The sequence below is a fragment of the Balaenoptera musculus genome, chromosome 17, assembly GCF_009873245.2.
Source record: "Balaenoptera musculus isolate JJ_BM4_2016_0621 chromosome 17, mBalMus1.pri.v3, whole genome shotgun sequence".
In the NCBI taxonomy this organism is placed as follows: Eukaryota; Metazoa; Chordata; class Mammalia; order Artiodactyla; family Balaenopteridae; genus Balaenoptera; species Balaenoptera musculus.
The window spans coordinates 5,352,122-5,424,210 of NC_045801.1; positions in this window are offsets into that span (position 1 = coordinate 5,352,122).

A 72,089-nucleotide genomic window follows, 5' to 3' on the forward strand; every position below is an offset into this window, starting at 1 on the left:
TCTGATTTATTAAAGCCCTTTAAAAATATCAATTCTATATCTTTCCTTGAAAATATATTTTTCTTAATCTGTTGTTGGTTTTAAATATTTTATTATGTCCTTTTATATATATCAATTTTATAGTTTTATTATATCAATCCTATGTACATTTTTCTTTATGATTTTCCCCCATGGTATTATTCTTAGAAAGGCATTCTCCATCCTGTGGTTAAGGTTATTTATCTTCCTCATAGTGCTTTTAAAATGTTTATTGGTAATATTTTAAACTTGAAATTACATTAGTAGGTACTTGAATTAAGTACCTGATGTTTTCCAAATAATTTACCAGTTTCCCTAGCATTATTTATCGATAAATCCATCCCATTTCTCAGATTTGACATGCCACCTTTTATGATAGAAAACACTATGATACACACACACACACACACACACACACACACTTTGAGGTGTTTCTGCATTTCCAAATTTGTCCCTTTGTTATATCCCATTTTGAAGCAATTATCTTGCTCTTGTAGACACTTAGGCTTTTACTATTTGGGAGAGCCTTTAAAGTTGTTTCATTGTTGCTTGTTTACTGTTTGTTTTGTAAGTAGCATGACTTTAAAGGTGACTTAAAAAACATGGGGCAGCTGACGGGACTGTGCCTCATTTGGTGGGATTTGGTGTCTGCTTACCAAGTTTCCAGTTTCAGGGAAACTGGAAAAGTGGATTGCTGAGGAGATCTCTCCAAGTGAGAAATAATGGAAAGTGATAACTGGTGGATGGAGGGGAGAGGGAAGAGGCAGAGCAAGATGAGCCTGGGTTCTACCTTACGCCTTGATACGACATTGATCAAGTTGAAGAACTGGATGCCGGGAATGGGCTGAAGCAGAGTGGACTGCTTTCCACTTTCTGCTTTCCAGAGTGGGCAGCCTTCCATTTTGACAGAACACCAAGATACGTAAATTAGCCATAGTCCATCTTTGCCTAATGCCACTAAGCTGTCATTTTCTGGAATTATCATCATTATTAAAATCATAATGGTTTTAATGAAGGTGTCATCCATACCGACACTTAGAAAATAAAGTGTGATGATGAGTGAACTGGACGCTTAGACTGAACTTAGAAAGATGCTCCAGGAAACTTAAGGACGTCCTGATTACTTAAGGAACTCTCAGTCAGCCACATGACTCACTGAATTCATTTGCTTAGTATCAGAGAGCTTTATCTGGATTGACACCCGTCAGAGCTCCATGGCTCCCAGGCAACCCCACCTCAGCTCCATCACTGTTTTCTGAAGAAGCAAATAGAGCAAAACTTCCATAAACCCAGTTATAGGTGCTTTCCAACTAACTGCACAAATAACATATACAGACACCAGGAAACTGTAAGTATGAAGTGATTTATCTGATTGAAAAAAGAGTTCAAACTCACTTTTCTCTACGATTCATAGAAAGCGAAGAACAAGCTGAGTGGTGCGTGTCTGGCAAAATCTCAGGCACTTTCTGATCTCCCGGTTACTGCCAATGTTTGCAGAGAAGAAACATTTATCAGGACGGTTGCATTCTTGGCTCAAATATGCAAAAGTGCTACCAGATTTCTGACTCAGTTATTATGCAAAATAGACTCTCAAATAATCATGTTTCTCTTGTATGAGGGCCGCACGGAATGCTATGGAAGGTACAAACAGGGCCTCATGTGCTTGGGTTCAAAACATGAAAGCTTACCTTCATTGTTCTCTCCTGCAGGCTTGGGTATTTGAAGCTGAGTATTTTACTCTCACTTAGGTTTTAGGAAATGGCGCTGCCAGCCTCCTGTACCAAGCGAGAGATGATGCGGATCTGTATTAGGGCAATACCAAGGGAGACTTAGAGTGAATGAAGACAGAATCAGAAGCCGTAACCAATAAGGTGTGTGGGTGGATTTGATGGGAAGGTAAAAGAGGCCACTGGGAGGCAGTCGTGGACAGTGAAACAAGCACAGGTTTAACATTTAGACAGATCGTGTAGGGAGATTGGCTCCACCAACTCCTTGCTGTGTGACTTTGAGTAACTTGCTCACCCTCTCTCAGTCTCAATTTCAATCATCTGAAATCCCAACCTTAAAGGGCTCTTGTGGTGAGCTGAATGCTTCACGCATAGGGTGCACTTCACAAATACTAGTTCTGCACCTTCTGTGTTCATTTCATTTCCTTGATTCCCATGGCAACCCAGCGGTTTTATATCACCACCTCAGCTCTTTGTTCTGAAACAACAAACTAATCTTCTTCCCTCTTCCCTCTTGTCTCAGATTCATTCTGCAAACCGTATTTAGAATTACTATCTGAAACTACTAATTACTATTCCTATATACCATATCCTTGTACAGTAATTCGTGGTCGCTGTTCATTATTGTGAACGGGGGCACGGTGGCTCTGTAGAGATATTAACTCAGGATTTGGGCAGATGCTCTCGGGTACCATAACCCAAGTGCAGAGCTGACACCGTCACACCCTCACCCTGGGCCATCCAGGGAGATGATGTGCACTGAGATTGGGAAGCAAAGCAAAGAGATGAGTTATTTAGGCTGATCCCCAGGAGGAAATCTTTTAGCTAAGACACATCAATCTGAATGACCTTAGACAATCGATGTTTATATTTCATCCTTTTAATTTAGAGAAAGGAAAAACACATGACAAGCACACACACATATACTTTCACAAGCGAGCAGGTTAGCACACCAAGCAGAATGTTTGTCTCAGTACCTGTCTAGGGTAGAGACAGCACACAGCTGGGCTAGGGAACCCCTAGTTCAGATGATTCTTTAACATGTGAATCCCCACTTGGACATCCTGAACTATACATCCAGGGCACCTAGGACATCATCCTAGGGTTTATTTCTGAACACCACCCACTCAGTACTCCTCATCCAAGAAGGCTTCCCTGATTTCCTCTCTACAAACAGCCAAACTCTCTTCTGTGATCTCAGTACCTCATCCCTGCATCTTAGGTCGTACTTAGCATACTGATTTTGCATAACTTTTCCCAACAATTATTGAGCTCATTGAGAAAAAAAAAGGCGTTTCTTTTATTTTAGTGTTTTCAGTGTTTAGCACTGTTCAGATGGAGTGGTGGCCATTTGAATAAATGTTCTTGGTGTGTGAGACTGAGGTCAGAAAAAAATTACCTCCTGACGGTCCCAGAATTAGAGAATGTTCAAATTTTCTCCATTCCCTTTGTATGCTGTTTTTCTCCCTTCCCAACTTCTAGAGGCCAGTGTTTCAGGCTTATGTTCATGGCCCCTGAAACCCTCTCTACTCCCTTTTTTGAGGAGTATTGTCCAGTGCATGTCTGCTATAGACTGAACCTTTGTGTCCCCTCAAAATTCATATGTTGAAATCTAATCTTCAATGTGATGATATTTAAAGATGGGGGCCTTTGGGAGGTGATTGGGTCAAGACGGTGGGGCCCTAAGGAATGGGATTAGTGCCCTTATAAAAGAGACCCCTGAGAGCTCCCTTGCCCCCTCCACCATCTGAGGACACAGGGAGAAGATGACCGTCTAAGAATCAGGGAGTGAGTGGGTCCTCACCAGACACGGAATCTCAGACTTTCAGCTTCCAGAATGGTGAGAAATAAATTTCTGTTGTTCAAGCCACCCAGCCTTTGGTATTTTTGTTATAGCAGCCCAAACACTAAGGCAATGTCTTTAAATACCTCATAGGTGTTGATGACTCCACATATTTATCAACCTCCAACTTTCTCCAGACTCACACATCCAGCAGCCTGGTCCACATTTCCAGTTGGATGTCAAATGGAGGCTTCAACCAAACGTGGACCACAGTGAACTCTTTACATTCTTTACCTCAAACTGGCTTATTCCCAAGTCTTTCACACCTCAGCCCTCCAATTCTGTGTCTACTCTTGATTTCTCACATTACCTGCATCCACCTCCCATCTATGAACATTTCTGATCTGCTCTGTGTTTAGAATATCTTCCATATCTGATGAGGCTTTATTTCAACCACTTCCTCTGCATCCTTGTTCCTCATTTCTCATCTGGCCACTGAAATTGTGCCCTCCTTGCCTGCCGGCTCTTGTTCTTGCCTCTCTGGCATTGATTTCCCATGCAGTGGCCAGAGTGGTATTTTAATAACCTAAGTCAAATTAATGCTCGCCAATGCAAAACCCTTCAGTGGCTTCTCCTAACAGGAAGTGGAAATCTACTTTACTTACCCTAGCTTGAAAGAGTCTACACAGCATGGTCCTTTGTATCTGGCCAGACTTCCTTTTTACCATTTTCTCCCACATTCAACATACACAATTAGCTTCTTTTCTTTCTCTCTGTCTTTCTTTGTTTCTCTCTGTCTCTCATTTTTCCTTCTTTCTTTCTTCCTTTCTTTCTCTCTTTCTTTCCTTCTCTCTCTCTTTCAGCTTTAATGAGGTATAATTAATACACTAATAATTTCATATATTTAATATGTACATCTTGATAAGTTTGGACACATGTGTACACTTATTATATCATCACCACAACCAAGATACTAAACATAGTGCATTTAAAATTTTTCTTGTGTTCTTGTGATTACACATGTGTGTGTGTGTAAGTGTGTGTGTTTTGGTAAGAACACATGAGACCTATCCTATTAACATATTTTAAAGTGCATAATACCATATTGATAACTGTAGTCCTGTGTTCACAGATCTCTAGAACTTATTCATCCTGCATAACAGAAACTTTATACCCATTTCTTCCCTCCTCTCAGCCCCTGGCAACCACCATTCTAGTCTCTGCTTCTATGAGTTGGACAATTTTAGATACTTCATAAAGCTTGAATCATATAATATTTGTCTTTCTGTCTCTTCTCTTTGTTGACCAATCTATGCTTTTTCTGATCTCATAGTTTGTTTCACATAATGCCCTACCTTTTTACAATATTCTTCCCAAACATTTGAATATCGATATATCCTTGCCATCACACGTGTATTGTTTAAATGTTACCTCTTAATTGAGATATCTCTTATCAATCCATCCTCTCCCTACACAACCAGTGACTCTCTATCACATGACCATATTGCATTTTTATTATAACTGTTAATTTCCATATTAACTCATTGATCGATTGATGGATTGATTGAAGATTGGTATCTTTTCCTTGCCACTAGCATCTAGACTGTATATTGGTACCTAGAACAGTGTATGTTCCAGCAGGAAAGACTCATTCAACACTTTGTTGAACGAATAAGCGAATCTGAACAGGATCATACAGATTCATGCAGCCAAACCACCCCATCTTACAGATGGTCAAATGGCCATCCTGAATATTCATCCTGAAAAGGGCCTGGGATTCCAGCCCTGTGGCACTGCTCATTCCAATTCCCACCATGTTTCTGTAGGTTTCTTTCTTTCTTTTTTTATTCTGCATAATAACTTTCTCATAACACACTGCACTTAGGAAATAGAGATAGCAGTACAGCCTACTTACTATGCCTGAGGGTAAGTTTTAGAGCTTTAAAATGTTTTGTACAAATTTTATAGGAAAATGAGAGCGGGATAGCCAACCTTAGGTTTGGGCTGATGGCGGCTCCCAGGGCCCGGTATTCTGTGCTATTACTACTATAGAAATATTCATCAATTGTCCTCTTTCTATTCTACTCACCAGTCTCCACATCTTACTGCTTTTCTTTCCTGGGCTGTTTTGTTTCACTAAGCATTTTCTTTTATTCTTGGAAGCCAAATGTGTACATTTCACATGCTCTTCAGAACGGAGGCAGCTGTCTCCCAAAGTGTTTGTCTTTGTATCTATATTGCATTGTTATCAAAAGTGCTCATTCATTTTCTAATCCTTAAATCAGTGATTTCTTTGGGAAACTCTAAGCAAATGTAAATATTTGGAAACACTTAAAAATTTTTGGCACTCTTTCCATCTACCTTCTTCAGGATTGCATGTAATATCACTCCATACTCATTACAAGTTGGAAATGAAATTGTGGTTATTTAGGGACATTTTCTTAAAAAATCTAACCTAGGCTTTGTTCTGGTCCATTCAATCTAATTGAGACTGTGTGTGTATGTATGGTCTTATTTTGTTTGTTTGTTTTTGTTTTTGTGAGGGATATGGAGTTTTATGCTAAAAGTCAGTGAGATATAATAAATTTAATTATCCTTTATATTTGATTGTTTTTGAAAAATATGTTGAATTTCTTGTACCCATATTTAAAATTGAATGTGAGCCGTATGTGTCCATTAAAATTGAAATAGAAAAGGGAAGGAAAAGGCAGAAAAAATATGGTGATAAGCATATGGTTTCAGAAAAACTCTGAACAAGTTGGAATTTGTTATATCGAATCCTGAATTTTAAAATTCTACACTTCATATCCTCTAAATGTAGAGAAGCACCCAGTTCCTTTTTCTACAAATTTTTCTTCTTTTAAGCTTCACCATAATCCTTACCATTACAAATTGGCAAGAGAAATAGAAAGAAGAAGAAAACATAATGCTAATTATTACTAAAATTATACTTAATGATTTGGAAGCTGTTGAGATTTTATTAACTTGTAAACTCAATAAGGAGAGTTTTCAGGGTTTTTCTGTTCAGCTCTGAATTGCTTGCTGTCTCTGTGCTAGGCTCTGGAAGACTCAGCGGACAATCAGGCACAATCTCTCCTCTGAAGATGTTTATAATTCCGTGGGAGACACAGACAATAAACAGGCAATGCCAACAAAGTTTGATGTGTGCTACAATATGGAACTTGTCAACAAATATTTAGGGGGCTGTTGATGGACATACTTTCCTTGGAGGAAGTGACATGAAGCTGAAAATTGAAGAATGACTGGGATTTAACTGGGGCGAGGGGAGGGAGTTGGGAAGTGTGGGAAGATCTGGGCAGAAAGAACCCTGTGTGCAAATGTCCAAAGGGAATGGAGAAGATGCTATATGTGAGGAAGTGAAAATAACAGACTGACAAGCAGTGGCTGAATTTTCAAAGTTAAACAGGTTAGCAAAGATTAAAAGGTCTTGTGAGCCAGTTTAAAAGGTTGGGATTCTATCATCTGAGAGCACTAGGGAACCCCTGAGGGTTTTTAAGCGAGGGGTGAGAGGCCTTGTACAAGAGTTCCTCTGCTATGAAGTTCCTTTGTCGCTCCAATTCTAGGTCTTGATACTTAATGTCAAGAGTCCTGAAAATATGACACAGAAGGCAATGGAGAGAAAAACATGCACCTCCTCCTAGCATGGGAGGATGGTGAGATGGTTAAAACACAGACTTGTAGGCAGATGGCCTGGGAACAAATCTTACCATGTGTCTATGGGTGAGTTGCTTTATCTCATTGCCCCAGTGTCTTCATTTGTAAAAGAGGGTGTTTAATAGTGCCCTAATTCATAAAATTCCAGGACTGTCAAGTCATGCTGTAATTTGCACAACTCAAGGGGTTTTATTCACCTCACAAACTTTATGACTGAGTTGATATAAGGATTAAGTGGGTTGGTATATTGAATGGGCTTAGATCAGAGCCTGGCCCACAGGGAGTGATAGGTAAGTGCTAGCTATTTTTCACGACTAAGGTACTAGGCCTTAATCAACATAACTTTTATGACCATAGCCTTAGGCCCACCCCTGGCATTCAGAGGGCACGGACCAAAGGTGCCAAGAGAGGTCTCAGACTAGTGTCTTTTCTTTGACTCCGGGTACCATCCTATCTCATGTCAGTGAGCATACCCACTGACAAGCGATCACATCTACCCAACCCAAGCTCCACTCTCAGCACTCCAGTATTTGAAAGCGAACACCTTTTTCTACCCCTCAAGCTAAAAAGTACATACACCTATGGGGTAGTCTGTCTTTGGAAGAAAACAGTTTTAGAAGGTGACGCACACAGGCCTAGGAGTGCGCATGTAGCTGTTAGGGATTTCAGAGACCTGGGTCTCCGGACAGTGATTCAAAAGGAGGAAGTGAGTTCTCAGTAGGTGTGGACATACGCCCCATGGCTCCATGGACCCCTCGCCCTGTGGGTGCAGCACAGCTGCTGAAGGATAGAGGGGGCCCTGAAGTGCACGGGGGCCCAGAGGAGAGCCCCGATTTCCAGGCCTACAAGCACCTCGAATAGTCACGTTTGAGGAATATCACCTTCCTAATTCCTTCGAGGCTCTTATACTCTGATGATCTTAAAATAGAAGACAGAGACAAATTTAAATTTCATCACCACGATGGGCAAGAAGGAGACTCCTGGGAGGTAGGGAGAACATTTTGTCACTAGGGGTCCACCCTCCTTCCTTTGGTTCAGGCCCCTTTGAGGGCTTCATAGTTCTATTTCAACACCTACACGGAGGCAAGGAGAGCCATGAAAAATGCAATATCTCAATTTCATACATTACTTCTAGGTCTGATAAAACTCTAATGGAGCGTGCACAGGTAACTCAGCCTACACAGAACTAGAACCCACCCAGGCTTTGGAGCCAAACCAGCCTCACTTTAAATCTCAGTTCTGCTCCTTATTAGCTGAGGAGGTTTTGCATCTGAGTATCATTTTCTTCATCTGTGAAAAGTGAGTATAATACTTATCTCTTAATATTTGTGAGAATACATACAATCACAAATCTCAAGCATCAATCACACTATAAGGAGGTCATTAAAATCGTATTCTTACCACTTCCACATTTTTCTTACCAGTGGAAGAGAAAGTAATTTGGGGACCCACATTATTTAACCCAGAATGCAAACTCTTTACATGTGGCCCTTGGACCAGATCCTATCATTTATACAAGTGGAATTGCTCAGAGCTCCTTAAATACCCCTATCGTGGCTTTTGCTCCTTACCCTTCAGTCATCCATTCTTGGATGCTCCCGAGTGGCTAGTCCTATGTCACCCTAACACCTACTCCTTCTGTGTTGATAGAACCCTCTTCTCGTTCAGGTACCCTGTTCTGTATAGGAGATGTATCCAGCCCCGGCGGGAATTCTTAGAGTCAATAATAACAGCTCCATTTCCACTTCCTGCATTTGATTTAAAAATGGGCATATGGCATAAATCCAACCAATAGACATGAAGCACTTTCCTTGGTCTTTAAAGAAGGCTCAAGGCTATGATTTTACTCCCCAGGCATTTAGGTGTTTTTGTGTAATGATATGAGGCTAGGAACTACTGCAGTGTCCAGTAAATGAGGGAGGAAGGGCCCAAGGTCAAAAGCCAAACTTCTTGATTTTAATCTAAATAGGAAGTGCTCAAACTCTGGATTTCTTGTTCTGTTTAAAAAACAAAACAAAACAAAAAACCTCTTCTTAATAAATCATTTGGGTTGAAATCAACACTTCTTAACCTTTGATCACACTCTTGTCTCTTATTGAAAAAGCCCCTGCTTCTTTCCTAGTTGTTAGGACCAGCTTAATTATGTTCTTGGTTGTTTTTGGTTGTTTTGTTTTTGTTTTTGTATTCTTGGATTCCATCCAGCTGCCATCCAAGCTCCATTTAATTAATTAGTTCCATCCTTACATTCCATTGGGCAATAATCATACTTCCATTGTGAGATTTTTGGTGAAAGCCATTCCCAAGCTAATCTGTAAGTTCTCAATATCAGAGGCTATTCTTATTCAGCCTCTTATCAGTGGAGCCTAATAGAGAATATGGTTTGTGGTGTAGACCCACCATCCACCTCTGAAACAGTATTCAACCAGCGCCAGTCTGAGGCATGCACAAGGAAAAGCATGACAGTTAATCTAACTAAGCTTGGAAGATCATGGCCCCTCTTTCACTAAAAAGCAAAATTAAAGTCTCAATCAATGAACATTCTGAGGCTCTGGGTACATCTCTGAAAAAAGTATTGACTTAAGGTGTTTGAGGGTCTAGTTAAGTGAAATTGTTGCAATGATGATTGTGGAATAGTACGGTTTTAGATATTTAAATAAATCATTCCATTTTTATTTTCCCACCAAGTTACTCACCATTTGAGATTCTTCCATGACTCAGTCCCTCTTGTAAATCCAAGGGTTACCTAGAATAAAAGACAGGGAATTGGAAATTCATTAGGCAGAAAATATAATTAAAATGTGTTTGCACAACAGAGATATGTACAAGTTAATAATAGAAACAGAGATAATATTGAATCTGAGTCTTTAAACTATAAATACATGGAATAATAAAAACAATGTATTTTCTTTTAAACATTTGATATTACCTATGGGAAGCCTGCCTATTTAGACAGTAATACCAAGATCAAGGAAATGTAGTCAAAACAAGGCTCGTCCTGGTGTCAGTGTACCCCCAAAGTATAAGCAACCCTTAAAAGCTTTATGAGACCCCTCATATGTCAAAACCAAGAATGGGATAAAACAATCTAAGAGATTAAACTTCCCTCCATCCAATGTAAAATCTTATCATGACACTCAAATTTAAGATGTAAGTTTTGCTTCAATAGTTTCAGAGGAACACACCCACATAAATGACCCTTCTAGCAAAGATTTCAGGTTCTCTTTGCTAAATATTCAGATTCCTTTTTCTTCTTCTTCTTTAAGGATGAGGTAATCGAGAGATTGTTCCTTGTTCATATGGCTTTTGCTATTCTCAGTTCCTGCTTCAGCAAGGAATCCAAGAAGTAATTTGCATACTTCCTGCATAATCTACTTCTGAGAAATAACACTATTGATGTTTTCTTTAAAACTCTGTTTTTTCTGCCCTCTTGTATATTCCTTGCAATGCATCATAAGTCTGAATCAGAATTATCAAAGTGACAGCCTAGAATATAGGTCCTAGAAATACACTTTGTTTTCTACTTTCTACTTGATTTTTTTTTCTTTTGCCAGTGAAGCTCCAAATCTGGTTATGCAACAGTGTAAGTTCTCTCCATTCTCCAAGGAGTGTTACAGGTGTCTCCAAATACACCTGAACCAAATGCTTAGGCTCTTTAAACCCTGTCAGGAGAATACCATATGGATCTCTAGGAGAAACGGTGCCACAAAAAGAAAACAAATTAAATTAAAAATAAGATAGTATATGCAACATCTGGTGGTTTGAGAGCTAATAAAACATTTTAAATTCTGTGGATTTCAAAATAAAGAATACATTTTAGAATAAAGAATAGGTACAATTGGCTTTTGATGTATTCAAAGTAATCTTCAGATCCGTAGGACAACTTGTATATCTGAGTGTAAAAGTTGTACTCTGACTCAAGATTTCAGCAAGTCTGAATAGGATGTAAAAATTCTGACCACCTCCATGCAAAACAGTGAGCACATTTTTTTTCTCTTCTATTATTCTCAAGTGGCTATTAGTGAAAACTACTGCCAAATGAATACCCCTAATGGTCGGTAAACATTTAATGAATATCTATGGCGAGAGTCCCCTACTAGGTATCAACAAACTGCTGCTGCACACATCTGTTCTAAGGTTTGCATAAGGCAAATCCTATCCTAAGAACTTTTGCGGCAATAAAAAGCATTTGTCCGACCAGCCAAAAATATTTTGTATTTATTTATAAGAATTTTATTAGTCAAAACAATTTAAATTTGTCCCCTGAAGTTTGCTGTATGGTTTACCTTAGTAGCACTCAGTTATTTTTATTTAATTTTTTTAACATCTTTATTGGAATATAATTGCTCTACAATGGTGTGTTAGTTTCTGCTGTATAACAAAGTGAATCAGCTATACATATACATATATCCCCGTATCTCCTCCCTCTTGCGTCTCCCTCCCACCCTCCCTATCCCACCCCTCTAGGTGGTCACAAATCAGTTATTTTTAACTGTCTGATGGAGGCAGTAAGCTTCCAAAAGCATGTATGCTTCACGTTCAGTATTTGATAACTCTCTGTACTAGACACAGGGAGGGGAAATAAAAAGAATAATGCTTTCGTGTGTGCATGTATTCAAGACAGGGGAGAACTGAGTACGTACTTCGTACCAGTTTCTGGTCTAATAATTTCAGTTCCCCTTATACAGCAACCCCATGAATAGGTACTATTAATATTTTTTTATTGTTTTCTTTTGTTCTACAAATGATGGAAAATAAAGCTTAGTAAGGCTCAGTGATCTGTCCAAGATTGCAAGGCATATAAATGATGAAGCCAAGATGTGGAATTAGGCCGACTCCAGAGCCCAGAAATAAACATGAAAATTGAATGTACCTAGTGCTACCCATTATGCTCTAGTCAGGTGGAGTTTAGGAAGTTTAAGGAATCTGTATTTCTAGCACCATCTACATTTCAGACACATATATTATTACTAAATACATACTATGCATCACAGACTGTGATGATGGTAAAATAAGTACATCTCCATCCATGTCCTCAAGGATCACCCAATGGGTGAAAGATACATAAACATATAATTACACCCATGTCCCTGATGTATCTTGCCCAAGACCATGAAACTGTCCTCTGACTTCCCCGGACCCACCTCCACCCTCCTCTTTTCCACCAGTTGCTTTCAAGGGTAGCGATCTGTCAGGAATGGTCCTACTGTGAATGATGCATTTGCTCTCTGCTTTATTTTGCAAACTCAAGCACATACCTTAAACTTTCCCAGTCCGGTGCTCTCATCCGTAAAGCGGAAACAATCACACTCACCCAGCCTCCCAGGGCCAAGGTGAGAATCGGTTAGCTGATATTTGCAGATTGTTTCAGAGATGTTAAAGAATTGGGTTTTTAAGTCTGCCCAGTGGTGTAACAAAAAGACATAAAACCAGAAAGCAGAACAAACCATTCTTTGGAGCCCTTGCCTGAACGGTTGGAGAGCCAAAGAGATAAAAACACAATGATAATGAAGAGAATAAAGTCTAAGCCAGGGCAAGAAATTACATCATCACTGGGGTGAGTGAGGCGAGACTTCGGTGGTGTCCACCCAAAGAAGGAGAGCGGGATGTAAAGGAGGAGGGAGGCCCGTGAGGAGGAAGGAGCCACTGAACCCGGGACTAATCACCCTGATTCAACGCCTTGTGGATTCAGCAAACGTTCTCCCGCTACAGCTCAGCCCAGACCCTCATCTTCCTTCCCCTGGAGATGCTGCCCAAGTTCTTTTCTAAATGCCTAGTTTCCTACTTTCCTTCTCTCTCTCTCTAATAGTATATGGAAGCAGGAAAGCTAGGACTAAAAGAAAATAATTGGATATGTTGAAGCAAATCCTTTATTTGGTTAGTTGAGAACAAAATCATCCCAGCGTTTTTCTTTGAGCATCCAAGGCACTCACAAGAGGCCTGGCATGAGAGCGAGATGAAAAAGAGAAGGTCGGTGGGGAGAGAGATGTAGGAAAGGCTCATTTGAGGGGGTCACTGAGCTTAAGCTTTTACAATGAGGAGTCATAAAATCAAAGACCTCTCTGGGCGATCAGAGAGCAAACTTTGCATTTTTCATATTACAGGGAAACTACAGAAGAGAGAGGCTCGTGACATGAGAGAAACTATCTGAACTTTTAAACTTCAGAAGAACGAAATTTACTTCAAAATAAACAATCTGAACACTCTGAAACTCACATCCCTGTAAAGTTACTTTAAGATACAGAAGAAAAAGGAGCAGGATAGAATTCCACAGACAAAGCCAATGTGTCAGAAAGATCAAAACTGTAACACACTGTTTCAAAACGGGCTAAAACACATCAAGAAATGCATACAAGATGTGCAGGGCAATGTATGTCAGAATTTATGAAAACCTCAGAAGTTAGGTGACAGAACTCATGAAAGAATGATAAATAACAGGACATCACTTTTGAAATGAAGAGATGAACGCAAAGAAAATACACATAATAAATAATACCTGAAGAGTTATAATAGTGAAAAAGTAGAAAATGTTGTCAACTGCCCAAAAAGGGGCAGTTCTCAAGGATCTGCTATCGGGCTGTCCTGGGCCATCGCTGAGTCCGGCCTCCTGTGCTCACACAGCTCAGCCTGCTCGACCAGGGAAAGAGAAGCCTGCTGTTTCCGGGCCTCCCAAGGTCTGTTGTGAAAATTGCCTGTGAGATACATGCTGATGAGAAGAGGCTTCTCCTGCGTCTGGAAGAGGAGAGTGAAGGTTGCTGGTCTGCGGGGATCATGGCATGATGGACAGCCGCTGGGGGCCTGAGGATGGGAATGGCAGTGCTGACAGCACCCGGCAGGGGGTAACGTTACACGGCCAACGTGCCTCTGTTCACAAAGGCAGCAAACACCATGCAGGGGGACTGCTAGGCAGAAACAGGGCAGGAAGGAATGCTCAAGCGCAGGCCCCATCTCCCAGGCATTTTGCGAGGAAGTGATTGATGAGGTGTACAGGGAGGACCATCAGGCTCCTGGTACCCGAAGTCGATGCTCAGGCAATTGCGATGGGGGATGCTGATTGGCTTGAGATCCATGTTTCTTCACCTGCGGGGGAAACTCACACGTGCCGTTCACGTCTGAGGGGTCTTCAGTGACAGTCCCTTTTGTGACTCAGCTGAGGACAACATCCTGTCTGAAATAACTTCAGAAAGACTTGCATGTAGAATGACGTCTTCCGTTGTGTAATGCTTACCAGATGTTCCAGGAAGGATGGATGGAAGGGACGGAAAGGAGAGCAAAACAGCCGAGGGAGGAAAAAGGAGCTCAGGAGGAACGGCAACAACACGGTGGGTTCCCAGCTCTGCCTCTGGAGGGCGGATGGCTCCGGATAAGTCATGTCTGGACCCTTCACTTCTTCTCCCCCCAAAAATGAGAGCATTGAACCAAATGTTTTCTTTCAGGTTAGTCACTGTGTATCTGAGAAAGAGAGTATGTTGTTAAGCAGTGCTGGGTATTTTGGGGAAATCTTCAGCCCTACAGTGGGTTTTAGAGAAAACGTCAGTATGTGTTTACTTTTTATTTTCTTCTTTATTGAAGCATAGTTGTGTGTGTTTACTATCTCCTCCCTTTGTAACGCCATCCTGGCTGATTAGACCATGTGTCCAGGGTAGAGGAGCGCACTAGAGATCGCCATGGGTCTCTGTTTGTACGTTGCTGAGATTGCAAAAATCATATGGCTATGGAAAGAAGCTCTGTCCCTCTCTTCTCTGTTTCTGTGCGCTCCCTGGCAGACCTTGGAGTCTCATGCCAAAGATTTCGGATCCTACGTCAGGGATCACTGAGGTTTACATTCATGTTCTGATTCTTCAAGCTCCTGAAGCACCTCACCGCAGTGATTTACAAAGCTGTTGCTCCACAGCGATGTTTGCAGCTATACAGAATTGGCTTGGAGGCGTGTTCATTCTGTGCAGAATGTTTACTGTTTCCTAGGGCAGCGTTTCTCCCACAATCTCCACACTAAATCAGGCGCCCAGCCCTGATGGTTCTCCCCCTAAACATCTCTCAGAGCTGTCTCCTCGCTACAACCCCTCTCCCAAGGGTGCGGTTTTGACGCCAGCCTTCATTCTTTCCGTCCTGGACCACGACTAAAGAGTCTAAGTCCTTCTCAATAATTCATCTTGCGCCTCTCTAACTGCTGCTAATCACTGCTTCTAGACGGATTGTGTTTATTCCTGAAATGAAAACATAGCCCTGCACAACTTCTTTGCTTAAAATACTTCAGTGACTCCAACTTGCCTTTAGGAGTCCTCCAAATACCTGCCGATATAAGTAAATTCTAGATTAATACGAACGTTAGTAGCAAACAAATAGTGAAGAGCTAATTCTGTGCCAGTGTTCTGAGTGGTTTATACACATTAACTTACTTGAAAGCATTAGGATGCCTTTATCTGTTTCTGGTATTAGGGTGGTGCTGGCCTCGGATATTAAGTTAGAAAATGGCCCCTCTGCTTCTACTATCTGAAGAGATGGTGAAGAATTGGTACAATTTCTTTCTTAAATGTTTGGTAAAATTCACCAGTGAAATCATCTGGGCCTGGTGCTTTCTTTTTGGAAAAAAAAAAAAATCATTATCAATTCAATTTATTTAATAATATAGGACTATCAATATTAGCTATTTCTCCTTGTGTGAGTTTTAGCAGTTTGCATCTTTCAAAGAATTAGCCCATTTCATTTAAGTTTTCAAGTTACGGGTATTAGAGGCACTTACAGTATTCCTTCACTATCCTTCTATTGTCCATGGGATCGGTGGTGATGAATGCCTTTTCAAACTTCTGATATTAGCAATGTTTATTTTCTCTTTTTTTTTTTCTTGGTTAAGCCTGGCTAGGTGTATCGATTTTTTCTATACCCAGGAGTTCATTGAAATTACCATTTAAGAATTCCTACAAGCTTCAGCTCCACTAGCTTCCGCTCTGATTAAGCAAATCTCAGTTGTGAATCTGAATTCACTTATCTTTCCAGAGTTCATGGTGGTAATTTGCTCTGCAGCCTCAGTCCCTGATGGGTCCAAGATAAGTTTTTGATTTTCAGTTTCTTTACGATTTTGCTGTTTGGGGGACAGGAGCAGTAATTGCCAAGCAGTTTACATGTTGGAGCTGGAACTGAAGTTTTACCTGCTTTAGCTATTTTTCAACAAATTTTGCTTTCTTAGATTTTCACTTTTGTTCAATTAAAAATATTTTCTAATTTCCCATGTGACTTCTTTGACTCGTGTTATTTTTTAAGTATATTGTTTAATTTGCAAACTCAGGATTTTTTGCAGCTCTCTTTCTGTTATTGATTTCTAGTTTCATTCCATTAGGGTCAGAGAGCATACTTTGTATGATTTCAATATTTTAAATTTTCACAAGTTTGTTTCATGGCCCTCAATATTGTCTTTCTCGATGGATGTCTCACATGCAATTAAATAATGTGTATTCTGCTATTGTTGGGTCGAGTTTTCTATAAATACACATTAGGTCAATTTAGTTGATCCTATTTCTCAGCTTTCTCTTTTTTCACTGATTTCCACCAACATGTCCTATCAATTGCAGACCTGAGTGTTAACAGTGCCCATATGTAACTTTGGACATTCGTCCTTTCCTCCTCTCAGTTCTATGCATCATGTTTAAGGAAGCTCTGCTTTTAGGTTCATATATGTTTAGGATTATTTTTCTTTTTTTGCTTATTTACCCATTTATCATTAGGTTATTATTATTAGGAAAGTCCTTCCTTATTGTGGTAATAATACTGCTTCAGGAGCCTCTTTTTCAAATTCATATAGCCATTCTAGCTTTCTTTTGATTATTATTTGCATGTTATATAATTCTTCATCATTTTATTTTAATGTATGTTTCACTTAAAAAAATGAAAAGTATTCCGTTCATCAGAAAACTTAAAAAAACTGAAAAGATAGGGTACAAACTGGCATATAATATAATATAACATAAATATATATGTATATGTATATATCCTCAATATACATATAGGATGGTATAGCTTTGGTTCTATCTGTAATAACTCCCTGCTAGAGTAAGCAAACCATAGCATAAAATAGCAATATACTTTGAAGGCCTATTTACGATTTTTCCAAACTTGCAAATATGAATTTAATAATAATCATAGTGTAATGGTGATAATAACAATGACAATAATAATGCTGATAATGGCCAAATTTTCTTAAACTTACTAAGTCTTAGTAATAAGTTCTTTACCTATGTAATGTCATTTAATCATTGTAAGAATCCTCTGAGTTACATTCTTCTATTAACCCCATTTCATAGCTTGTGGTAGGCAAAATTCCAATGATGCCCCCCACCAAGAATCTATTTTTCTGGTTACCCAATCAAACCATAAATGAGGTACTGCTGTGAAGAGATTTTACAGATGTAATTAAGATTATTCATCAGTTGACATAAAGATAGAGGAATTTTCAGGCAGGCCTGACCTAATCATATGAGGCCTAAAATCATGGGATTTTCTTTGGATGTGGTAGAAGAAGAAGGCATAAAGGGAAGTCAGAGAGATTTGAAACAGGAGAGGACTGGATGTGTCATGGCCGGTTTGTGAGAAGGAATGTGAATTTTCTTTAGGAAAAAAGAGGAACCTTCTGTTGACAGCCAGTGACCTCAGGAAAAAGAGGCTTCAGTCCTACAACCACTAGGATCTGTATTCTGTCAATACCCTGAATGAGCTTGGAAGTGGGTTTTTCCCCAGAGCCTCCAGATAAGAGCTTAGCCATTCAATACCCTATTTTTGGCTTTTCAAGACTCCAAGCAGAGTCCAGTTGAACGGACTCTTTTTTTAATTAATTATTTTATTTTTGGCTGCATTGGGTCTTCATTGCTGTGCGCAGGCCCTCTCTAGTTGCGGTGAGTGGGGTTAGGGTACATGGGCTCCTCATTGCGGTGGCTTCTCCTCTTGCTGAGCACGGGCTCTAGGCACGCAGGCTTCAGTAGTTGTGGCATGCAGGCTCAGTAGTTGTGTCTCATGGGCTCTAGAGCGCAGGCTCAGTAGTTGTGGTGCACAGGCTTAGTTGCTTCGTGGCATGTGGGATCTTCCTGGACCAGGGCTCGAACCCATGCCCCCTGCATTGGCAGGCAGATTCTTAACCACTACGCCACCAGGGAAGTCCCAGTTCATCTACAGAACTGAGATTTAATAAATGGATGTTGCTTTAAGCTGCTAAGCTTGTGGTAATTTGCTACACATGAAGAGAAAACTAATACGTGGTTAAAATAGAAAGATTGCATAACTTCCCAGTTCAGTCTGACTCAAAAACTTTCACATTCTACCACTATGTTAATGTAAAAAATACCTTTCCCCTTTCTTGCCATACATTTAAACTCCTTTCTCTTGTCTAAATACCAAATTCCCTCCTTTTGTCATCATTAACAACCATTTATAGTTCTTTGCATTCTCTGAAGTATCTAGCACCACACAAGCACATAACTGGAAGTCAAGAAAGGAAAAAGTCTCATTAAACTGTTTTAGATTCTTAAATTTGATGCATTTCATATCCCCCTCAGATCTTAGCTGAAAAAGATTTTAATGAAGCTTGCATAAATCAGAGTGGCGTTATATGGTCTAAGAGTTAACTAATCCTTAATTGTGCAGTACTTTGAAATTTAATGACCATTATAGAGAATTCCATCAGGATTAAAATGAACCAGGGAAGATCATGATAGAAGAAGGAATTAGAAAAATGCACATTGCTGATGCCAAAAGTGGCATTTTTGTTGCTACCTCCCTTTGGGAGATTTTGCAGTAAAATTAAAATTGTGTCTATTGTTCAATTCTTTGATATTTTCTTTTCCTTTTGTTTGCTGGCTTGAATTGTCATTTGTTGATGAATGGAACAATAGGTATAAATCAATCAAGATTTTTCTATATACAAGTACAATAGGTCTAGAAAACAAAGGACAAGGAAGGAGAAAAAACCTAATTTGATCTCCTGATGAAAAGGCCTTTGAAACAGAGGGATCATGTAAAACAACAACACTCAATACCTGACAGAGTTTAATCATTTTCCTTCATAATATACATTGCTTGAAAGTTCATAGAAACACTGCAAAATCTTAATCAGATTCATCAATCTTTTATTGAGTCCTCTCATGGACCAAGTAACTGTGTTTCATACATTATCTAATTTCCTTTTCAATATTTCTATACAGCAAGCAAAGCAGGTATTTTTTTCCCCCCAATTTACAAATTAGAAAACATATACTCAAAATGTTCACACAGCTTTCTCAAATGCCAAAGACTTATTTGTACCATATTATGGAACAGTAGCATTAAGCCAGATGTCAAGTAATATTTCAATGACTATTTTATGATATCAGTGTAGACATCATACAAAAGTCAGAATTGAGGGCTTCCCTGGTGGCGCAGTGGTTAAGAATCTGCCTGCCGATGCAGGGGACATGGGTTTGAGCCCTGGTCCGGGAAGATCCCACATGCCGTGGAGCAACTGAGCCCGTGTGCCACAACTGCTGAGCCTGCGCTCTAGAGCCCGTGAGCCACAACTACTGAGCCTGTGTGCCACAACTACTGAAGCCCGTGCGCCTAGAGCCTGTGCTCCGCAACAAGAGAAGCCTCCACAATGAGAAGCCCGTGCACTGCAACAAAGAGTAGCCCCTGCTCGATGCAACTAAAGAAAGCCCGAGTGCAGCAACAAAGACCAAATGCAGCCATAAATAAATACATAAACAAATAAATTAAAAAAAAAAAAGTCAGAATTGAAAAAATAATCACTGCCCCCAAATAAGTTATCTTTACATGTTGAGGAACCATATTTACCAAACCCAAAATAGAAGTATACAATAGAACAATGAGACAGAATATTTGAAATCTCAATGACCCAGAATATATAAGAAATATAAATCATTAAATAATATGCATAGCTACTAAGGATGATGAAAATGGACACCTTTATAATTCAGAGAGTTTGACAAATGAAAGCAACTCATATGGATGCTCTGATATACAGAAAGTGTTCTTAGAAATAGACAAACTAGCTCTTGGGCTGGGAATATGACCACCTCCAGCTTAATGAGTTGTTTTAGATATATAATGAGAGATCATTTCAATAAGGAGCAGGGTGGTAAACATGAGTCCAAGTGACAGAATCCAGTTGGTGCTGTGTATTCTGAGGCTGAGACAGGGAATACCCAACAAGCCTGCTTACCCAGTGGCAGCTTCTCTCTATATCGGGGATCTATCGGCGAAGGTCATGAGTGGTGAGGCACCATCCCACTGAATTCTACTCTGAATTCACACACTTGCCAAGCCAGAAGCTGTTATTAAAATGACACCCTAATAGATTTGCTTTTAAGAAGAAAAGGTTCTGATCAATCAAAACAAATGTCCAGGTTACTTAGCAAAAATAGTCAATTCCTAATAAGTTAATAAACTGGCATCCTGATGTGTATATTGGTCTCTGTTGAGCTGAGTCACAGAAAGTTTGATTCATTTTTGTTGAAGTGACAAAGTTGAGTTGCTGGATCTCCAAATCTGAGGATGGATCTAGCATGGACAATAGCTTTTTAAGTCAAATGCACAAACACAAATACCATGTGCCCATCTTTTCTTAAGGATTGGTTAAGAAAGCCACCATTTGCCCAGCAGTGATAGGTTAGATTATTACTCAGCAAATACTTCTCTCTCTCACCAATTGGGGTGGAATATATATCCCTGTCCCACTGACTTTGAGCTTGGCCATGACTTGCTTTGGGCAATGGAATGTGAAGGAACATGACACGGGTAGAGACTATAAACATTTGTATGGTTTCTTGGGTCCTCTTATGTTGCTATGATCCCCCCAAAAGGACAAACTGCACGTGGCCACTGCCTCTCCAGGCTGGACTTCAGAATGAGACGTGTGGAATAAAACCAGGTCTTACCTGTAGCCTGTAGACAAGTTCATGGGACTCAGATGAGATCAGATTAGTCCCTGCCAAACAAGGGAAAAAAACATGCATTGTTGTAGGTCACTGAGATTTTGAGGTTTTCTGTTAAAAAAAAAAAAAAAATATATATATATATATATATATAATATAAATAGTATATATATATTTTTTTTTTTGATAATGTTTTCTGAGGTATGAATGGTATGGGAGCTTACCATTTTCCTACCAATCATTCCTTGGTGTAATTAATTTTTATTTTTAAAAAATATTTATTTATTTATTTATTTATTTATGGCTGTGTTGGGTCTTCGTTTCTGTGCGAGGGCTTTCTCCAGTTGCGGCAAGTGGGGACCACTCTTCATCGCGGTGCGCGGGCCTCTCACTGTCGCGGCCTCTCTTGTTGTGGAGCACAGGCTCCAGACGCGCAGGCTCAGTAGTTGTGGCTCACGGGCCCAGTTGCTCCGCGGCATGTGGGATCTTCCCAGACCAGGGCTCGAACCCGTGTCCTCTGCATTGGCAGGCAGATTCTCAGCCACTGCGCCACCAGGGAAGCCCTAAATAGTATATTCTGATGTTCATTTTAATTTTTTGGCCTCTGTACTTTTCTTGACTTGGCCTGTTTCCATTTAGATCGCATTTTTGCACAGCTCTGACCTCTGGAATCAATGCCATTTAGCACAATGCCATTTCCGTGCCCTGAATTTGGTTTTGGGGCTCAGACTTCTGAGTATTTAGACTCCAGCCACTCATTAGAATCCTCCGCCTTATTTTCAATTTTCTGAAACAAAATGTCAAACTTGCATCCTGACTGGGGCTGCTTTGTCTCCCCTGTAAAAAGACAAGCGAAGGGGAGGTCTTGGATTCTGACGGCCCATCAGTGTGAATTCAACTAAGTCAGGACACTCTGGATGCCTCAGGTGACAACCAGCCTCTTTAGTCTTCTCAGTCCAGACCAGGATACTGCTGGAAAAGGGAGCATAAAACAGAAACCAGGGGGTCACCAAAGCCCTAAAATGTTACCTGCGAAGGTGGGAGGCAGGGATCATGACCTATGACCTTCCCTTCCACAGCCTCAGATTCACTGTACCTCTTTAGCCCCAATGGTCAGCTTCAAGGTCATGGCCAGCCTCAACCTCTAAAAAAGATTTAATTTAGGTGAAGTGGAGCAAACTACTCCTTTTCTACCTCTATCCCCAAACTTGCAATTGTTTCTCAACATCTCCTTCATCAACCGTTCCAAATGTCCTCACCCAGCACTTTGGCTGTATTTAGTGGGGTGATCTGAGCATGATTCTCTGAGGCTGTCATTGTCATCTCATGGGGAGCCATGGTGGCTGTAATTATCCAGTTTTATTTGTCCTTGGATATAACAGAATGAGAGCTACTCCAGTGGCTTTCCTGGGTTACAGACACACTGGTTAAGCAATGATCCTAGAGAATCAAAGTCATCAGGGTCAGTGACCACCACCAATAAAGTAACACCAGCTTTGTCTGCTGTGTCTTTCACATACCCTAAATGACAGGGTGTGGTTTGTAGTTTTCAGTTCAGTGGTTCTCTTACCCTGGAGCCTAGTAGGTGCTGTCTCTTATTAAAAACTAAGACCTCTGTCAGCTAAGCCTAAGGTTTCAAGGTTGGGAAGCCCAAGCTCCAGAAATGAGATATCGGTGTTTGTTTGTTTTTGGGAGGGGCCAATTTACTGTGACCACTTGGAAGACAGACCCATGTGTGCTAGCTCTTGGGGCACTGCCTAAAATATATGCCGTTGGTGTACATATGCAGCATCCTGGAACACACCAGCCCAACGTTCTAATGTCCTGTATTTCAGCTGGTCACTTGCCATTGATTTGAAGTACATGATAATCGTGTTCATTGTTGCCTCTCCTTTGTAATAAACTGGGTCCCCAGGTCTGAGACAGTGTTGAGTGGGATTCTACGCTAACAGATCAGATTTTCTCTAAGTCCTCAGATGGTGGTGTGGTGGAGGTACTGTGAGTAGGAACGTCTTTTAGGTAACAGTATTCGTTTAGAAGCACTGTCATTCAGAGCTTTGCCTGCCAGCCCTCCATCCCCCAATGATGCATGAGAGAAGGTGTGAGTTACATGATCTTGTGTTGATGGAGAAGAGAGAGCTGTGGTCCTGTGATCCCGGAAGCATCCTGCATCCTCCCAGGTCTTTGCTTCCGGGGAGCTTCTGTTTGTGGGCTACACAGTGAACTGAAGGACAGTGAAGTGTGTCCTTCTCAGATGTTCTGCTGGTGTTTACTGCTGAGGTCTGTTGGTGAGGTCACTTCTGGTGCGATCTTGCAGCTTGAAAATGCTAGGAAGGAAAAACATCCGTAACAGTTTGGTGAGAAAAAAACCCTTCATCCCTAAATATGATGACCACGTGAGAAGGAGGTTTGCTCCAAATCCTTGGCAACATCTGCAGTATCTGGTCCTCTCAGCGTTGTCTTCTAGCTTACAACAGTTTCCACAGTGCAGGAGAGAAACCAGGGCGGCTGGCACACTCTGGTAGTGAGGAACAAGGGCTCGCTCTGAGAAGGCGAAAGAGGCCCTCCCTCTGCCTCACCAAACCTTGCTGCCCAGTTCACGGGGTGTCGCTGCCCAGGTGCAAGTGGGGGTGATTTGTTAGACACCTCCTTCCAGAGTGCCCTAAAGTGACCTCGGCCCTGCTGGTTTCATCATCATCTCCAGCACCCCTTTCCCTCTCCCCTCTCTAGGCCTTTCCACTGCTTGTCATCCTTCTCTCATCCTAAAATGCACACACACGTTTCACAAAGCAATAGGGACCTCAGGATTGCCCCGGGAGGTGGATCACTGCATAGGAGCGGCCTCGGGAGTAAATTAAAGTGGATAGGTTTCACATTTGCAAAACATTATCCTCATTATAGGACCTTCTGTTATCTCACTGTGAACGAGCTGTAGGTAAGGTAACATCTGCCAAGTCCTAAATCCCAATTCTGGCCACCTTGCTTCCTTTCTTTCTTTCTTTCCTTTTCTTCACAGCACACTAAGAACATCTCTGTTCAACAAACAGGTCTCTGGATGTAGACCCACCTACGGCCAATGTGGCTGTTAATAGTGAAAAGTAGCCTCACTCATTAACCCCCTCTAGAATAAGGCAAAATCTAGACTTCCCCCAACAAAATTGAAATTAATCAGAGAATAACATAAAAACTCAACAAGGCTTGTCTGGTTTATCCAAGGACAGAGTGAGGCCTCCTAGGCCAAAGGCTGCCTCAGTCAGCTCCCTCCCAGGTAGGGGTTGCTTCCCCCAACACCCCAGTACCCTCTACCCCATTACATGGGTATGGGTGGGCAAGGGGAAGAGGCCACATCAGGAGGGAGATGTAATGAGTGGGAAGGTTTGAAAACTATTCTAATTTAGGATCTTAAAATGCTCGTGAAAATAACTGCATCCGATCAGAAGTAAGACATTACTCCAATGGCACGTGGTGGTTCAAGTGACTAATAAGGTTTGCTGAGATTCACCAGTCACATTTGCTCTCTCTTACTTTACTTTTCCACAGGTCCATGAGATTGAAGGTTAAATGGTATGATGTTGCCTGGAAGCTATAACACAATGTCTCAAGGGAAAGTCCCAGCATGTTCCAGTTCATTCTTATCTGTGATATGTTACAGGTAGCACCGTTTTCACAATTTAAAAGGTTCTATACAGTGAATAAATGAATGAATGAATGAATAGATAGATGCATAAGTGCATTGTCAAATAAGATGGGAATCATATTGTGCAATAATAGAAAACATATATATATTTGTCTCTGCTCCTGGTTCCTGGCACAGGGGTCCTAAAACCGTTGGAATTTTCTGGGCAATGGTACCGTCTTTTGTTATAATGAGGTGACTCTTGGTGGACTCCTGGATTAGTGTCAGAATTGAAATGAATTGTAGGACAGCCAGCTGGTGTTGCAGAGAACTGCTTGGTGTTGGGAATAAACCCACCTGCCTGGTGTCAGAAGTGTGAGTGTGGCAGAGTAGTGTGAGAGTGAAGAAAAGAATTAAGTGTTTTCTTTGCAGGTGTGCGTGTTAAAATAAAAGTCAACAGATGTGTTTACTGCAGGAAATCTCAGAGCCTTTTAGATGCATTATATAAGTATTCAAATGAAGGTTAAAATGTGCAGGGTCTTCAACATGGTCGATCATCCTGTCTCTTGATATGGATGTTGCGTGGGACACACTCAGGAAACCAGCGATGCAGATACAATATACACTTTGGCCACAATGAGAACTGAGTTCATACTGAAACTAGGACTCTGTTTCTTTAGCTTTGCCCCAAAAGATAGCCACAGCTTAGATTACCTTTTTTTTAAAATACTAGTTTATTTAATTTTAGCAAAAGTAGCAAGTGTATATAATGCATTTGCTCTCATCCTTTATAAAAATGTTCACATTTCTCCAGCCCTTCTCTAACCCCCCAAACACACTAATCACTCTTGTTTTCTTTCAATTAATATTTTCTCCCCCAGTCTACAAGCAAATCTCATTATTGAATGCTTATTTTTAAACCTGCCAATAAAATATTCTTTGATGAGTCTGTCCCTATAATTATTTTCAGGATAATCTTCCATTTAAATATTAGCAAATTGTTGACGATCTCCTTTGCATACCAATGAACTATTCATTGACAATTCTCTGTGGTTGTGCTCTTAGTGCAAGTTTTAAAGTAAATAATGCTGGCTTATGAGATGACAAATCTGCTGTTGAAATACTTCCATTTTCCCTCTACCAGCTGTCCTCTCTGAGAGGCAAGACGCAATGAATCCCAGGAAGGGGATTATACGGTACCACCTATTCCATTAGGTTATATTATTTCTAAGCTCGAGTGCAGCCAGTTGTGAGCTTAAATATTATATCATGGAGCTTTTGATTAGAATGCTTTTTGTTATTCATTTTAACCTGCAGAGGTTTAAAATGTATTTCTAATTTAATTTTTTTAAACTGAACACCAGAAGTGATAGCAACTACTATATTTCTTCAAAGAGTTTCTGGAAAGAAAAATAGTCACTAATTTTGAGTTCAGTGCATGCTCTAGTGAGCAAACAACAAATGAAAATCTCTAACTGTTGGCAAATAAAATAGCATCCATTCATTTTGTTGTCAACAAAATCTTTAATATCTGTTACGTGTAAGTTACTGTATTGTGTGTGTAGATACATGTCTGTGTGTATTCCCGACATAAAATCCAGCATGTTGTTGGTGCTTAATCATTGTAAGTCTTTTTCCCAACACTCTCCTGAGCTAAGATTTTGGGTAAAAGGAGCTGGGGTGTTATTGGAGGTGAGGTCATGCCAGCATTAAGTGTTGAGAGGAGAGACTTTGGATTATTAGCTCTACAGGATTCCAACTAGCAGTAGAAGCAAGCCGATTAAGACACCATCAGCCGGTTCAGAGAAAAGCAAGGCTCTAGGACTGCTTTGCTGCTAATGGGAACGGGGCACTTTTCTTCTTTTATATTGAGTACAATAGTATTTTGATTGTCGTAACTACCTAAAAGGATAGCATTTTCAAATGCAGACCTGTGCCAGGGATATGTCGCCATAACTATCCTTTCAGGTTGCTTGCTCAAGGACTCTTGCTGCAGCAGCTCTGTGACCTACCCAAAAATACTGTTGACCCTCATGTCTGCCCTTACTTGTCTCCTTGTTCTGCTTGAATCCCAGGTCTCATCATTCAAATCATTCTAATATGGCCTACTTCAACCCACTTGCCCTTTTCTTCCTTCTTCACAAAATCCCAATGCTAGATAAAATAAACCTGTGTGCTTGTACTACCAAACTTGTGAACACGACTGGAGAAAATCACACAGCCTAGAAGATTGGTTTTGCTTTAATTTTGTGATTTCACACTTCTAACAGACTCTCCCGAGTAGCACAGAATACATATTACCCTACTCTCATCATCTTGGTCTCCTACTCTCCAAGATGGGTATTTCACACCTTCTCTTTTTTCCCCAAACTTCCCATTGTAATTCCCGTCTTCACTCTCAGCAGTTGATCTAACTCTATGCTTTGAAAACCAAAGAGAAACACCTCATTTTTGGTGCAGCTGGAGAATTTCTTTAAGGCTAAGTTGCAGGGTTGGCAATCCTCTTAACTATTTTAAGGTATTTGCCCATTTCCTTTCCTCCTATTTTACCTTGCCTGTGACAGTGTGGATGCCTAGAGTTCTGCAAAGGACAACTTTGTCTATGTTAAGATGTGACTCATAATCGTAATTAATTATGGGCTGCTGCTGGGTCAATTATCAACTCCCTCATTTTTACTTCTTATATTTTGTATCTTAATCCAGGATTCAGGCAGAAGCCCATGAATCTTGGGGAGGAAAAAAACACAAGGGAATAACACATACAAGGGAACCCAAACTTTTAGAGCAGAATTTGAAGGAGCTGGAGATCCACAAAGAAGATTGGGTAGAGTCAAAATAGTAGCACACAAATTTCACTCACTGAGTTTTGAGCTAGAGGGGATAAGTTTTAATAAATAACAGAGATCATAAGTTTTAAGTCATATGTACGTATTTGCTATATGTACACTGGATGTGAACATGAATATTGCTTGTACAGAGTGTCTCAGGAAATTCTCTTGTTTACATTTAAGATATTTTATTAAATATAGCCTTAACAGACACTTAAGTTTTGTAATTTTTGTAAGACTAATTTAAAGCAACTGAATTGCAAATGTTAAATTGTTTGTGAGGAAGTTTATGGAATTATGATGTCCATCTTCCCTCCTAAACTCTGACTCAATGAGAATAGAAACAATTCATTCATTTATTCATTTTTACAAAAAGACGTATTTATGAATCTTCTACACTATTTCTGTTTTTTTTATTCTAAGCTTTGATATTTAAGACGCAATCAAAACAGATAAAATCATTGTTCCCAAACAGCTTACATTCTGTGGGAAGGTATATATAATAAACTTATCTCTTTATGTGTTGGTAGATGAATTTATGTGAACATATTATGATAACTGCTATGAAGAAAAATAAAACAGGCTCAGGAAAAGGTACTAAAAAGTGTCAGGGATGGGCAATTATTGCATGTAGAAATGTCAGCAAAAGACTCATCAAATAGGCCACATTTGATCAGAGACCTAAAGGAAAGAAAAGAGCAAGCCCAGAAGACGCAAGGTCGAGGTCAAGGCCATAGTAGTGTAAAGACAGAAGGAAGCACGCTGAGCATGCCTGAGGCAAGCAAGACTGGAATAGAGGGGTTGAGAGGGTAAACCAAGGAGGTGAGTTCACAGAGAATTACAGGGGGCAGATCCCGTGGGATTTTGTAGACAACTACAAAAATGTACAGATGCGACGATATGGGAGAATTTAAAGAAGCTAAATAACATGATCTAATTTAAGATTTAACTGGATTTCTATACTGGCTGTTGTATCTGCTGTATTGAGTATGAACTGGGGGAGGGGAGAGTAAGAGAGGAAACAGAGAGACCAGCTGGGAGGTTGATGAAATGATGAATTAAAGGTGAGAAAGAATGGGGCTGAGTCAGGATGGTGACAGTGGAGCAAGTAAGAAGTGGTCAAGTACTGGAAGTATTCCAACTTTTTCAAAGGTAGAAGCAACAGAATTTGATGATGTATTGAATGTGGGTGGTAAGAGAAGGCCCCCAAATGGGGTGTCAGGTTATGTGATTAACTGAAGTAAAGAAGGCTGGAAGATGTGTTGTCTAGAGATATCTAGTAGGTGGTCAGATGAGAGGCCAAGTAAGTAGTAGGAGTAATAAGTCTAGAGGTCTTTGGGGGGCATATAAACTAGGGATTCTGGACTGGTGGTTGGGATGGTGACCCTAAAATTGGGAGTGAGGTTTGGATTATAGATATACATTTGAGAGTTCTCAGAATTCATAAGATATTTAAAATCATAAGAACGAATGATTCTAACTAGAGTTCAAAAAAAAAAAAAAAAAGTGAGGCTCAAGGTCTCCTGGAAGTCGAATCTTTCACCATCTTGAACCTAGTAGTAGGTTCTAACCAGTTTCTGTCATATCCTGTTCTTCTTAATGGTTGTTTCATTCTTTAATGGTTGTACCCTGCCCCCTTCCATCCTGTCTCAGAAGCAATGCCTTCTCAAGGCTCTTCCTCTGCTTCTGTACATTTTAAAACTCCTTCCACTTGATTTCCTAGAAGTCAGTGTTCAAATGAGAATTTCTTCTGTCAGGGGTGTCAAAAACCAAAGTTGTGTAGCAAGTCCAGGCTGCAGTGCAAGATCCTGTCACTTAGATCTCAAGCAGAGCAGGTCCAGTGGTGTCCTGCATGTCTCTGCAATTGCTATGAGGATGACCATTCCAGGCAGCATCAAGTCCCAAGGGTACTCATCTCTTTACCTGTGTTATGTCCAGCCCGGGAGCTAATTTCAACAGGGCCTAAACATTATTTGCTGTTATCTCCAATCTTCTTTCTACTTGTTTTCTTTTTTTATTCAGAGAAGAATTCTCAAGGCCTCAATTAGTGAGAAGAATTAAGGTTTAGGGAGAAAAAAACACACATTTACTTCCAATTTTAGCTAACACCATCACAGGACAATTGAATTGAATATTTTTGATATTGGGCTTTTTCAAAAAAAAAAAGTGACAAGAAGGGATGAAATCTCTAAGGAGTAAGTATTCATAAAGGATTGAAGAGGTCATAGGCTGGGCTGCTTCAGCATTGGAGCAGGAAAGAGAGCAGGTAGGTAAATATGGTGATGGGATCATGGTTTTGTCTTCTCAATATAACAGGTAGAAGCTTACTATCTAAGAGGGAAAATTGGAGGTGGCATTCGAGGGTTTAGGGCAGAGAATAAATTGTATGATAACTACCTAGGAAAGTGGAAGATTCAATAGACTGATGAAATAATATAAGGTTGACAGTAGCACTAACAGCCAACTTCAGTTTAGAAATTATAGAATTGACATGAAACCACAAGCTTAATTCCACTTTTCTTCAGCCATGTTCAGACTTATAGGTGCTGGCAGAGAGTAGTGTAAAGACTTTCATTTCACTAGGGCAATGCTTTATTTTGTGATTTCAGGAGAAAGAGAGGATAGCATATTGAAATGTGATTTAAAAGGATGATAATAGTGATGGACTATGGACTCTACGTGGAAGTAAATATCAAAGTCAGGTCACGAGCAGTGGCAGAAGCAATAATGGTAAGGTAATACAATATGGGTTTCTGTGGGATGAAAGAATTGTCGAAATTGGATACCAGAGGACATAAGTTGAAATAATAGGAGGTGCTGGTTAGAAGACGGAAAGTTTGGAAAGCAGTATGTAACTGTTGGTAAGGATGAGGTCGAGGGTATCTATTTGGATGGTTTTCATTGAAGGATGAGTTACACACCATCACTGAAGCTCAAGGGATGCTGGCTTATTGACCTATGGTTGCAAATGACTCCAACATCATGACCATAATAGGACTGTGTTATCCCAGCTCTGAGCATCAGTAGGGAGGTGAGAGTAGAGGTCTGCAGGAGGACACAGAGCTCTGGAGACTACTCTCCTCCTGCACTGATAATGCTGGCTAGATAGAAATAGGGAAATCTTACCAAGGTCACATGGGTGTTTTTGGTTAATGTATCTCCAACGCCTAATTCTATAGTTTCTAACATCTGGAATTCAATTGCTAAATATTTTTAAATGAATGGATGGATAAAGGAAACAATGAGTTAGACATTAAAGAATACTTTGTCTAATCACATTTCTTGATATTCAGTCTTAATTTTTAGAATCCAGTATTATATATGACAACAGCCTTTTTAATGAAGTACAAATGTAAATTTCCCCATTCATATATTTGTTTCATTCATATTCATTCAACTCCAACTGAAGGCCTACTAAGAGGCTGCTGATTGACTGGGCTTGAAAGAGCTCACAGGAGCATCTTAAAGATCACTTCTCTGGATACAGAACAGGTAGTTTCTTCCTCTTTTGTATTACTTTACATGAATACACTACAGGAGAGTGAAATTTGTAGTGTACAGTCAAGCCAGCAGAATCCCTTGATCTGGCTACTTTGGGAGCTTGTTTACACCTTCCAATTTCTCTCATTGATAGAGTGCTTTCAGAAGGAGAGGCAATTCCAATGTAGGAAGCCAAGGGCAGACATCCCAGTGTCCATTATCAAGGGAGCTTGACCAGATAATTAGTTCCGGTCCCTACCTCGGCAACCTCAGGCTAGTTGGATCCCAGCATTGTGAGCAACAACAGGTCCATGCATTCCCCGCTAATTTAGGCTGCAGAAGCTCAGTCACCATCAGTACTATAGCCATTCTCTTTGACATTTATTTGTTTTGCTTCTCCTGGGGTTCTTTCTCTTGTCGTGATTGTATCCACCACCTTTTGTGGCTATGTGGCTCTTCAAAAATTAAACACTGATAAATGTTTTAGGTTGAAAAGGAAAGCTGTTAAGAGCTGATATGAAATGTTCTCTTGTTTCTTTAAAGCTTGTTTGCCAAGGAATGAAAAGCAACAATTACTTTAACGTGATCATGGGTTTTCACACCAAAGCTGAACGCACAATTACTCTTGACTTTGGGAATGAGTTTGAAAAGGGAGACACAAAAAGGTAATCGACTGGGTGTCTTTGACAACAAAAGGAGAGTGATTCAGGAAGGACCAGAGGGCAGAGGGAATGGCTGCGGAAAAACGCCTTCTACAGAATACCCTCACTGCAGTTTGACAATTTTAGACCTTCTTTCTGGGCCTTATTATTAAGTAGTACATCAATGTTCAAGTGCTTAATCGATCTGCTTGCCCTAATGTTAGATTTCTACCATCTCAGCAAGGAATGTGACAGGGTTTGATTGGGTATGAATCATGAAATTAGTTGCCTGGAGTGTAGCCCGAAAAGAAGTACTAACTGCAGGGTTTTTATTAGGGGTGAGAGGTAACACACGCAATGTGATCTCAAGCACTTCTTTTAGCTTCGAGAAGCCTCAGGTATCTTTCCTGGAAAATTCAGAGATGCTCATCCCTAAAAATCATTGTATGACAATTTGAAATGAAATGAAATAACATAAAATAAAATAGCACCACATAACATAACACAAATATTTTAGGGGTACCAGAGTGGTGTTAATGGAAAGAGTTCTAGCTTTAACACAGGGCAGAGCAAGGCTTGAATGTACACTAGTTACTAGCTGTGTGGCTTTACACAAGCCTCTTATCCTTGCTGAACAAGTTTCCCCTTATTGAGTTAATAATCCTTATTTTGCAAAGTTTTTCTCAGCATTTGGGAAAAAGATAAAGTGCTTGGACGATGGATTTTGACTAGAGAGCTGCTTTGCCAGGTTTCTTGATGATAAAAATCACTGGAAGCCTTTGTTAAAAATAGTAATTTCTCATGCCCTCCTTTATAGAAAGAGCCCAATGCAGCAATTTAGTGTAGAATCTATAGGGAGGAAACACTAGGTAAGAAGAGTTTGGGAAAGATTTCTGGAGAATGTGAGATTTCAGCTGGTTCCTGAACACTGGTAGGACTTCCGAAGGGCAATTTATACGAAGGCTTTTTAAAGTAGAGGGGATGACAGGGCGTAGCCACAGAGAAGGCAGTCTGCAGGGCACACTGTGAAAGGCTGTGAGGCTGAAGTGGTTAGAATGTAGACTGCAAACAAGAAGAAATGGGCATAAGAGTGGAATGTAATGCACCTGGCATAAAAATTTGAACATATCCAATTCTTACATGTGTGAAAACCAGAAAACAGACAGTCTTCACAGGGACTATTGTGTATGCTAAACTTTCCTGTAATTTGTTGTTAGGCCATTTAGTCAGATAAGGGATAAACTCATTTTATCACAGAGGCAGGGTCACATTTCTGTATGCACATTCATTCTGCATGCTTTCTTGGAGGAAAACCCATGAGACAATGCAGGGCTGCCATTATGGGTCATGAATAAGAATGTCTATTTTGGACTCACCAATACCGCCACTGACTACTCTCCGGAAAGTCTGACCCAGCAGACTGCACAACTCTACATGGTTTATGTCTTTTTCTAAATAAACCACACTTTTCTGCTCTCTGGAGCTTCACTGTCAGCCTTCAGTAAATGGTACAAGAATCTATTTTATTGGTGATTTACCTACAGGGATCCGTCCCTGCTTCCTTATTTAACTATCACATTGAATTTAAATGTTTTATATTTATTTTTCACCAGTCATCATAAGCCTGAGGCCAATGAATGAATCTTGAGTAAAAGAATAAATGAGCTGGACTCATTCCAGAACCTAATTCATTTCCCGTGAGCAAGTTAGGAGCCTAGGGAATTAACTGTTTCACACCAATAGGATATTTTATGTTGCACAGGTCTGCTTTCTATTAAAATCAATTGGAGGGGCTTCCCTGGTGGCGCAGTGGTTGAGAGTCCGCCTGCCAATGCAAGGGGCACGGGTTCGAGCCCTGGTCTGGGAAGATCCCACATGCCACGGAGCAACTAGGCCTGTGAGCCACAACTACTGAGCCTGTGCGTCTGGAGCCTATGCTCCGCAACAAGAGAGGCCGCAATAGTGAGAGGCCCGCGCACCGCGATGAGGAGTGGCCCCCGCTTGCCACAACTAGAGAAAGCCCTCGCACAGAAACAAAGACCCAACACAGCCAAAAATAAATAAATAAATAAATGATTAAAAAAAAAAATCAATTGGAGAACAAGAGTAATTATCAATACAGTTTTTGGTGTTGTGGGTACCACTCCAACATAGAAATGTTTCAGAAGGCACACTGGGATAGGGTATAGGATTATACCAAGAGACACCTTCAGCTGGTGGATTTTAATATCTCCTGACTGGCTTTCCTGCCTTTAAATTGGACTCTCTCTCTCTCTCTTTTCATAGACTTTATTTTTTTTGAGAACTTTTTGGTTCACAGCAAAACTGAGCAGAAGGTACATGGATTTCCCATGTACCCCTTGCCCCCAGGCAGGCACAGCCTCCCTCAATAGCAATATCTATTAATTGTTTACTGTACCAGCAGATGGTACATTTACTACAATCGATCAATCTATACTGACACATCATAATCACTCAAAGTCCATAGTTTACATTAGAGTTCATTCTTGGTGGTGTACTTTCTACAGATTTTGACAAATGCACAATGATGTGTCTCCACCATGATAATACCTTACAGAGCATTTCTGCAGCCCTAAAAGCCCTCTATGCTCCACCTATTCATCTTTCCCTCCTTTCTAACCCCGGCAACCTGATCTCTTTACTGTCTCCATGTTTTTGTCTTTACCACATGTCATATAGTTGAAGTCATGCGGCACGTACCCTTTTCAAGTTGGCTTCTCTCACCTATTCATTATGCACTTACATTACCTCTATGTCTTTTCATGGCTTGATAGCTCATTTCTTTTTAGCACCGAATAATATTCCATTATTCTTTTTTTTTTTCTTTTTTTTAAACATCTTTATTGAAGTATAATTGCCTTACAATAGTGTGTTAGCTTCTGCTTTATAACAAAGTGAATCAGTTATACATATACAATATGTTCCCATTTCTCTTCCCTCTTGCATCTCCCTCCCACCCTCCCCATCCCACCCCTCTAGGTGGTCACAAAGCACCGAGCTGATCTCCCTGTGCTATGCGGCTGCTTCCCACTAGCTATCTATTTTACATTTGGTAGTGTATATATGTCCATGACACTCTCTTACCCTGTCCCATCTCACCCCACCCCCTCCCCATATCCTCAAGTCCATTCTCTAGTAGGTCTGTGTCTTTATTCCCGTCTTGCCACTAGGTTCTTCATGGCCTTTTTTTTTTTTTTCCTTAGATTCTGTATATATGTGTTAGCATACTGTATTTGTTTTTCTCTTTCTGACTTACTTCACTCTGTATGACAGACTCTAACTCCATCCACCTCATTACAAATACCTCCATTTCATTTCTTTTTATGGCTGAGTAATATTCCATTGTATATATGTGCCACATCTTCTTTATCCATTCATCTGTCGATGGACATTTAGGTTGCTTCCAGGTCCTGGCTATTGTAAATAGAGCTGCAATGAACACTGTGGTACATGACACTTTTTGACCTATGGTTTTCTCAGGGTATATGCCCAGTAGTGGGATTGCTGGGTCGTATGGTAGTTCTATTTGTAGTTTTTTAAGGAACCTCCATACTGTTCTCCATAGTGGCTGTATCAATTTACATTCCCACCAACAGTGCAAGAGTGTTCCCTTTCCTCCACACACTCTCCAGCATTTATTGTTTCTAGATTTTTTGATGATGGCCATTCTGACCGGTGTGAGATGATATCTCATTGTAGTTTTGATTTCAATTTCTCTAATGATGTTGAGCATTCTTTCATGTGTCTGTAGGCCATCTGTATTATCTTCTTTGGAGAAATGTCTATTTAGGTCTTCTGCCCATTTTTGGATTGGGTTGTTCGTTTTTTTGTTATTGAGCTGCATGAGCTGCTTGTAAATCTTGGAGATTAATCCTTTGTCAGTTGCTTCATTTGCAAATATTTTCTCCCATTCTGATGGTTGTCTTTTGGTCTTGTTTATGGTTTCCTTTGCTGTGCAAAAGCTTTTAAGTTTCATTAGGTCCCATTTGTTTATTTGTGTTCTTATTTCCATTTCTCTGGGAGCTGGGTCAAAAAGAATCTTGCTGTGATGTATGTCATAGAGTGTTCTGCCTATGTTTTCCTCTAAGAGTTTGATAGTGTCTGCCCTTACACTTAGGTCTTTAATCCATTTGGAGTTTATTTTTGTGCATGGTGTCAGGGAGTGTTCTAATTTCATACTTTTACATGTACCTGTCCAATTTTCCCAGCACCACTTATTGAAGAGGCTGTCTTTTCTCCACTGTATATGCTTGCCTCCTTTATCAAAGATAAGGTGACCATATGTGTGTGGGTTTATCTCTGGGCTTTCTATCCTGTTCCATTGATCTATATTTCTGTTTTTGTGCCAGTACCAAACTGTCTTGATTACTGAAGCTTTGTAGTATAGTCTGAAGTCAGGGAGCCTGATTCCCCCAGCTCCATTTTTCGTTCTCAAGTTTGCTTTGGCTATTCGGGGTCTTTTGTGTTTCCATACAAATTGTGAAATTTTTTATTCTAGTTCTGTGAAAAATGCCAGTGGTAGTTTGATAGGGATTGCATTGAATCTGTAGATTGCTTTGGGTAGTAGAGTCATTTTCACAATGTTGATTCTTCCAATCCAGGAACATGGTATATCTCTCCATCTATTTGTATCATCTTTAATTTCTTTCATCAGTGTCTTATAATTTTCTGCATACAGGTCTTTTGTCTCCTTAGGTAGGTTTATTCCTAGATATCTTATTCTTTTTGTTGCAATGGTAAACGGGAGTGTTTTCTTAATTTCACTTTCAGATTCTTCGTCATTAGTGTATAGAAATGCAAGCAATTTCTGTGCATTAATTTTGTATCCTGCTACTTTACCAAATTCATTGATTAGCTCTAGGAGTTTTCTGGTAGCATCTTTAGGATTCTCTATGTATAGTATCATGTCATCTGCAAATAGTGACAGCTTTACTTCTTCTTTTCCGATTTGGATTCCTTTTATTTCTTTGTCTTCTCTGATTGCTGTGGCTAACACTTCCAAAACTATGTTGAATAATAGTGGTGAGAGTGGGCAACCTTGTCTTGTTCCTGATCTTAGTGGAAATGGTTTCAGTTTTTCACCATTGAGGACAATGTTGGCTGTGGGTTTGTCATATATGGCCTTTATTATGTTGAGGAAAGTTCCCTCTATGCCTACTTTCTGCAGGGCTTTTATCATAAATGGGTGTTGAATTTTGTCGAAAGCTTTCTCTGCATCTATTGAGATGATCATATGGTTTTTCTCCTTCAATTTGTTAATATGGTGTATCACATTGATTGATTTGCGTATATTGAAGAATCCTTGCATTCCTGGGATAAACCCCACTTGATCATGGTGTATGATCCTTTTAATGTGCTGTTGGATTCTGTTTGCGAGTATTTTGTTGAGGATTTTTGCATCTATGTTCATCAGTGATATTGGCCTGTAGTTTTCTTTCTTTGTGACATCTTTGTCTGGTTTTGGTATCAGGGTGATGGTGGCCTCGTAGAATGAGTTTGGGAGTGTTCCTCCCTCTGCAATATTTTGGAAGAGTTTGAGAAGGATAGGTGTTAGCTCTTCTCTAAATGTTTGATAGAATTCACCTGTGAAGCCATCTGGTCCTGGGCTTTTGTTTGTTGGAAGGTTTTTAATCACAGTTTCAATGTCAGTGCTTGTGATTGGTCTGTTCATATTTTGTATTTCTTCCTGGTTCAGTCTCGGCAGTTTGTGCATTTCTAAGAATCTGTCCATTTCTTCCAGGTTGTCCATTTTATTGGCATAGAGTTGCTTGTAGTAATCTCTCATGATCTTTTGTATTTCTGCAGTGTCAGTGGTTATTTCTCCTTTTTCATTTCTAATTCTATTGATCTGAGTCTTCTCCCTTTTTCTCGTGATGAGTCTGGCTAATGGTTTATCAATTTTGTTTATCTTCTCAAAGAACCAGCTTTTAGTTTCATTGATTTTTGCTATTGTTTCCTTCATTTCTTTTTCATTTATTTCTGACCTGATCTTTATAATTTCTTTCCTTCTGCTGGCTTTGGGGTTTTTTTGTTCTTCTTTCTCTAATTGCTTTAGGTGCAAGGTTAGGTTGTTTATTCGAGATGTTTCCTGTTTCTTGAGATAGGCTTGTATTGCTATAAACTTCCCTCTTAGCAGTGCTTTTGCTGCGTCCCATAGGTTTTGGGTCGTCGTATCTCCATTGTCATTTATTTCTAGGTATTTTTTGATTTCCCCTTTGATTTCTTCAGTAATCACTTCATTATTAAGTAATGTATTTGTAGCCTCCATGTGTTTGTATTTTTTACAGATCTTTTCCTGTAATTGATATCTAGTCTCATAGCGTTGTGGTCGGAAAAGATACTTGATACGATTTCAATTTTCTTAAATTTACCAAGGCTTGATTTGTGACCCAAGATATGATCTATCTTGGAGAATGTTCCATGAGCACTTGAGAAAAATGTGTATTCTGTTGTTTTTGGGTGGAATGTCCTATAAATATCAATTAAGTCCATCTTGTTTAATGTATCATTTAAAGCTTGTGTTTCCTTATTTATTTTCATTTTGGATGATCTGTCCATTGGTGAAAGTGGGGTGTTAAAGTCCCCTACTATGATTGTGTTGCTGTCGATTTCCCCTTTTATGGCTGTTAGTACTTGCCTTATGTATTGAGGTGCTCCTATGTTGGGTGCATAAATATTTACAATTGTTATACCTTCCTCTTGGATCGATCCCTTGATCATTATATAGTGTCCTTCTTTGTCTCTTGTAATAGTCTTTATTTTAAAGTCTATTTTGTCTGATATGAGAATTGCTACTCCAGCTTTCTTTTGATTTCCATTTGCATGGAATATCTTTTTCCATCCCCTCACTTTCAGTCTGTATGTGTCTCTAGGTCTGAAGTGGGTCTCTTGTAGACAGCATATATATGGGTCTTGTTTTTGTATCCATTCAGCCAGCCTGTGTCTTTTGGTGGGAGTATTTAATCCATTTACATTCAAGGTAATTATCGATATGTATGTTCCTATTCCCATTTTCTTAAATGTTTTGGGTTTGTTATTGTAGGTGTTTTCCTTCTCTTGTGTTTCTTGCCTAGAGAAGTTCCTTTAGCATTTGTTGTAAAGCTGGTTTGGTAGTGCTGAACTCTCTCAGCTTTTGCTTGTCTGTAAATCCATTATTCTTAAACAATGTTTCTTAAACAATGACTTTAGATAGATCTACTACCATAGCGTTAAAGAAATATTGAGTAATGCATGAGTAAGTTGTTTATATTTTTTAAGTTGTATTTTTAAGTATTTCTGATTACACTAAGGTAGAATCTTTAGCAAATAAGACTACTACTGGCTTCCATTTTCCCAAAAGGAAGTAAAGTTTCATTTTAACATAATATGTGTGTAAGCAAAAACAATGAGTTCATGCAAATTAACAGTATAAATATATTAAAGGGTAGAAGTCCACATGCATTTAATAACACTAGAGGTTCATATGATTTTAGAAAAATTATAAAGGTCATCTCACAATAATAATTGTTTAGGCAACTCTGTAGCAAGAATAACTTTTAAAATCCAGTTTTGATTTTGCCACACTCTTTTTAAAGCCTTTCATTGCAACCCCGTCCTAGAATGCCTACCAGAGACTTCTATTTCTTTCATCTTTTTCACTAAATCCACGGGTAAGTTCTATCTCTAAAGCACGTCTGAGATCTGTCTGATTCTCTCAGTTGCTACGACCAGCCTAACACAAGTCACCATCATCTTCTACCTAAAATACTAGCAAGAGTCTTCTAAACCCACTATCTTCCTTTGTTCTTCTCACACCTCCTCTCCAATCCAAGTAGCCAGAGTGCTCTTTCAAAATTCTAAGTTGGATCAGCTCATCTAAATGATAAGGTGATGGTTAACTTGTGACCATGTGGTGATCTTTCAGCTCTACTGAAAATCCTCCAATTACTGAGAAGATCGCAATTGACCTAAGAGTCAAGGGGGGAAAAAGTGTATTTATTGTCCAGGCTCTCAATTTGGGTTTCTCTGATGTTTCTTCTGGATTAAATTGAGGTTATGTATATCTGGCAAGAACAACACAGAAGTGATGTCTTCTTCTCAGTGTGTCCCCCAGTTATAACATTTCCGCAGGTGGAGAGATTTTAAATCCATCACAGGCTGCAAAATGGAAAAGCATGATGCTAATTGCTGTCGCACATCAGTCTAACCTGTTACAATGCCAATGTGACAAGAGCTCACATTACTTACACATATTATCATAGGTCTGCCCTGCCTGAGGCTGTGAGGTTGCAAAACAATTTTCCAACATTTGTAAGTAAAACATTTCTCTCCTGTCTGGTACCAGAACCTTTTGTGCCCTTCATGAAGACACCAAATCCTGAGCATTAACATTTCTGAGTCCTATGCGGTCTCTGAAAAGAGACAGAATGATAGGATCTTAAAGGACTATAGCCATTAAATTCTCTTTCTCCGTTCTCATTTGAAAGAGAAGAATCCTCCAAAAATATTATATTTGGTGGGTATAATATTCTTTTAATTAGGCTTTGCAACACCATCCTATTCATTCATGCTAATATTAGTTTGGGGATGGAATGATCTATTAATTGTTTCACTCGTTCAACTAGTATTCATTAAGCCAAGTCTTGTGTTAGGAATTTGGAATTAGAGGGATGAGTAGAATTGGCTCCTCCCTATTAATTCTTTATCAAGATGTCCATGGACTCTCATTTTTATATCTAAAGACTAGACTCAGTGTTTAACCATTAATGCCAGGCCTGTTTGGTAAGAGGTGTGACAAAAGATACTCTAGGCAAGTGCACACTGCATTCCTGCTATAGTGCCTCTTTTGTTTTAAATCCTTTTTCATACCCTTGCCAAAGCAAGCCCATCTGGATTATGTAGAAACCTCACGAGCTCTTATTTTCTTCTCTCTTCTAATGCCTGGAGGAAAGCCAGCCGTGCCTTGCCTTCTCCATGACACCTTTTCCCTGGACTTATGCCATTTGTCAAGCCTTGTACATGAATAAGGGAATCATTCAGCTGAAGGACCCTCAGGTTCTTCTTGGCTTCCAAGCTAGAAATGGAAGGAAAGACATGAACAATGTAGATGAAGAACCCCTTCTTTTGTGTCTTCTACCAACACTTCATCTCCTGCTTTGCTTACACTCTCTTAACCCTTGATTTCATGTTCCCATGTGAGAAATTCTCTTCCCAGAAGAAAGAGAGGCATGGAACATTGGAAAGGGAATCTCATTACCCTTTGCAATGACACTGAAACTTGCATTTTCATGAGGGATCTTATAATGTGGTTGGGGAGAAAGGCATATAAATAAAACAAAATAATTAAAAACAGAATGAAATAAATGCTTTAGAGTATTTATTTTATGGAATTAAATGTCAGAATTTTATGAAAGCAGATGTTATAAAAGATCTGAGGGAGGAGCTATTAATCCAGTGCGGGGGTATTGTGAAAGATTCATGTAGGGACAGTTTGTGAGCTGGGCTTTTAAGAAAGAGTAGCCATACAATAGACAAAAACAATCAAGGAACGTGGCTTCCTGGGTAAAGAGAAAATCACGGCCATAACTTATGAAGCATCTTATTTATTGAAACAAAGGGAAACTGTAAGGACTCTCTCCTAAGTGAAGGCCAGGAATCACCCTTTATTTCTGTGGAAATCTTTAGAGTTTACAAAGCATTTGATTCAATCTTCTCAAGAGCCTTGAGAGAGAGGTCTCGAATCTATGCTTTAGAACCATTTCATTGATGCAAAGATGGAGAGTAAGTGAGGTTTAAGCTGACCCCTTGCCTTCGGCTTCCAGATGGTTTGGGCCAATGGAAGGCACCAGTAGGAGACAGGGTGGGAGAAAAAAGGGAGATCAGCATAATTATTCAATCCCCCCTCGACCTTGCATCATCCACTCTTAGCTGTGTTTCCTGGGAACTGTCCTCCTTTCCCTCGACTTCAGGTACTGCTATCTTCCCCCCATCTCATTTGTCATAGCTCTCTCCAGTCTGGTATTTACTCTCTTCCCTTGCCAACACCTTGGGGGTGTTAAATCTAAGATCTCATCTTCACTGCCCCCTTTACCTGTTTATCTCTGCTCACACCTTTACACAAGGTCCTTTATTGAATTCTCACCCATGGCCCCTTTTGGGGTGCCAAATCAAATGCTTCTTGCTGGGACACTGACAGATTCTGAGCCTAAATTAGATATTTTATGGATGTGAAATCAAGGGCTGAGATGTTTCGGAGTCTTGTTAGTCTGAGAAAAATGAGGGACAAGTTCATCAAAATCACTGCCTTTTGAACTGTGTACTTTCAGTCAGTCAGATTTCTTCCTGGTGATTTGTCCATATTTTCTTATTGAACTCTTTCAACAAGCCTATGGTTTATCTCTGATTATCCCCACCTTAGATTTGAGGATAAAGAGGTTAACCTGCCCAAATATCTGTTGCGATTTAACATAAAATTGACAACAAATCAACTAACATGACCCTGAGCAGAGCAGGGACTCGTCAAAGCCAGAGTTCTTTCCAGTTAGTCCATTGCTTCCCATATGGGATGACCCTTTAACCCAGGGAACAAATCAGGAGGAAGAAAACGTCCTTGCACCTTCTCCTTTCGGTGGCCTTGGTGTTCATCCTTTGCCAGTGAAGTAGCCTAAGGACAGTAGCAAGGTGTTTGGTAGATGAAGAAATATTGAAGCTTTTATGGACGACATCTTCAAAACCATATTTGGGTAAGATTTCATGCCTATCAGTATATAAACGTTTACAGTTATTATGGAAGCTTCTGATTTTCTCAGGGCTTTGCAGGAACCTGTGACTGAGAGGAGGAAGGGGAGCTGGAGGCTCCAGCCTGGTTTCGGGGTATTTTTCCTTCGTCAGGGGAGACATAGCTGTGCTTTAAGTGGAAACAGAACAGCCTTACACCTGCGACGCCAAGTGATGTGCCAGACTCATATAACACTGGTGGGTGTATCCAGTTCTTCCCTGAGATTCGGAATCCAACGCAGCCCGAAACCATACGCTGGGGCTCTTCCCATAACCACACTCAAATGTAATCGAATTGACCTGTCTTCATAGTGAAAAGTGGTCACAAATGGAAAAGTACACCATCAGGTTAAGGCATGCAGTAAGCATGTGTTTAACCTGACGCTGCCCCTCTGGCCTTTGAGGCCCGTGTAAATACGGAAAGGAGGCGGTCTGGAGAGAGGAAGTTGAAGGTTGACATTTTAATGTTATCTCGTTCTTCTTAGGGGAGAGGGCAGACACTCCGCTTTTATTCTCCACTGAAATGGCTCATGTTTAGATCACCAATCATGTCACTACTTGCAAAATCAATGATCAGTTCTCTGTTTTCCTGCTCCTAGGCCTCTCAGCAATGTTTGCGGAGCTGATCACTTTCTCCTCCTTGAAACTCTATTTTATTATTTTATTTTACTCTATACTTGCCTGGTTTTGTTCCAACCTCTTGGCAATTCCTTGGTATCTTATCCTGGATCTTCTTCTTTCCCCAAAGACCTAAATACTGGGATATCTCTGTGCTGTGCTATCCACTTTTTTTTTTTTTCACTTTTTACTACATTGTCTCTCTAGGTGATTCTATACATTTCCTTGGTTTAAAATACTATAAATAGTTTTAAGATTCAAATCTGTATCCCGCCTCAGAATTCTCCCTTGAGATCCAGAGGCATATACCCAAATGTCTTCTCCAAACCTCTGCTTGGATTAATAACAAGAACATCAAAATTTTTTTAATTGAGGTATGTTGACTTACAATATTATAGTAAGAACCTCAAACTTAATATGTTAAATTAAAACACTGATTCTATTCTCTGCATATAATCTACTCCCTACAGCTTTTCTCATCTCAATAAATGTCACCATCAAGCATGCAGTTTCCTCATATTCAATTAATCGTTAAGTCTCCAAAATATATTCCAACTCTCATCAGTTGACACAATTTCTGCTACTAAAAACTACGTCCCCAGCACATTCATGTCTTAGCTGTGAGAATACAACAGCCTCCAGACTCCTCTCTCTACTCCATGCTTGTCTTCTGCACAGGTGGCCTGAGGGACTTTTCAAGATGATAGAGCACATGATAGCACTTGCCTAAAATGGCTTAAAAAATCCTCCATAATCTAGCTTCTGCCTAATCCTCTACCTCAGCCCTTTCTATACTTTCCTTAAACATCACCAGCCTTCATCTTGTATCTCAGATAGCATAAAACTTCCTACCTAAAGATTGTTGAACTTGTTTTTATTTTTTCTCATGATAATTTTTTTTATATTGGCATGGACCTCTCCTTCTCATTATTGAAATCAGACACCTCCTCAGAGGATCTTTTCCAGCTTTAGTAAAATAGTAACCCCTTCCTCCAAAATATGATTTATATATTAGTGCCTTAAATCATTTCCTTCCCTTCCTCCATCTTTCTTTCCTTTTTATCCTACTTTCTTTCCTCCCTTCCCACTAAAGCTCCAGAGGAGTAGAAGCGTCAAGTGTCTTTTTGGCTGCTATGTTAGTCCAGGGCACCCATAAAGCAAACGCCACGGCAGGGCTATATGTATCTAGATCTTATTAGGGGAAATACTGTGTAAGGAAGTAGGGAGACAGCTAGAGAGACCAGGAGACTCCCAGATGGTGATAGAAGCCTGACTCCCAGTGAAGAAGGAAGAGAGAGGGTTGGGTAGAAGCATCCTAGATGTCCATGTCATCTAGAGAAGGGTTAGCAAAGCCATCACGCACTTGAGCCAAGGTCAGCTGACAAAGGGTTCCCAAGTCTCCCAGAAAGGAGTCTGCCTTACCACGCACACTCCACGCATCACAGGTGGGGTGCAGTCACGGGAAGTGTGGCCTGAGAGCAAACACAGTGACTGGTTTCCAAGCACAGCAGCAGGGACCCTCCATCAATCATGTCCCCTGGAAATCTGCCAGGTGCATTCTCTGGAGGTCGACATAACTGCCTTTTACTCAAGAATAAAGCCAACTTTTGACATCCAGTTGGTGCTCAATAAATGGTCTTATTTTTTCTCCTAGGAGAATGGGTTAGGAGCATACAACTCAGTGATCAGCAAGAACAAGCACATCACCATCTAGTGATAGAAATTGGCGCATAAAGCACTGCATTTAGAAAGAAGAAAAGTTTAACTCCTCCTAGGGAGGGCCCTGAAAATGATCAATGACAACCTAGAGAACCCAAAACACATCAAAAAGAGTATACACAGGAGTTTCATGGGGAGTTTTGCTTTGGTTGGAGGAGATTCAGTTGGACGAGAATGGAGTAAGCTATGTCCTAACAATATCTTTATTATCCTTAGGCATGGTAGTCTAAGGAGGGTATGTCTATGTATTTTTAAGTGTATCAAAGTGTTAAAAAGGGATACCTGATATGTATTGAACATGTGAGAATATATAATTTCATATATAGGAATAAGCCAGTTTTCCAATAGCTTTCAGATACTTTTAAGGAAACATGGTAGATAAGATTCCATCAAGCATGTTAAGTATATTTGTCCCCATGAATTAGAAGTCGAAATCAAAATTCAAAAGGCCTCAGGAGTAATAAATGCCAAAAATCAGTACCTTCTGGATAGCTAAAATGAACAGCGATAAGCTCAAAATTGTAAAAGAACCAAGGAAGACTTATAATTACATTTTAAATAGAATTTCATTTTTCAGGAGCATAATATAAGGTAATGAATAGCATGCACAGCAAAGAGGTAAAAAAATGCAACCATTAGTCTATTCACAGTACAGTATCTTACTGGTAACTTTATTTTTCCCTAAGATGACCAGGTGTATTTTTAGAACCAGTTTGCTAAGATAGTACTTTCTATTTCTGAGCTAAGTTTCCAGAGGCTCCCTCTCTCCCTGGAGCCCTTTACTCAAAAGTGTGCTGCCCGCCCGTGGAGATCACCAGGACTGTCTCAACTCTGCACAAATCTCTACTGAGGGGCAGTGAACTGCTCCTTCATTATGCTTGTCATCACTGCAAATCACAGTCACCCATGAGTGCACCTGACTATATCTGCCCGATAATAAATACCACTTAACCCCATCTTCCCTTCTTTGTGATATCTGTTAAGTGATTTAGTAGGGAAAACATGAGCTTATTTTTGTCTTGGAACTGATGGAATTACACAGCCCTGGGGAATGATGGGCCACGTGGATTAATATGCCCTGGGCTCTCAGTCTGTTTACATTATGGAGCAGACTAAAACTAACTCAGATGGAAACAGTCGTAAAAATCAATCATTCCCAAGGGTTGAAAAACCCAAAGCTTAATAATTGCCTACACCATTATTCACAGAATATACAAAAGTATGCTTCTGCATAAATCAGTTTGGTTGTAGGTGCCAGTTCTTGGAAAGGAAGAGGCAGATATATTTTAAGAAATGACAGTTCCATCGCTTAAATGAATAAAGAACAGGGATTTGCAGAGTATTAGAAGAGAGTGAGGTGCAGTGTGAAGGTGTTCATTCATTCAATAAACAACCCATTCTTCCTACTAAGTCCTGGGCACAAAATACCGACAGGGAAAGATGACCAAGTGCCTCAGCAAACACTCTTGGACTTGAGTGGCCACATTCCAGAACACACAGTCAACAAAGGCTGAAAAGGAAGCCCTTGCATTGCAGTGACTCCTGCATTAATAAGTTACAATTGTGGGAAGGCTTATTCTACTTGAAGGTACATCAAAGAATTATTTCGTTTGTTTTTGCCAGTGGCTCATTCTTGATTGCTTATGAAAATCACTTCTGTTATCACTAGTACTAATAAGAATAATGCACATAGATTCCTTTGATGCCGACCTGGCATCCACACACTGAGTTCACATCAAGTTTCTCATCTGAGTTCCACAACAGCTCCACGGGGTGCCCCAGCCGTATCACCATCCTCCTAGATCTTGTGTCTGCCTACAGCTTTCCATTCCAGGAGCCAGTCCCTCTCTGTCCAAGGGCTTTCTCTCCAGCTGTCATTCCTGGTTTTGGTTGCTTGTGCGTGGAGAGGAAGAAGGGCCAGAAGTTCTGGGCTGTTAACATCTCTCAGAGCAGCCCTCAATCAACGACAGCTGGGATTTGCCAGATAAATAACCCAATACTGTCTTCACCCGTCTGGTGGGACAATACTGAAGGGGTCACATGCAACTTCCACAAGTCCCCAGCTACCCCAGAGGTCACCTGTTCATTAACGTACCCTCCCCTGCCTCGCTCACTTCCTTGTCTGCTCTCCCATTGGTATATCCCAAGATTACCTCCCAAATAAACCACTTGTAGTTACACGCGTAACTCTGTACCTTTTTTGGAGGGAAGCCCGACATAAGACATATGGTGTATAGGGCAAGTAGCACTACATTCACATCAGACACGGAACACAGACACAGATCAATTAAGCAAACTGCTCAAGATCACAGTTAGTAGAGGCAGGGGCAGATTTCAAAACTATGATCTTCTAAGAAATAAATCACTGTCATAATCTCTTAATACTTAGACACTGGAAGGTCAAATGCTTAAAACCCTCAAGGTAAGGTATAGTCAAAATGTTGTTTAAAAATGTGATCATTGGGACTTCACTGGCAGTACAGTGGTTAAGAACCTGCCTGCCAACGCAGGGGACACAGAATCGAGCCCTGGTCTGGGAAGATCCCACATGCCGAGGAGCAGCTAAGCCTGTGCGCCACAACTACTGAGCCTGCTCTCTAGAGCCCATGAGCCACAACTACTGAGTCCGTGAGCCACAACTACTGAGCCTGTGTGCCACAACTACTGAAGCCCGCGTGCCTAGAGCCTGTGCTCCCCAACAAGTGGAGCCACCGTGATGAGAAGCCCACGCACCACAACAAAGAGTAGCCCCCGCTTGCCGCAACTAGAGAAAGCCCGCGTGCAGCAATGAAGACCCAATGCAGCCAAAAATAAATTAACTAATTAACTTTAAAAAATGTGATCATATGAGCATAGCAACATTGAACTTCTGTAGGTTTTGGAAAGTCATACTTAAATGGTCGTGTTCATGGTGTGGTCATCAAGGGAGAGCACTTGCGAGAGGAGGTTACATCTGCCAAAGATGGTTGATCATATGGAGGAGACTCAACTCATCAGATGCACAATGAACTCTGGATAATGGAGCCTGTGTTTCCCTGATAGCCTTTGTCGTGTGTAACAGTGTCCTTAACGGTATTCATTTCCCCTCAATGGAGCAAAGGCATTAAGAAAGTGTTTGTTTCCCCCATTCAACATGCATGTGTAGAGCACCATCTCTGTGGCAGGAGCAGCCAGATGGATTCAGCAGTGCTGGTGACAGAAACAGAGTGAGGCCTGGCCCAGATCTGCAAGCGGGCAACCTGCTGTCAGTCCTGGGACTGCCCCAACGTGCGTGCCATCGAAAGTGGTTATGGCTTTGCCCTACCCCAAAGGGTTGCTGTGAGAAGTAAAGGAGTTACTACATGATGGTCGTGACAGCAGGCCCCAGGCTGTGATCATTCCTCAGGAAGGACTTACTGAATTACTGAAGGTTACTCTGTACAAGGATGTCAGGGATCCTGAATTTCCCCAGGTCTCCAGCAGTGTTGCAGCACATGGTCCCTCCCCACATGTGCACAGACACACACGTAACTATGTGAGGTGAGGGATGTGCTAACTTAATGATGGTGAACATTTCACAATGTTATGTATGTCAAATCTTCACACCGTTGTACACTTTCAATTTTATTTGTCAGTTACATCCCATAAAACTAGAAGAGTTTAAAGAAGGAAAAAAACCATGGAGAGAACATGGAGCACTTCTGTGGAGCAAAGTCCACTAGGTGGCTGCTGTAAGATGAGCCGAAACCTGGGCCACGTCCCCAGCATGTGTAACAACCACGTGGTTAGTGCTTGTTGCCAAGTACTGTTGAGGACTGAGGGGCTCGTGCACCGCAGTGACTGGGGATGAGGCTGAGGGCAGGCTCTGTCATAAGGTAAAGTTGCTTTGAAGATCAGGCTGGGAACAGCCCTTGAGAGTTTGCTCTCTGTTTTGTTACTGCCACGGGCATCCAAAGGGTGGCTTTTCAAATCAGAGTCACAGCTAGAGTTTGAGCTGGATTCTTGGCCAATTGAACTCGTTCATTCGGTGATATTAGGAAAGAAACATGGACAGCATAAAAACGGATATATAAGACATTAAACATAAAAATAGTAAAACTTAATAAAAGAGGGAGACCAATCAGCATAAAAAGCACCTTAAGTTTATGGGAACAATATTCTCTGGTTTCTTGTACGCTTCATGTTTCTGTCTGTAACTTCAGTAGTTTAAGGACAGCTTACCTGGGTGTAAAACTCTGGTGTTGTGTATTAGTTATCTATTGTCATGTAATAAATGACACCAAACCCTGGTGACATAAAACATCGGTACCCATTCATCATCTCACACACTTCCTGAGGGTCAAGAGAAAAGCCCGAAGAAGTAACAGTGAGATTTTCCCTTATATACATTTTATATATTTTGAGTTTTGACTATGTGACTTATGTAATATTCAAAATTAAATAAGCAATGTCACTTTCCTTAAACATGAGAGATCAATCACAGGCCCTTCTCCCCTCAGCCTCCTTGATTATACAGCTGATTTGAATAGCTAACATTTATAGCCCAGAGATGCTGTCCTCAACGCTTCACATTAGGCAAGTCATTTAATTTTCTTTTCCTTGTGAGGTCAATCCGCATCATTGCTTTCTTTTTAAATGTGAGACAATTGAGGCACCAAGGAATCAAGTAAGTAACTTAGCCAGGGACAGACACTCATAGAAGTAACAAATGGGTTAGAATTCAGGCTTTCTGAACCCAAATCTTGTACCCAAACCATTTTTCTAAACTTTCAAAGCAAATGAGTGCTACAGACATAAGCCCTTGTTAAACTGCAAAGGTTTAAAGAGAAGAATTCCCCATGGTTTAAACAGGATCTTCCAGGAGGGCACTCAACCAGAGATGGATCCTATCTGGATTGTCCTGGCTTACCTGGCTTTGCTTTGAGAAAGATTTTCTAGTTTACCACCACCTGATGGGATTTTCATGGGACAGAGGGAGGTACAAAGTGCAATAAAATTGACCATTTATCTTTTTTGGTATTTATTTAGGGAGAATGCTGTCCCTAAAAGGTGTTCATCTTAGTCCCTTGTCATTTCCAATCAATTTATGATGCAGGGGGCGAGCTGTGGACTGTTAAATCAATGCCAATTACGACTGAGTGCCTACGTGGAGGTTCAATTGTCCAGAATGCTGTACTGTCTGCAACTTATAGCCTTGCTGCTAGAGAAAATCTGAAATTCTCTTTCAACGCCGTCACCCTTAATTATAATCTTTCAGAGGCCTTAGAGATAATAGCACCCATGTCTTTCACACTAAATTGTTGAGTACGAGACAATTCCGCTGGTTTTCACAGGTCCCAGAAAAATAAGCGCCTGGCAACACATTCTCAAGTGTCCATGCTACAAAGAGAGCTTATTTAGAGAAAGGATGCACCACGCATGCTGGGGCAGAAGTCATAGTGCGCTGGCTGATGGGGGAAGAAAGAGGAAATGCCCTCGGGCTCCACACCCCCCCAATACACAGGTACTCGGGCACAGTGATGGAAAAGAAGGTGAGCCCAGATTTTTCATAAAAAACTATTTTGGTCATAGGTGTCCCTGAATTTTTATGGGAGTAAGAACATTTTTTGTTTTGTTTGTGTTTTTTTTTTTTTTCTTCAACTTGTTTTCCTAGAGATTCAGCACTAACTTAGCAAAAGATGCCTTAGGGAAAAGTTTTACTTTCTCTGGAAGATGGTCTCTTGTGCCTAAAATGCCCTGTCTTCCCCCAACTTCCTCCCCTCCCCCGAGCCTCACTGGGTCAATTCCTACTTTTCCTTTAAGGGAAAACGTCATCATTATCTCAACCACGTAACCACCCCTCCCTCCCCAGGAAGTCCTGCCATCTTGATAAACCCCTTCACAGCATTGCTGGGCCTCATGTTTTCTTGCTCGTAAGATCCTCACCCCAACCTCCTACCAAGGGTTTAGGAAAAGGAGATAATTTCTCTATGGGAGACACAGTAAGAAATAGGCTTATTCTTCCAAGAGGGGAGGGTACAAGAGAAAAGCAGGGATGGGTGAGCAGAAAAAAAGAGATGGAGGGAGAATAAACTAGCATTGGTTGTCTCTGAGCCAAATCAAAGATCCTGGGTGGAGGAACTACAAGGGGAATGGTGGTCAGAAAGGATTTAAGAATTCAAGGATATCTTAAGGTTAATATAAATTGTGCCTTTGTTATCCTGTTTCCCTTCTTGTGCGTTTGTCGGATTATTTGTTTTATGGTTCATGATGGGCCCTGCCATTTTTCACCACATTCCACAACAGACAGGAAGTCTGTGCTGTGTTTTTTTGGGAGAAACCCAGTGGAGGGCTGGGTTTGGTCCTCTGTGTCTGTGGTGAGGGACAGAGATAGCGGAAGTAAACACATGATCCCGGAGGACAGGAGGGGGAACCATGGGGTTGTCATCCTTGAGCACATCCAACAATTTCAGGGAGGGCTTTGAAGACTAGGAGACAGAGAAGGAAGAAATGTTACTCACAGGTCAATGGCTTTGCAAATCTCAGCTGATAATCTAGATTCTACAAGCAATGGTGTAAAACTTGAACCTGGCTTTGAAGTTAGTCAGACGGACACTTTATGTCCTTCAAAATGTTCCTCTTACTAAACGTGTGACCGAATATATCGCACATCCATCTCAGGCTCTGTGTGCTCATCTACACGTGGGCATTTAAAATCTCACTCTCAGAGCCATTATCATGAATTGTGACATACATGTGGCTAAAAAATAATTGTCTGTCCGTGATATTTTTTTATTTGTCCAAATGTGAAAGAAAGAACACAATTGTTTAGAGAACTAGGAATCTCTTTCCACATCCCAATACTCCATTGTTTTAAAAGTTACCCTTGAAGGGCAATTTTAATTGCATGAATCATTTTCATAGTATACCCAGCCCAACATGGGGAGCCAAAGTTCTGATATCATAAGGAGTTCTTAATATCATAAGGAATTTGAATTGACTCTAAAATAAAGTGGGGGGACTTCCCTGATGGCTTAGTAGTTAAGAATCTGCCTGCCAGTGCAGTAGACATGGGTTCGAGCCCTGGTCCGGGAAGAGCCCACATGCCGCGGAGAAACTAAGCCCGTGCGCCACAACTACTGAGCCTGCACTCTAGAGCCCGCGAGCCACAACTACTGAGCCCGTGCGCCTAGAGCCCGTGCTTGGCAACAAGAGAAGCCACCGCAGTGAGAAGCCCACGCACTGCAACGAAGAGTAGCCCCCGCTCGCCGCAACTAGAGAAAGCCCACGTGCAGCAACGAAGACCCAACGCAGCCAAAAATTAATAAATTAATTAATTACAAAATAAAATAAAATAAAGTGGGAAAAAGTATACTGTCTGAGACACTGAGAAGAAGAAAAGGAGGTGGAGGTGTACTTAAGAAAGGAGCCCTGAGAAAGATGGAATTTAAATTTTCTGTGAATTTTCATGCCCAAAGCTTGTATTTTTCAAATTCTCTATGATTTGTCATATGTGGTGCCTGGCACAACTCATCCTCTTGTTTTACTAAAAAGCAGAGGGTTTTGTTTTTTAATATTTCTGTTGAGTTGTGGATCATGTTTTAGTTTTCTGAAGAAATCGAAAGCCTCGAAGTTCAAAGTTCTGCCCATTCAACTCTGTGGGGATAAAAACCACTGCTAAGGCTGAACTGTGTGCCTGTCCCCGCCCACATCCTGCCTCCAAAATTCATACGCTGAGGTCCTAACCCCAGTACCTCACAAAATGACTGTATCTGGAGACAGGGTCTTGACAGAAGTCATTAAATTAAGATGAGGTCTTTAGGGAAACTGGGACGCAGACACAGAGATAAGGCAGTGTGAAGACACGGGGGCAGGTGGCCATCTACAAACTAAGGAGAGAGGCCTGGAACAGATCCTTCCCTCACAACCCTCAGAAGGAGCAAAACACCTTGATCTCAGACTTCTAGCCTCCAGAGCTGTGAGAAAATAAATTTCTCTTGTTCAAGCCAACCAGTCTGTGGTACTTTGTATGGCATCCCTATCAAACTAATACAACCATGAAGTAACACAAATGTAACCTTTCCTGCCCTTTTTCAACTCCACCAAAAATTGTGTAGAGATAATAATGCACAGACAACTTGTCCTCTTTCAGTCTTGATTTCCCCATTTGTAAACTGAGTCAGTTGCACTAAATGAGTTCCCTGGTATTCTCAAAATTTCATTATATGACACTATTTGTTAACAGGCAAATTTATTCAATTTGTTCATGCAAATCTGTGGAGTAAACCTGATCCTTAAATGGTAAACTTTTTGAATTGCTTCATTGTCTCCTAAAGAAGCATCTGCCTATGTGCAACACATATAAATATGGAACTTACATAGATTCAAGAGGTATTGTCAACATGAGAGCAAATGTTTTGGGGTCGTCCTTCCCCAGAAAACCTTGATCCCTCCTCTTATGGGCTGTGTGATTTGGTTAGGCGACTTAATATTGCTGATTGTGTTTCTTCATCTGTAAAGTGGCAACAATGAAACCTACCACTCCCAACCGCTGTGAGGGTCTAAGGAGATACTTTATATGAGTATCTAACATGATGCCTGCCCCTGACAGAACTTAAATGGGCTCTAGGTGTCCTCCCTGTCATTTGTAACAGCACCATCTGTCTTGGAAGGGTGTCTAGGGCGGGGTCATTCTTGGCATGTATTTGTCAGGGCTTGGAGTTCATTCGATCTTTAAGCTCATATTACTATGAATTTACTATATTATAACACAAATACTGAATATCTCAAATGACTTATTCATAGCACTTCCTCCAAAGAATTTAGAAAGACCAGAGGTTTCTAGAATCAACGTCACAGTACAAGGAAAGGAAGAGATTTGCTTAATAATCTGACCCTAAAACAACCACTTGAGTGAATTCACTTCATTCACCAGCTTTGAAATTCTTTGATTCCACAGGCAGTAAACATCTTGTGGTAGACTGTTTTGCGATTTTAAATAAATGTATTACAGCACAGAAAGATATTACTCGTTAACACTGTAGAATGCTTACCTATGAACCAGAGATTCAATTCATAAATTTTCAGCCCTAAAATTAAAGATATCTCTTGAATGGATAAGAAGAGGGGAGAGAATTTAAATAGAACCTCTAATCCACGTGCTGAGTCATTAATTCTAATCGAAGATGTCTCTTGATTAGACAAGTCATTCTTAGACAACCCAGGCAGTGTCACCTAAAAGCTTTTATGATCCATCTGTGGAGAACTAGCATGTATTATGTTTTGCATGTTTCTTTGGGACTTGCAGTGACAGAGTTTAAACTAATAGCATGCTTTGATAGATGCATTTGCCATATTGGTTGTACAGCTGTTGATTTCAGCTGTTTGATTATTTTCTCCAATCACATATCAATTTTTTCCTTCATCTTTTATAAGCTATGTTCAAATATTATACTGAGTTTTGGTTTAGAAAATGCATAAATACTCAAGAATCTTATAACAGCAATAAGTACAAAGTGAAAAAAAGAAGTGAGAGTTGGGATAACACATGAATCATTCCTGTTTATATGGATGTGATGAGGAGATTCACATATGAATTGGGCTCTGACAGGTGGTAAAGCATCATCAAAGTTTTAAAGAAAACACTTGGTGTATATATAGGGCCACTTATTTTAAAGACAACAGGAATAGGAAATATACTTGATAATAATCTAATTAAGGAAAAACAGTCCTTGGGGCTTTGAGGATCACAGAGAGAAAGAGCTCACCATTCTTATATTCCAGGGGCTCACAATTCTGGGAATCAGTCCACCCAAGTGGTAAGTGCTCGCTCTGTCATGACCAACTTACACCATTATATTTATTGGGCATTTCCTATATGTCAAGTGTTATAAATGAAGTCTTTTGTTTAGTCCTTATTTTTTTTAACTGGCACTCTGAAACTTTATCTGCCAGACCTCTTTTTAAAAAAACTTTTTATTTCAGAACAATTTTAGATTTACCAATAATTGTGGAGCATACAAAAAGCTCTTATATATTCTGCACACAGTTCCCTCTATTACTAACATCTTACATTAGAATGGTACATCTGTTGCAATTCATAAAAATATATGGGAACATTATTATTATCCAAAGTTCATCATTTTCTTTTTTTTTTTTTTTTTTTTTCAGATTTCTTTAGTTTTTACCTAATGTCCACTTTCTGCTTCAGGATCCCATCCAGGATATTAAATTACATTTAGCCACCATGTCTTAGGCTCCTCTTGACTATAACTATTTCTCAGACTTTCCTTTTTTGCTGACCTTGACAGTTTTGAGGACTACTGGTCAACTCCTTTGTAGATTGTCCCTTAATTGGGATTAGTCTGAGGCTTTTCTCATAATTAGTTATGGGTTTGGGGGAGGAAGACCACGGAGGCAAAACGTCATTTTCATCATATTAAGTTAATGGTACATTTTCTCACCATGGCCGTCATTGTTGACGTTGACCTTGATCCCTTGGCTGAGGTATTTTTCATCAGGTTTCTCCACTATGAAGTCACTCTTTTCTTCCTCTTTCATACTGTACTCTTTGGGAAGAGGTCACTGTGCACAGCCCACATTTTAGGAGTCAGGGGTTATGCTCTACCCTCCTGGGAGTAATGTATCTGCATACATTATTTGAACTTCTTCTGCCTGGGAGATTTGTCTCTTCTCCTCTGTTCATTTATTTATTGAATCATTTATTTATATCAGTATGGACTCAGGCATATTGGTTTTATACTCTGAGTTAATAGTACTTTTCTTGTGGTGCTGAAATTGTTAGATTTCTAACCGTTGGGAGTTTTTTCATTCAGTTTCTGTGTCCCTTTCACAGGAATTAGCATATACATCAGTGTGAGTGCTAATTTTTTCAGCACTTACTTTCTGGCAAGAAGGTGCACGCCCCCAAGTATTTTCGTCCTTTTTCTATAGACGTAAAAATTGAGGCCAAGAGAGATTTAGTGATATGACAAAATATCCCAGTTAGTGAACAATGTTTCAAACCCATGCCTGTTTGGCTCCAGAATCCCCATGTTTTAACATTATAATATCCTACCTGTGAAAGCCCATGGGATAAGTACTTGACCTAAAAACATTTTAAAAGAATTAAACAAAATTTTTGATTCCTGGGAGTTTATGATGTGTTCGGCTCTATATTTTTGCTTTTGTTTTGCTTTTTAAAAATTTGTTACTTTCCCCATATAATATTTTTAAGTTGATATGTTGTATTTTCCTTTTTATTCAGTTCAAGAAATTTTCTTTCTTTTCTGTTTTTTTTTTTTTGGCCACACAACGTGTGGGATCTTAGTTCCCCGACCAGGGATCGAACCTGCACCCCCTGCAGTAGAAGTGCAGAGCTTAACCACTTGACCACCAAGGAAGTCCCTGCTCTGTATTTTTGAACACAACAAAATGTAAGGTACCATGTTCCTTGATGGTAGTTTATTCATTCGGCAAATATGCATTCAGCACCTACCCCTGTTCACATGCTCTGTTAGAAGCTAAGGGTCTAAGGGTAAGTGGAGACAGTCAAGGAGCCTGCTCTCCTGAGAGCTCAAAGACTAAGGGTGTGTGACATTAACTGGGCAACCACACTAAGATTTTATGATTACAAATGCATCTTAGCTCTTCAGGAGATCAGAAGTCTGAAATCAACTTCACTGGAATAAAATCACAGTTTCAGCAGGTCACAATTCCTTTGGGAGGCTCTCAGGGATTATTCATCTCCTTGCCTTTTCTAATTTCCAGGGCCACCTGGGTGCTTTGGCTACTGGCTCCTTCCCTCATCTTCTCTTTCTACCCTTGACCTCCATGCCACCCTCTTATAAGGATCCTCGAATGCATCAGGCCCACCAGGATAATCTCCCCATCTTAATATCCTCAACACATCTACAAGTCGCTTTCGCCGTGTCAAGTAGCATCCATAGTTTCCGAACATTAGAATGTGGACATCTTTTGTGGGCCATTGTTTATCCTACACTGTCTTCTGCAAGGTCGTGTTCAAGTGTTTATGCCTGTTCTTATAAGGTTCTAGATCAGTGGCTCTCGATCAGAGTGGTTTTGCTCCCACAAGGGACATCAGCAAAATCTGGATACATCTTTAGTTGTCACAACTAGGGGTGCTACTAGAATTCAGCGGGTAAAGACCAGGAATGCTGCTAAACACCCTACAATGCACAGGACAGCCCAGCACAGCAAAGAATTGTCAAGCCCCAAAGCTAAATAGTTCAAAGGAAGAGAAACACTACTTTAGATAAACAGGTAGTGGCAGGAAAAGAGATTAATATAAAGCTATAATTGTTATGATGGTAATATGTATAATTTACAGAGGGAGAACATTCTTTGATTGCCCTGAGTAATGATATGTGAGATGAGATATAAAGGATGTATAGGTTCTTAATAAAACCACCTGTGGGAGAATATCACAAAGAAGTGAGAGTGCGTGTATAAATTTGTCATAGGACAGCATGGTGTGCCCTGTGAATCTCCAAGAGCTTGAGTATTGCAGGGGTTGTAAACTAAGTGATGGGTGACAAGTGTTTTGGGAGATGTAGTTTTGGATGAAGTGTTCGCTGGACCATGGACACTGTGGTGGGGCAGTGGAAACCTCTGAGGGTTTAATAATAACAATGATTTTAAGGTTGAACTTAGAGCAATGCTTACAGTTATTTCTCCTTTCTTAAGGAAAAAACATATCAAACATTCTGGGTGTATCAACAAATTATTTTTATAGACAAGTACTGGATCTTGGAATTTTCCAAGATAACCTAGAGACTATCTAAGCTAACTCCCTCCCCATGTTACATTTTTACATTTTATGGTTGTCTGACATATTTCAGAAAATAAAACCACTCCCCATTCTTATGTCAGTTGTTCATACAACACACGCGTGAGCTCTGCAGAGGGGAGGTTATTTTCACCACTTCACAGGCAGAAAACAAAAACACAGATTTAGGGCTTCTGTGACTTATTGCAATTTGTTATGTCATCAACCTCTCAGTTGCTACTGAGGCACCACCTTCACCCAGTGGTTATGAATCATTCGCAGCACAGTAGGAATGAGTTTCGGAAATCTTATTGAAAACAGCTCACAGTGAGGGATGCAGAAAGATACAAGACGTTGGAGTCCATGGAGGGCCCTGCCTTCAAATTTCCGTGTGGTTATTTATTTTCCTGTAGTGTTGAGCCAGCAATATCTAATCTCTTCTACAAATAAGTTTCTTAAGACAATACGGTCTTTACTTCCTCCACCCAATATTTTTCATTGTGCAGATTCAATGAAATACAGTAAAGCTATTTATTTATGCAGATCTGATTGAGTGCTGTAATGTGTCAAGCAGCACTTTTCACATTGGGAATTTAAAAATGAACAAACACTCGTCCAGGCCTTTGAGAGGTCACCATTGACACGGGGAGATGTATTTGAAAGCAGATAATTTATAGACTACTGTCCATCGTGGTGACTATGAAGATGTCATTCCAGGCGTTGTTGGGACACATAGGAGGCCACACACACAACCAGCAGGTCTTCCTGGGCTGAGTCCTCAAGGTGTGAAAACATGCTTCACAGAGGACAGTGAGTTAGTATTAACGAGGAAGTGAGAAACGGGTTCTTTGTGGGGAAAGTGTGCAGATACCGCACTAGTCTGCCAGGGCCGCCACGACAAAATACCACAGACGGGGGACTTAAACAGCAGAAAGTTTATTTTCTCATAATTCTGGAGGCTGGAAGTCCAAAATCAAGGTGCTAGAGAATTCGGCTTTTGATGTGAAGTCTCTTCCTGGCATGCAGATGGCCACCTTCTTGCTTCGTCCTTGCCTGTCCTTTCTTCTGTGCACACGTGGACAGAGAGAGAGTTCTCTAGTGTCTATCCCCCTTTTTATAAGGACACCAATCTTATTGTATTAAAGTCCCACTCTTGGGGCTTCCCTGGTGGCGCAGTGGTTGAGAATCTGCCTGCCAATGCAGGGGACAGGGTTCGAGCCCTGGTCTGGGAAGATCCCACATGCCGCGGAGCAACTAGGCCCGTGAGCCACAAGTACTGAGCCTGCGCGTCTGGAGCCTGTGCTCCGCAACAAGAGAGGCCGCGATAGTGAGAGGCCCGCGCACCGCGATGAAGAGTGGCCCCCGCTTGCCACAACTAGAGAAAGCCCTCGCACAGAAACGAAGATCTGACGCAGTCAAAAACAAACAAACAAAAAAACAAAATGGTTCTAAAAAAAAAAAAAAAGTCCCACCCTTATGACCTCATGTAAACTTAATTACCTCCCTAAAGTCCCTATCTCCCCATTGTCGTCACATCGGGGGTTAGGTTTCAACATGTGAAATGGGGGGGGGGACACAATTCAGTTCATAACAGACACTTAGGTTTAGAAAATAGAACAAAATTGAGGGGCCTGAATAACCAGAGGTCTCAGCTATTTTAGAGTTTTGCCAAGAAGCACAGAAGAGTTGAGTAAAAGTGAGTTGTCACCCATTGGACGTGCAGTGGGTTGGCTGGAAAATTTCTGGAGGAGCTGTGCCCACAGCCTCCAAGCAGGGCACAGAGCCCAGGGATTCTGTTGCAGTTCATCAAAATTCCAAAATGAAAGAGGAGCCCAAATTAGGACGCTCCTACATCCTTCAGGGCAACAGATGATGCCCAAGGCACAGCACGCACAAAACAAACTCCAGGAGAGAAAAAAAAATGAGTACCAACAACATTTTAATTACCCTTCCTTACACTTAATGCTATAAATTCCTCCTGCTGTGACGGTGCCGGCAATGGGCTCTAAGACTTCTGTCCTCCGAGGAAAGCAAGCTGAACACGGCCTTGATTTTTCAGAACAAAGACTGTGTCTCGGAGGTGGCATAACTGTCCTTGAATTGAGTGAATTTTTTACTTTCAGGCAAAAACTTAAAAAAAAAATCACATCAGGTAACAGCCTCTTCAAAAAGCTTTAATAATAGTACATGCCTGATGAGGTGCAGTAAGTGGTGGGATGGAAACAAAATAGCATTGGAAATAGAAATATTAAATAAAGTTCAGCAACCTCCTCTGACTGTGATTCTCTGGGATTTGCTTTAGCTAGAGCCTCAATCCCTTCATCTGTGAAATGGGAATAGCAGTGCTATTCAAATAAATCTGTGCTGACAATTCTAGGAGATTGTGCTGTAGGGGAGAAAATTTGCCACCCCCCATGTCTTTTTGACATTCAGATTATTTTGAGCTGAAAACAAAAGACTCAGGAAGAAGCTTTGATCTTCCCCTTAACTGCCTAAAAGAATTTGGATAGAGGGTCTGTCTGTTCAGGAATAGAGCTATCACTAAGCTATCTGCGAGGGATATGGGCTCAGTGTGGTGGGAGAACTAGTCAGGCCTAGAGATCGGAGTCCACTCTGGGTTCCCCTGTCTCTGCATCACCCAGCATTTGCTTCTCTATCTCCATGTGAGTTGCCTGATTCCCCGTCAAAGTCCCAAACCACTAGGCCCACTACCCCCAACAGTCTCTTTTGTCTTCAGTTGAGGATGGTCTTTAACATGAGGGTTTCAGCCTTTTCGGTGAGTTACTCAGTTTTCCTGGGTCTCTCCCAAGTGTACATGTTATTAAACTTGTGTTTGATTTTCTCCTGTTAATCTGTCTCATGTCAATTTAATTCTTAGACCAGCCAGAAGGACCTAGAAGGGCAGAGAAAATTTTCTTCCTCCAGGACAGTGTACACCAAGTCCTTAGCAAAGCTCTAGTCACTTCTAAAGCAAGGACTTTAAACTGTCCTTCCAAGAGAAACACCACTCTCTTTGAACTTGGCCAAGCTGAAGAGGAATGGGGATTCTGAGCCTCAGGACAAAACTCTCTGCTGGGAGACGTACAGGCTTGGAATCAGACACAGATTTAAATCCTTAGTCCTTTCTTACTGGTGATGTGATCTGGCATTTTTCGTAATCTCGCTAAGCTTTAACCTAACATGAAGTTTCTTTACATGAGAATACAAATACAAATACACTCTTCTCTGGCTAATATGAGAATTAGCGGCTATATATAGACATATATATATGTATATGTATATATATATATATCTGAGTAACTTCAAGAAATGGTAGTTTCTTTGTTCTCTTTTATGTGTGGCTTAGCCAAGGCATAAGAGATACCAAAACTTTGGGATGATAGATCTATATTCATTCCAGCTCTTGGTATACTTTGTACTAGGGCCAGGAACTAGAATTAACTTGAAATTGAACCTACAGGTGAGGCCCCATTGATATGTACAATTAGGGAACCTAAGAAAGTTCAGCGTACAATTCAGGCAGACAGTTGCATTTTCTCCATGAATATAGATTTGCATTCCTTGGGAGACTGCTTACATGTGTTATGTTTCACACATCCATGGACGGGCAGCCAAAATAAACGTTTCAAGCTCAAGAACAGGCATTTGGCCAACACGGCACAGATTGCAAGGGATCCAGGGTAACCTGCGTCAAGAGTGCCTGCCAGCTCTGACATATTGTCTGATTGTGAGAGGCATTTAGTTCCAATCTACCACCAATCCAGCTGTAATTAAAACCCAGCACAGTTTATAAGAGGAATCATTTCATTCGTTTGACCACTGAGATACAAGAAAAAGATTTACAGAGATTGTTTGAGAGAACTTAAACTCTAAAGAAATACTTACATTATATTTTGTAACAGAAAACCAGCATGGGGGGCTTCCTTCCCTGGTGGCGCAGTGGTTGAGAATCTGCCTGCCAATGCAGGGGACACGGGTTCGAGCCCTGGTCTGGGAAGATCCCACATGCCACGGAGCAACTAGGCCCGTGAGCCACAATTGCTGAGCCTGCGCGTCTGGAGCCTGTGCTCCGCAACAAGAAAGGCCGTGATAATGAAAGGCCTGCGCACCGCGATGAAGAGTGGCCCCCACTTGCCACAACTAGAGAAAGCCCTCGCACAGAAACGAACACCCAACACAGCCATAAATAAATAAATAAACCCAAAGTTTAAGGAAAAAAAAAAAAGCGCTAATTAAAAAAAAAAAAAAAACCAGCATGGTGTTTTTTTTTCCCTATATTGTTATTATTATTATCTAAAAAAATACAGATAGATCGATCTCCATGGACTTAAATTTATTGATTGAATTTACAAGCCATCTAAATCCCTCTGAATCTTATTGGGAAAGTAGGAATAACCTGTAAGGATAATGAGACATCAGGTTGATACAAGGGCAAAGGGTTCATCTAGGTCAACTCCAAGTCTCTTCATAAATTCCATATGTTCCCTCAGGTGGGCCTTCTTGGGGGAATCTGCTGAAAACAACCTTAAACATCCAAAAGTATGAGTGAACCTGTGGTGACTTTCAAATATAATAAAATAGAGAATAGAAAGAGGGAAGGAAGAGGGGAGACAGAGACAGAAACAGAGAGGTTTCACCAAATTCCATTGTGCAACAGATTTTCAAATATCAACGTTTCTCCCCAAATAGAATCTCTTCCAAGTTCCAGAATTGATGTTAATTAGAAAAGAGAACAGAGACATGGCTATGAAGCTTAGGGATCTTGGAAAAAAAAAAACGCAAAACAAACTAACCAAAAAACCTACCGTGGAGACTAAGACATGAAGGAAGAAAAACATAGGTCAGAGAGAGGGAGACAGGCAGAACTCCAGTTCCAGAGACTGAACCATGTGAAACGGAGAGAAAGGGAGAGACACATCAAATTCTGGAGTGTTAGGTATGGCTAGGGCTGGAGACCAAGGAGTTGAGCAGAGAGGGACCTTCTGGGAGTCTTGCTGTTATGACCAGGCCACCAGCTGCTGAGCCTTGGAGAGTGGCTATTTTAAATCTCATCTCACATTTACTCCCTTTTATCAGGAAAGTGTTAGAAGCCCAAGTGGGATGGTTCTAACAATGTAGAATGTCTGCAGAGCCTGAGTCACTGGGAAAGCAGCTCAACGAAACCAAGTTAGGGTTTGTTTCCAGTTACGTCTGATTCCTCATCATTTTTTCCATCAAATCATGCACTATCATCCCCCTGTGCCTTTTCACTTGCTGTTATTTCAACCTGGAAGGCTTTTTCTCCCCTTCCTAGGATAAGACTTACTTCTTTTACTTTCATCTCTAATATTAATTCCTCTTCTCTGGTCTTTTTTGAGCTTCCTCTTCTCTGGTCTTTTTTGAGCTTCCCCTTCTCAGTTACAGATGGAATGAATATCCCTCTCCTCCTGGCCTCCTTGGCACTTTGTACCTTCCATGGCTGCTGAACTTGGCTTATTATACCCTAGCTACTTGTTGACTTGAGTCTTCTGAACCAGTCCTTGAGCTGACCAAAGGCATCTAGCACAACTGCAAATATATAACAAGAAATCAAAAGAGATTTGTTTTTTTAAAATTGCCTTTTAGGAAAATCTGGCATCTAGAACCTGAAATTGTTTGGCAGTTCAAAAATTTAGTAGCATAGCAGCATCTCTCAGCAGGAGGCAGGGTCTTAGCTGTTGCTTGTCATGAGGAACAGATATATTATTTAATGATTTTACTGCTTTTCTATGCATGGGAAGATGCAAGAATTTGGGTTCATCAAATTTTCTCCTGAAAATATCTATCTGAAGGCCCGTTCTGTCCGTTTTCGCAGAGCACAGAGCATCTAATTCCTGATCCCTGCCCTGAATTCCTTTCAGGCTATGCCAAAGGTCATGGCTGTAGTGGCTAATGACTTAGTTCTTGTAGAACCAGACGGCGAGCTGAGCCACATTCTTTAGTTGGGTGACTTGATTCCTTTCCCTTTTTGCCAGAGAGACTCTAAAAAGAATTCAGCATGAACGGAGTTAACAGGCTCCTGATCATAAAGCTCTAGGAACCCATCCGGATGGTGGAATGCTAATCACAGACCATGAGAGAGGCTGGGGGTTGAATCAGATGTTTTGCCCCATTTTCTCAAACTTGCCAATGAGAATGGAATCTAGTATTTTGCAGTAATTAGATCCTCTTTATTGAAAAGAGAGTAGAAGAGAAAGGGAGGCAGGGAGGGTGGGAGAAAGAAAGAGAGAGAGAGAGACAGAGACAGAGAGAGACGGAGAGAGTCAGTTAGAAATCAGACGCTCCTCTTTCTTGCAAATATCAGTAGCTTTTAGCTTTCTTTGTGGAATAATCACTGGAGTGTCAGGCTAGGTGAGTATAGGGAGCTACCCTTTTATTCTTGCCGGGAGGGAAATTGGATTTTCTATACAAGCATATTTGCAGGCTTAAAAAAAGAAAAAAGAAAAGAAACTCTAAAATACAGCTCACTGTCAATAGGAGAGAGAAGACCCAGGCCCTTGAAATCAATTTCACTGTATGGCCTTGGGCGTTTCCTCCCTTTCTGGGCTTTAGTCTTAGTCTTTGAAGTTCCTGCTGTTCATTGTGTCACACTGAGCTCCTTGATAGGCCACACCCTGACCTTTTAGGTGTTTGGGTTCAATTTTCTGGGCCAGAGTGAGGATTCCAGGTCATGACTGGAATCATGGCTTCTGCCAGAGAACAGGGTGCTAGAAGTGAGGTGAATCAGAAGATGCATTGACCTGGAGAGGCATAAAGCCGCTGAACCAAAAATGGAAGTGTGTATCATGTTCACTAAGGGAAAGCTGAAGTCGGACCTAAAGGAGATCCCTTCCTGGAACTTCTAGAGCGAAGTGTGGGGCATAAGAGGTGATGAAAAGTCAGGGTCTGTTCAGGTGGAAGAGGGCTGCATTCCCAGCTGACCGAAGGCTGGACCACAGCCCTCTGGGATAGCCTACCCAGCAACTTAGACAGATGTTACATACGCCCAGAACTCTGCAAGCTGTACTGGAAACGTCCTGAGCTGGGAATCTAGAGTCCATTGTTGAAGCCCTGTCTTGGCATGTCCACACCACTGAGACATCAACACAAATATCTCTGCCCGAGGAGCCCGAACATTAATTCAGGGTGAATGATTATGTGCACATTCAACAATTACTTTGACAATACATCATGTGCTCTTTATTCTGAAAACACAATAGGCTATGGATATGTGGATGTGAAGGTCAGACAACAGGCTGTCAGTTTGTGTTTGTGTGTAAGAGCATGTATGCTTGAGTGCATACACCTTCTAATGCTTTCAATGTGTGAGCTCTCAATGTTTGATGCATTAATTTCCGTCTTGATTGGAAGCTAAAGTGGGCTACTTAAAAAAATAGCAGGAAACAAAGCATGCATTTGTCTTTTAAGCCTTCATTAATCATTTCTCATGGCTTTCTAAGAGATGTCAGCTAGGCATTGAATAAAAGATTTATTGTAACATGGATCAGTTAATTGGGCTTTTTCCTTAACTAACCATATATAGTCATGCTTGGAAGTTGAATCATTACACAAACACACACACACACATGCACACACACATAGCTACATTCACATGTTAGCATACCTTAATGTAAATATAAGTATATACATATTATTTATGTCTATCAAATATTCATTGAGCAGTTGTCATGCATGAGGCATTGTGCTAGTTTATTTATAGATGCACACGTACAGAAACTGACAGATTATAAATGGTAAATTTTAAACATGAAGGAACGTAAATCAAATATCCATACCAATGATTTAAGTGTTTTACAATACACATATTAAAACATTCTCCGACATAACGAAGCCAACCGTAAGAAACATTCCCAAATCAAGTGTGAACGATTTGGGGGTCATCTGCATTTTATATAATTAAAGCCACTCAGATTCTTTCTTGTTGTGTTTCTTGACTGTCTACCACGGGTGGACGCCCTCATGAGGCTCACAGTCTACTGAGGAAATTTTAAGCCTTAGTACTAACCTCATCTACGCATAATAATTTATAACATAGACTAGAAAAGCCAGAAGACACCTTAGAGATCACTGACAATAGGACTATTATATGTTAAACTCAGCTTCAGCAAAGTGACTTGAAGTGTGAAAAGTGACTTTAGTCCAAAAGGAACAGAAACTAACCGTCTCCCAGATCCTACGGGGCCCAGCCCTCTTGCTCTATTTCCTACTCACCCCAGGAATTTGAGGCCCTGGAAGTTTTGCCCATGTGCTTCTCAGAGCTGTCAACATTCTGGAAGGTGACCCCTGCAGCCACCGCAGGATCTGTGTTGAGGTTCAGTTACACCTGGAGCAGCTCCACTTTTATCTGTGTTATTCAAAGATCCCTTTTTTTGAAGGCAGAGCTCTGGTGTTTGCTAAAATATGTCTTCAAAACCTACAGTTTGGGGCTTCCCTGGTGGCGCAGTGGTTGAGAGTCTGCCTGCCAATGCAGGGGACATGGGTTCGAGCCCTGGTCTGGGAGGATCCCACGTGCCGCGGAGCAACTAGGCCCATGAGCCACAATTACTGAGCCTGCGCGTCTGGAGCCTGTGCTCCGCAACAAGAGAGGCCGCGATAGTGAGAGGCCCGCGCACCGCAATGAAGAGTAGCCCCCGCTTGCCACAAATAGAGAAAGCCCTCGCACAGAAACTAAGACCCAACACAGACATAAATAAATAAAAATAAATAAATTAAAAAAAAAACCCTACAGTTTGAAGAAGGAAGAAGAGATGAGGTGAGAGTTCAAATTACCTCCAATTCCTCACCTAGGTTCCTTGCCCCACACGTGATCATCTCCTTCCACAGAGGAGTTGCTCGTGCTGGACGGGTCAGGGGGCTCGTTGTCACTCCTGCAATGAAGACAGACCAGAATAGATTCCCCTCGTCTTGTCTTCAGTTCCCGTACTTTCACCTTCACCTGTACATACACCTATCATGTGCCTGAAATCATAATGGAAATAATAAGCAAAACGCCACATTTGATTCCCTGCAAGGGCTTCAGGGGGCAGTAGGAGTGGACTTTTTTATACAAGTGCAAAACTCAGGCGAGAATGTATAACGCAATGCCGAACAATGGTAAGTGAAAAATTACAAGTCTGGGAAAATTCATAAGAGAACTGCTGATCGAAGTAGCAAGGACTTATGAAGCAAGAAACGTGTGTTTGAATTCTGGAATAGACACTAATCCAACTGTTGGCATTATGCGTTTAGTTTCATCATCTGTAAACTAGGGGAGAGTAGACGGAGAAGTAGCACTCGGGTTAGAAGCCAACAAAAACACTAATTCGAAAAGATACAGGCACCCCAACGTTCATAGTGGCATTATTTACAATTGCCAAAATACAGAAGCAACCTAAGTGTCCAACCAAAGCTGAATGGATAAAGAAGCTGTAGTATACATTTATGCAGTGGAATATGACTCAGCCATAAAAAAAGAATGAAATTTTGCCATTTGCAGCAACATGGATAGACTTGGAAGCTATTATGCTAAGTAAAATAAGTCAGACAGAGAAAGACAAATACTGTATGATATCACTTATATGTGGATTCTAAAATATACAACAAACCAGTGAATATAACAAAAAAGAAACAGACTCACAAATATAGAAAACAAACTAGTGGTTACCAGTAGGGAGAGAGAAGGTGGGGAGGGGCAGTAGAGAGGTAGGGGATTAAGCGGTACAAACTATTAGGTATAAAATTAGGTACAAGGATATACTGTACAACACAGGGAATATAGCCAATATTTTAAAATAACTATAAGTGGAGTATAACCTTATAATTATATTGTACACCTGTAATATATAATATTGAAGATCACCTATACTTCAAATAAAAAATGAAAGGAAACAATTATAAAAAGAAACAACTGGACTTCCATGGTGGTGCAGTGGTTAAGAATTCGCCTGCCAATGCAGGGGACACAGGTACGAGCCCTGGTCCGGGAAGATCCCACATGCCGTGGAGCAACTAAGCCCATGCGCCACAACTACTGAGCCTGCGAGCCTAGAGCCTGTGCTCCGCAACAAGAGAAGCCACCGCAATGAGAAGCCCGCGCACCGCAACAACGAAGAGTAGCCCCCGCTCGCCGCAACTAGAGAAAGCCTGCGCACAGCAACGAAGACCAAACACAGCCAAAAATAAATAAATAAAATAAAAATAGAAAGAAACAACTGTACCACTCTCAAGATGTGTTTCTCTGCGATTGTTGTTGAACCCCTCGAGTTTCCTTGTACATGAAATATCTGTAAAATGGTCTTTGTGAGGATCAGTAAGTGGCAGGCAGAGCAGAATTTCTCTGAGTGTGATCTGTATGGAATCGACTCTGATTCGATCAGAATCACCTGAGCACCAATTACAATAAATGTTATGGTACCATTGCCAGGCCAGAGATTCAGAGTGCATTTTTTTTTTAAATTTTATTTATTTATTTATTTTTGGCTGTGTTGGGTCTTCGTTTCTGTGCGAGGGCTTTCTCTAGTTGTGGCAAGTGGGGGCCACTCTTCATCGCGGTGCGCGGGCCTCTCACTATCGCGGCCTCTCCTGTTGCGGAGCACAGGCTCCAGACGCGCAGGCTCAGTAATTGTGGCTCACGGGCCCAGCTGCTCCGCGGCATGTGGGATCTTCCCAGACCAGGGCTCGAACCCGTGTCTCCTGCATTAGCAGGCAGATTCTCAACCACTGCGCCACCAGGGAAGCCCCAGAGTGCATTTTTAATAGCCACAGAAACTCTGATAAAAATTCAAAACTGCAAAGTTTGCGTTTTTCCATATTATTTGAAGTCCATTAAGGAAAATTAAAGATTATGATCCTGAATAACACCAATATCTGGTTAGGAAGAGGCCGCTCATTGTTATGCTAAAACTGAATCTCTCAAGTCCTTGTAGGGTCTTTAAGTTTCCATTAGAGTCACCCTCCAGGAATTTCACCAGGGCTGCTCCAGAGCCTTCTTTCTTTCCTCAGTTGCTCCTGCTGCCTTTGCCCCTCCCTCTCCTTTACGGAGCTCATTATGCGGGTTGGGAACCATTAACACTCCTTTACTTTTCTTTAATAGCCCCATCACTGGGTTTCACTCTGAATTGCAAGTTCAAAGTTAAGTAAGAGGTCAGTGAGTTGGGAGGCATGCTGCATCCCAGAAGAAAGGGACTGGAAACAGGAGCCATTGTCAGGACCCTTGAGACCCTCTATGGGATGCGATAGTTTTTATTGGACAAAGAAGACGTTTTTAATAAAATGTATTCTGGCTCAGGGGAGATCCGTGTATTTCTAGTCTTCTCCCACTGCTTCCTACCTAGGCCATTGTATTGATACTTGGCTTCCAGCTCTCTGCTAAGTGCAATTTACCACCATGCCCAAACACTCCCAAGATCCGCCACTGCCCACAGCACTCGTGCCCAACACCTATCCCTGTCATTCAAAGGCTTTCATCCTGTAGTTGTTGCTCATCTTTTAAATCTGATTTTACAATATTCTTTCATATTAACTATTGAGGTTCAGTGGGGCATGTCAATTCCTCCAAATACACCATGCACTTTCCTACCACTGGGCCTTTGCTTATGCTTTTTCACAAGACTGTAATGTTCTCACATATATATATATATATATATGTATGTTATAATCTTATTTTAGATTTTTCTCAATTTTTGAAGTTTCAATAATCTCTTGTTACCTCTGTACTCTCATCAAGGTTACTGTCTGTGTTTCTCATTTGGTATGTTTTTTTTTTTTTCCATTTTGACATTCACCTTTGTTATTACTCATAACCTTTGCCTAGATTCCACGGCAAGATACATGGTATGTCTTCCCCATTCTGTTCTAACCCACCCTTTAAACTCTGGAATTGAGATTTCCTAGGAGTTGGGTTGATATAAAGTGGATTATCATTGTAGAAGAAAATATTATGATTTGAATACAGGATATTTCATAAGAGCTAAGGTTATGTCAGGGAGAGGGAGAGAAATGATCACTGCTGGTAGAGTTTCAGATGCCACAAATACTCAATGATGGCAGGGTACAGGTGGCTACACAGAGAACTTTTTTTAGCAAAGACCTCTGATGGGAGAACACAGCTTCTAGAACAGAGCTTAACATGACTTCAAGCTTGCAGATATTCAATGAGAAATGAATACCCCACTTTCTTCTATTGACCTTGAATGAACGTGAAATAAACTACTTGGACTCTCACAGACTGAACCTGTAGACATCCTAGTTTGAAAGCAAAGAGATTCATTCAAATGACACCAATTGAAAATACACATACTTGTCAAAGGGTGTTAAACACAGGAGCTGAAATTGAATGGTTGTGAATCAGATGTTCCTGCTAAAAATCAGATCACTCAAGTCAGGGGACACCAGCAGTGTCACTTATGCCAGATGGCACTCATGCTTCCTTCCTGGCACGCTCAGTGTCTGACTAAACATTTAGCACAAGAAGAGAGAAGCTCTTGAATTTTCCCAGCACTGTCTTCACAACTAGGGAAATGTCATTTATATTTGTTTTGTTTCCCTTATTGCCTTTATCTGTTAATTGAGTAAATAGCTACCCACCCTGTCAGCCTCAGGACTGTGGAGTTCATATAAGATTAAGGCTGCTGTGGCCATAGTTTGTGAACATGAAGATGCTACCGCACCATGGGTGTATTGTACTCTGTGGAGACATTTTTACAGACGGTAGTATTTCCACCATCATGCTCATCAATCACAGACTGCTTCAGGGATAGTAGGTTCTTTCAAATAGAGTCAGGATAACCTTCAGTTCATAGATGCATGTAGTAAAATATCTCGTTGTCTTGCTTGGGAGAGTGCTTGGCACATAGAAAGCACCCAAAATTTTACTTGAGCAGAGACTTATCCTCCTCACAAGCCAAAAATTCTGATGGCAGATGGATAGTGGTAGAGAGGCTGTGATTTAACAAAATCAGGACCTTTGTATGTGGTACAACGGGGTTTCTGCCACGAACATAAGTTGTTCTGCATGTGTCAGCCATAACGTTTACGTAGAAGCAGAAAGAAGATGGATTGATTTAGCCTCCAGACATCCCGCAGTGAATTCCTACTTACGTCTCTTTCCCCTAACTTGTGCCACATGCTACCCCTACCTGCGGAAGGAAGATGTGTCTAGCTCTACCTCTACAGTGGAAGCGAGAGAGGGAAAAGGGGGTCTGGAGAGGCACTGAGTGGTACAGACACCAATACTGGGCACAGGGGGTCCTCCTTCAATCAGCAAGAACCTGGGTAGATCTTGAGGGCTGAGATGAATAAGGTCTAGTCTCAGCCACAAAGGACTTGTGGGAGGATGAGAAAAAAGCAGCCCCCCCCCAAAAAAAGGAGAAAAAGAAAGAGAAAAGAAGGAGGAAGAAGAGGAGGAGGTGGAGGAGAAGCTTCTTGCATTGGTTGCCAGCAGCCAGGCTAAATTATCACTGTGTGCTAACAATAAAAAATCGCGCAACTTAACTATTAGCAGACTTCATCATCCACATCGACCCTTCTCTGGGCCTGTTTCCAGTGCGAGTTTTCCTTGTTTAGCTGAAATTACTCTCTGTGCTATCCCACCCCATACCCCCATACACATATATTGTCTTTCTGTAGATAATTACCAGTGACCCTTTCTTAGACAAAGGGCACTTAAAATTTAGAGGGTATTTCCTTATTGGAAATCTACTAAAATTTGTTATAGAAAATCTACAATATACAAGGGAGGCTAAGAGAAAGGAAGGAAGGAAAGAAGGAAGGAAGAGAGAAAGAAAGAAAGAGAGAGAGAGAAAGAAAGAAAGGCAGAGAGAGAAAGAAAGGGAGGGGAGGGAGGGAGGACGGAAAAGAAAATAGCAATAATAACAATAAACCAGCCAATCAAAGCACTTGCGGATGATCTAACGATGAAGGCAATGCTTTATGTATGCAGACAGAGCACAGTTCCTGAGTTGTCCTTTGTGGCTGCAAGTAGATAGAAGAAAAGGCAGTTTCTGATGTAATCGCACATGGCAGGGGAAATAGAGATGTCTAGAGGATGCTGATAGTTTGGAAAGAAAACTAAATTGAATGTGGGAAGAATGTTAAGAGAAGTGTTCTGAATCCTTCTCTCTCTTCTTTAGAGAGGTGGGTAGTGGGAGGTGTAGCTAATCTTGCCAGAAATGAAGATAAAGAATTTATATCTTCATTTAAGCCTGTCCTCTATGGTCTGTATGTACTGCTTATTAGTTAAACATCCAAGTAGGCAGATGTTGTGACAGTAAGTCCTGTGGACATGCTATTATTTCCACCACCTCTGGCTGACCCTGGAATCTCTTCTGCACGTGAGGATCTAGAGGGAAATGCACAGGCCTGGCCATCAGGAGCTCTGGCTTAGAGTTCTGGCTTTTTCTGTGTGTCTATGGGGAATTATTTTCTCTTTTTGTGCCTCAGTTTTCTCATCTGTAAAATGAGGACTGGGGTCAGATGTCCCCTGGAGTTCTATTCTCTCATGATTTTAACAGAACATTGACTCTCTGGGGAACCCATCACTGACCCCTGTCCAGTCAA